Raw genomic sequence first — 72,089 nt, forward strand, 5'->3', positions numbered from 1 at the left:
GGCGTTAACATCCCTATCTCGCCTTCTTGCCTCTTGGTAATACAGGGTGTAAAAAGGTTTCTGATAAGGGATATCGTGGTGTTCAGTTTTAAATCTTCATGTCCTCTGAAGCCTCTGATGTCACATTTGTTGTGTTTGACCACAGTACACACCTAAAACATGTCATATACTAGCTGTATTAGAGAAGATGATAAGTCTAGCTCCATTTTTCCTTTTTAAAGGAAAAATCTTAACAGATGAGACACATTATACACAAGATGAGTAAGATAATTATGTGAATCTTATGCTATTTCCTTCACAGTCACCAGTTCTTAACCCACAATCTACTTATAGATACAGACAGACACAAATATCCAGTCTTCTGATCAAGCATAAATGATCAATCCCATCAATCAAGTGTTTTGCAGATACACAATTTGGAAATACAGATAGCAAGATTGGGCAGCAGATTTCACACGATGATCAAAATGTTGCTTGTTGTCAAATGTGACCTAGAGATTTCTGCAGTAAAGCTTAATGTTAAACATTACGTTTCTCTTAATCAAACGAGCATCCCAAGTGTGAAGATCTTAAAACTGAAGGGTCTGTCTGTTTGACACCAACTCCTGATGTATTAGAATTTAATGAAAACTTATTAGATCATTTTACATCAAAAGAGAAGTAGAACTAAGAATCATTAGCATAAAAATGAAAATGTATGTGGTGCTTTTGAAATATCAGACTAAAGTTAGCATGTAAATACAACAGAATAACAAAGGACCGAAGGTTGATCCGTGAGGTACTCCTGAAATGAGCAACAGAGGATTTACAGTTGCCTATAGCCACAGAGATCTATATTCAGAAAGATAATGACATGGTTGGTTAAAATCTAGTGTTCAGCTGTATCAGAAGCTGCGAGCACTGAAAAACAGATGTCTGGTTTGGTTTTGATTCTTTAATTCAAACAAGCCACAACTAATATCTGAGGCCTTGGGAAGCAAATCGATGTCTGCCTGCACGTGTAGCCTGAAATGTCTCATTTTCTCGACAACTAAAGTTTTTAACAGTCTGCAGTGGGAGTCTTTGGTCACAAGGTTTTTCCTCAGAGGGACTCAGATAGTTGTGTTAGTGCTGAGGTCACACATTATGGCAGCAGGATGAAGCTGCGGAGGCCAGAAAACAAGCGGAGACAACACAGCTTTAATTACAGGAACAGCCCTGCATGTCATATCAGGGCGCAGTGTTTTCTATCAACGGCTGAGAAACAGAGAACTTTTCTCCACCTTCCTCAAGTGTCTTCTTCTCTGGTCTTTTCCATGCAATGACACTTTTCCTATGGGTCATCCTAGGTCGCAATCAGCAGAGAAGGAGACAGCTCTGGCTGCAGCTGTTCAGCTGAACTCTGTCTTGATTCATTAATGCTAAGTAAAGCAGATCATACCATACCATACCATACCATACCATACCATACCATTCCATCAACAGCACCTGCTGCTCAAAACCACGACCCATTCACTATACATCTGCCATATCATCTGCCAAAGTACAGAAACCTGTAGTTTCCTGGCACGGGCTACTGAAATGTCAGTACTCTAACTGTTGATTCTGTGTTGTGTCATTGTAGATGCTTTCTCCAGTGAAATTAAGTCAACCTGGATGAATGGTCGTGTTTGTTCAAGGGCAAATAGAAAATTGCAATTCTGTAAACACTTTTCAGGCAGAGTGTTTCACAGGTTGCTGGGACACTGTGAATGGATTGTATCAGACGGTTTGGGCAATAAAAGACTTAGAGTAAACTGTTATTCGATATGGCCTTTATTTACAAGAAAGTATAATGTAATGTGTGCTTCAATGAGCAAAACACCAATGGAATTTGTTCACAAAATAAATCAAAAGATGCCTTTGGAGGAACAATTTCTTTAATTTCACACCAAACTAAAGTGAAGCGTTTCTGTTTTGAAGATCTAGTTTAACACAACCAAACAGTTCACCTTGTATTAAAGGTATTTTGTGTTTCCTCCCATAGTTACACAGCAGCAGCAGCTTAAATGTGCCTACTTACACACTTTCAAGAATGGACAAGCCACCACATGCTCACATACAATTTGGCTCAAGTGTGTCATAACACTTCACTAGAAAATGTGCATGGACGATGGGTTACATGCCACAAATGAAGCACCGGGATTAAATTCCACTGCAGTGTTTTTGGATAGTAAGGTGCTCCTTCTTGAAGCTGCAGCTACTGTTTTGTTTTTTTGCGCAAGACATCTTGAAGACAGGTGGGTTTTCTTTCTTTCAATTTTTTTTTCCTTTTTTGGAAATTTAAAAAAACAAACATTCTGCTCCTTACGCTCATATTAAATATATTTATTAACATTGTCTGATTTGTTGTTGTCTGGGATGCAATCAGACCAACTCAGGGGGTGGACAGCGCTCGTATCGAGGTTTCAAAAACAACTGCTACCTCTCCAGCCCCTGAGGATGGGCTTTTCCTGAATCCTGAGAACTGCAGCACATGGTGCACCCGACGCCTGAAACAGCAGAGTGGCGCAGACGCACCGTCAGCCTCCAAACCTAAGCCACAAATTATGTCTGGTACATGGAAGAGATCATGTGGCCCTGCAGCGGAGTAGAGATGGTGAGAACGAGGAGTTTGGTGGTATCTGGGTTGGGATTTGACGGATACGATTTACATTCCTCTCCAGGGATGTGATATCAAGACAAGGTCAGACCAAGGCTAATACATAAGACTGTGAGGAGAGGGAGGAGGAATCTAATCTGCTCTTTAGTCAAATTGACGTTTTCTATAGAATACAATATCATATTTTGTTTGAACGCTACATCTTGCATAACTTTCTAGGAGATGAAATCTGTCTTACATTAAATCATTTTTTGACATCTTCCCAGATCTCTTTAAAAATTTGTGTGGACATGCGGTGCCTTGTATGTTGTGTTTGTTAGAATATATACTGTCACACTGAGATGTTTTGAATGCATTCAAAGGAGATTGCTCCTTTCAAGGAAATACCTCAAACTCCATCTACATCCTACAGCACATTCCAACTCATTTGAATAGTCGTTGCACAGACTAACCTCAATGCCCAGAGGAACCTCATTGTAATTGCAAAGAAATGTAACACTGCAAGCTAACGCTCTAATCTGAACTGAGTATTCTAGTCACACTTGGAGCTAAAGCAAAGTTTACTTTTTTACACTCTTACTAAAGCGTGATTTTCTCATGGAAATCTGATATGTCTGTTTTCAGAAGGATCTATAATAATACATTTAGTTGATTTATTTGCGTGTGTTAGCCTCTGAGAGCGATTCAGAGAAGCAGGAAAAGGTAGAGGAGGGAGAGGTTGAATCTCCAATAGCAGAGAGGGAAATACTCCTGACAATCTAAAGAGATTAGTGTCCATTACCAAACAAATTTCTGCTGCCATCCTACAACACTTATGACAGCCCTCAGTTCAAATCTCATAGGAGCTCCAGTAAAAAAAAAAAAACAACACACGCTTTTGTCCTCACGGCCATGTTCCCTCGACACTAGAATGAAACAAGCTCTGTTTTCTTGGTTGCTGGGTCTGAGTAGAGGGGGCGAGTGTGTTTTAAGAAGGGTGTGGGAATCAATTATCCCACTCAAGAGACATGCAGGACCAGTGGGTATAGTTTGGGATTAGTGTCCATTCTTGTCATGTACTGACAAACCCTCCCGCTGATCTCCTTAACACCAGGTGTTATTAAGAAGCAAGGCCCTCAGTGGGGGCCTATAGGCTTTTGAATTACTGCCCTTTAGGAATGACTGACAAGCTTATAATGCTGAAAAAAGTACATTCCTGTGCTTTCATGTGCTCACCTGTGAGAATTCTCAAATGATATTGAGCGTGAGTTCAAAATGAAATCATGCAAACAGTACATTCATAAGGATTATAACCTTAGCGCTGACTGCTTTGACTAATCCTCTTTTACAAATATGCATCATCTATGAGAAAACAGTAGAGCACCATTTCATTTGCATTTTCTAAAGGACTAGTTTGACATTTTATAAATATACCTTCTGCTGGGCAGTTAGATGAGAAAATCAATACCACTCTCAACTAGTTTAGGTGCTGAGCTTAACACAAAGACTACAAACAGGGGGAAAACAGCTCGACTGGGTCTGCTTGACTTTAACAAAATTTGCCTGCCAGCACCTGCTACATTGTACGATTGACCCGTACAAAAAACAGAGTGTAAAAACAGCAACAACACCATTTTATTGTGGATTATGTGGTAGACTATTTTTTTCACTTACTTGAGTCTCCGCTGGTTGCCTGGCAGCTGCTCAGAGCAGAGAGTTGTCGCTTGTAGCCTCATCAGGTTGACTAGTGCAAAATCATTACTATGTTAGAGGTTGCAGCAGAAATAAATGAAAACAAATCTAAGACAGTTATGTCCGAGTACAACAGTGTGGAAGGAACCCATGGCCGGTTTTGTCCCCCCAGTCATCAGGTGCATTTGTTGGCTAAGGGCATTTATGAAAGGCATGTCCATTGATACCAATTTTCCCAAGAAAAATATTGCAATGTTGCCATGTTTATTGTTTATCTTGTAAATCTGAGAGTTCTATCTATATCCTTTGTTCTGGGGTGTGCACTCTACTGGAAACCACCAGTAAAACGCAAAGTAAAGAGGCAAGTATGTGTTATGGCAGGGTTAGGAGAAGTGTGTTCCCATTTTGTTATTGTCTCCTCTCTGGCTTCTCTTTCTCAGACAGAATTCAGAAAAAGCACAACCCAGGCTTGTCTCCTCGTTGGTTTGTGCATCCGATTGACCCATAACTATCCGGTATTTTGGCTAAACAAACCTGATGAACTAGCTGCTGGGCAGTGGAACAAAGCTTTGTTTTGCCTTCCAGGTGGGCGTGGCTATAACGATGTGACGTCATGTAAAAACTATGAATTACATTCATGACACAGCTGATCGTCTAGGTGAACATGTGGTTAAAAAGCAACTACATCTGCAGCCATTATTCGCTGTGAAAAATCTTTATAAGTGACGATCTGTTGACTGGAGTATCATCAAAGATCCAATATCATGTGAAACATGCAACCATGCTTTTCATGTTTGCTCACTTTAATCTCTAATTTGAGGTGCTATGGTGTTTACACACACTAAGTAGAAACTTGGCTCGGTGAAGCCACTTGGCCCATCTGTGGCTGGATATTGTTTGAGATTGGGAATGAATAGACGTTCATCCCCAGTCCTGGCAGGAGTGCTCCCCAGGTGTAGCTGAGAAAATCTGGATCCTTCCCAAGTTCAGATACCTCACCCTGTTTATGTGCCAGAAATCAAGGTGTGTGCGGACACAAAAGATGTCAGGTGGCAGCCGAGCCACTGAAAGGTGTTTACACAGGAGTTAAGTAGGGATGCCGCTGAGTAAAGACACTTTCAGCTGGCAAACAGTCAGTGGATATCATTTACAAATCAGGAGGTCAACAAATCAGCAATAGTGCTTCTCAGTCACACTGTAACTGCCATACTTGTGAAGAAATCTGTGAATACTGCTGTCATTTCAGGGATCCAGTGTTGAAGCTTTGCTATATTATACAGTTTGTTCATGTGTGTTACTTTTGAATATAAGTGAGTCTTAGAGTTTGCATGTTAAAGAAGGTTTTCTGTGACTATAACTACACGTATTGATTTCTAAATCTTATGCAATCAAATGCGTAGGAAGAATAAATATTTTTCCAGAGCGGACCTGCCAAAGGGTTCAGATTACTTGCCAGAATGATTGATAGTTTGCCAATTGATTTATGGTGCTCAATATGATATTTTGCAAAGTGATTAAAGGTTTCGTCTTCTGCTTTCAGATCTCTTGTGAAATCGCCTGCAGCTCTATTTGCGGACAAATTTACTTAATTTTGAACTGCGGATGAACTCACCTCAGCACATTTGATTCCGGAAAACTGATTGCGTCTTGCAAAAAGGCAAGACCAGACTGATATTTAACTTCGACAAATAATCTGTAGTCAAATTGTACCAAACAGGAAGCCCCCTCTGCAGCATATGATGTATTATTGACAAACAAAATCAACACAGTCATGACAACATCTGGGCATATATGAATGAACTAGTTTCAAATACAGACTCAAGAATCAGACTCACAGGTAGTTTGGACAATAAACATCTCCATCGAGGGTGGTAGGGGTGATTAAAAGTAATAAATAACAATACTAGAATCTATAAACTACTCCATTACAAGTAGACATTCTGCATTTCAAATGTGTTTGAGTAAAATGCAACTTGTAAAGTATCAAAAGTCCCTGTTAATGCATTGACGTGTTAATCTGCTTTTACAGTTGCAAATTTAATGTAGAACAAAATGTGTCATGTTTTTTTTAAAGCCCATTATGTTTTCTGTGTACATTTTAATCTACTTTAATAAACAAGTTGTAACTTCATGTCAAATATGTCAAAACTTAAAAAAGATTTTAGGTTCATTCTTGACTTCTCAAACATGAGGTGCACTTGTGGTGAAACTGCTCCAGTGGCTGTTCTGGGGCTTTCAGTCATATCACATGATCTTCCTCAGTAGACAGAGTTGCCCTTGTGGTGAGACTGTTTTGACAAATGTCAACTGTTTTTAAAGGCAATATTTAAGTATGTTTCGGACAACACTTCTGCAAACATGTTCAGTTACTTTTCAAGGGTATATCTAAGTAAACTGTTTAAAATGCAGAATTCATAAGAAAAGTTTGGACTTCTATTATTAGTATTACAGCATGTGGACTGGTATTGCTGCATTGTGCTGCTCCTGCTGAAGTAAACCAATCCAGGGTTTGCCATTCTGAAAATAAGCTGTCACTGGCTGAAGGTATTCTACCATACAGTGCAGTCCAGCTCAGACTGACCTCAGTCTACACAAACACTCACTGTATAGTGCTTAAAACGCCCACAGCGGAGAAACTGTCACACCAATCATAAATTAAGACACACTGAGATGAATAATGTGAAACCTGAGAGGGAATTGTGAATCAGTTGTCAGTATGTATTGCGTTGCTGCGCGCTCTCTCTCTCTCTTTCTCTCTCTCTCTCTCTCGCTCTCTCTGCTGATGGGAGGAGCGCAGCGCAGCTCCTCTCTGTATAAGAAGTGTTGAACTTCCAACGAGGGATTTCACACAGCTACTCAGGAGAAACGAAATGATCTGCCCTGGAGCCGCAGCAAAATGCTGGATGGACACCTACTCCTGGGATGGTTATCGATCACAGTTATAGTGTATCTTCTCAACTTGCCCGGACCCACTGCAGCATATTTCGGGTAAGCACTGACAGACGCACTGTTATTACCCATCATGCTGCTTTCATTGATTTGATTGGTTCTGAATTACAAAGCAGGTATCGACTTTCTTTAATTTATTTTTTTACTCTCAACTCCCTGAAAACTAACTTGAAGTCAGTTTAGAAAGTGTGCAGCAAATTAGAAAGTCAGTCATTTTGATTCATTTTATGATGGATTGCATGGATATCTGCGGGTCAGCGGGGTGTCACTTGGAGGCCTCACAGCTGGTGTCTGCAGCAGGTTGTCGGTGCAGGAATTTTACCTCACTGAAGCTGCTCACACTTAAAAAAAAAAATCTAACTTTGAAGGCCACTAAACCGTAGCCCATCAACGCATCTATTATAGGTAGATGTACGCAGCCTCGGAGTAATGTTGGCCGAGGAGAGTTCTCCCCATTCTTTCCCTGACAAATGAGCCAGCGCCCACTGTAAAGTTACCCCCGGCGTGTTTGAATGGCAGGTAGCGGTCCGGCTGATTATTTTGCTGAAACACTTGTAAAAATCATATCCTCACTCGACTCTGGAAGCAGCCGCGGAGCGAAAGGTGAGTGTATATATGCCTCAGACTCAACAGCTGGTAACAATAAAGCAATCTGACTGACTGAACTGGTGGCCGAAACGTCTGCTCAGCTTGCACAGAAAATTCCCCCTTCCAGCATAAACATCACACAACTCTGGCTGTTTTTTTTTTTTTCTTTCTTTCTGCTGCTCCCATCAAAATTTTAAAAACACTTGAAGCACGTGTAGGGAAATTAACGTGAAAAAAACCCGTCATAAATCATGTCATCCACACTATAACGTTTAATTTAGAAAGAGCACAAGCGTGTATATTTCAAAGTAAGTCATTCCCAGGGAACGCCTTTGGATTTTTAGGTGTAGCCCACTATGACCTCCACTTTAGACTGGCTACTATTGCTACAACTCGTCTTGCTTACATGAACTGCACTCAGCTTTCTTCTGTCTTAGTTACAGAGGAACATTTACAGTGCTGGGGAGCCAAGGTCATTCAAATGAGGTCAGCGTGTCAGGTGGGGCAGCAGCCATGTTTCACCTGGAACTGAAAAAGGGGACGTCTAGTCAAAATATACCTGTCAGAGTGGCATCTCGCGCAAAACACAAGCGGGATCCTGGTGCTTTTCTGTCGTATCCGCAAATATCCCTGTTGATGGGTGTTGTTAGTGCTCCGTCCTGGCTGCACAGGGTGCAGACACACACGGAGACAAATGGTTGTAGACTGCAGAGTGATGACACTTGAAGCCTTTCCAACAGAGTCAAATTTATGGTATGGGTGTTGTGCAGGATCCAGGAGTGTTAGGCGATCTGGGAACTGTTGTGAACCTGCAAGAGAGCACAAGAAATGTCCCCTAGGGGCCCCGTTGGACTGGTATGTTAAATCTGTCGACCTGTTGAAGTGGGTTTTGCCTTCTCCTGGAGGCATAGGTTATCCTGAATAATGTAAGTTGGTGTAAAGTGTCACGGAAAAAAACTTTACGAGGACGTCAGTCTGGGAAGCACTAGAGCGCACCGTAAACATCAAACCTGGCTTGTTGTAGTTTACAACCAGTTTTGCAGATCTCTGGTTGAATGTTGTTCTCTTGGGTGTTGCACCAAAGTGTTGGCACTCATCTTTGGAAACTGGGTGATGCAAACATGCTGTGTGGCACCTGTAATAGGTCTGTATGATGGAAATAGCTAAGCCCCTGTGAGTAACGCGTCATCATCTGTAATGCTCGTGCACGTATCAAGTCCCTTCTCCGTCTCTGACTCGGTCTTTGGTTTCAATTCACTTCTAAAATTGCATTAGAAGGACAAATGTAACCCCGCTCTCCGTTTCTGTCCCCCTTCCTGTTGCACCATCGCCCTTGGCAGGCAGCGTGTATTAAGGCTGACATCAGCCTTAATGCTCCTAATGTTAATGCATATTTACTTATTCAGTTAGCACTTGTTTTCAATTCCCTCTGCCGGCCTGTTCTCTATCTGTGGCCTGTGTAGTGCAGAGAGACATGTGGTATTACGATACTCCAGATTTATTATTCCGCGGCCCAGTGAGAAGGGGAATATGAATGAGTGTCAGTGAATGATTTAGCCTTGCAGCCGAGGAACATGAAACACACTGAAAGAGCCTGCACAGGTGACACAGACACAAAATGTGCCTGCCCCGTGGCCAGCTTCCCAGAAACTCGACACCGGTGACGCTCCAGCTCGGTCTTGCTCGGCTCTGACTGGGGGGACACACTCGCACAAACCTGTTCAAATAAATATTCCATGAGCACGAGGCATCCTAGGGCCTCCTGGGTACTGATTTACTCAAAATAGAGGGTCAATGTTGCATACCCAATTTCCAGAGTGCGGTGGAGCGTAAGTGTAACATAAACACAATCTCTCCTGCCCATAGTCTGCTCAGCCGAGGGTGGGGTGGGATTCCTGGCGTAGTCAAGCACCCGCTTAAATTGTCATCCTTTGCCACAAGAATGTGAACACTCATTTTCTCTCCCTTAGCCTGTTGTGGCAGGTGCTGGCTCTGCTAAATCCGTTATCATCAGAGTCGGAATCGGAGATGCTCACCAAACCTTTTCTTAACTTCAGGTTGCAGCACTTGGTGAGATAATGTGTAGACCGTCGTCGAAGGAAGTGATTTGTTCTCCCATTTGACCCCATCATGGCTCAGATGGCTCGCCGAGATAAGCTTTCTTGGTTTAAATTTGAGTTTTGGTAGAAGGCATGTCATACTGTGGTCTCGTAAAGTGCGCTGAATGTGAGTCCTCACACTGAATCAAGGGTTTGTTTTTATTTAGTTCATGTGCGACACATACAGGAAAGCTGCCCGCAGTCATGCAACCGGTATTTACTGATCACCGAGGCACCGCAGCATCCAGAAGAAGCAAATACAGTGGTTGCTATCTAATAGCTTTGATATTCTTAAAGTTTCTCTCATCGGTTTGTGTTTGAAGTAGAGCCGATACCCTCTCAGATGGTATTATTGTTTTCAGCGCTCCATTAGGTGAGGCAGTATGCCAAAAACAACAGGATAACGACTGGGATGAGTGTATATTTATTGAGGAGTGATTTTTTTTTTTTTTCTTCAGTATGCACTTGTAAAAGGATTTCATCACTTTGCTGAGTTGGTTCCTGCTGTGTATCAAACAGAAGTGTGTTTCAAAGGAGCCTCATTTCTTTAGCAAAGCACAAACGTGTTATAATTTGTTTTTTAAGCAGTTCCATGAAGCCATTTCCTTTGGTTCCCTCCTCTTTCTCCCCTCCTGTCTTCTGGCTCGGCTGCCTTATGTGCGTGCCGGCATCCCTGCAGTGGTTTGTGGGGAGCTGCTGGGTGATTACCACTCATTAGAAGGAGCAGAGTTAGTGTGGGCTCAGGCTGGCGTTGCCTGGCAGACAGTGGTGGCAGGCGTCTCATTACCAGGCCTTAAGGACTGATTAGCTCTGACGTGCAGCAGGGCGGGGAGCACCGTTGATAGAGGGATTTCCCAACTTCATAGGATATCCTGTGGCTACGGCCACACCTCAAAGGGTATCACTTTGGCATGAGCCAAGAAGATAGGTTTCTCTCAGCACTGGCGCTGTGACAGTGTGGTCTGGTGAGATCACGCAAACCTGGAGGCTTAGATAACTGACCGCACAGCCTCTTAAAAGAGGGACCTTTGTTTTCTTTATATTTCTGTTTGATACATCCAGATTTGAGCTAAGCTGTGCTCTGCTTCTGAGTCCTCTGCTCGTTTGACGTCTGTCTGGAGAGTCCTGCTATGCCCGTGGATGCCACACGGTGGTGCAGCATCTTCTGAGAGTGCAGGATGGTCCTCAATCAGCACTTTGTAATTTTCTTGTGAAGAAAAATGGGAAATTAAATGTGAAAGCATTAAATGTGAAGGCTGACAAGTGTGCAAAAATAGGTTTGGCTAAATTATGCTTAGCTGTGATCAGCCTGCATGGTATAATTTACAGAGCACAGATTCCGACATCTTTAAACTGGATGATGCACAGCTTTGCGTGTTGATTTTGCAGGATGAATCATTGAAAACTAGAGAAGTTAGTACACACCTTTGTTAAGAAGGTTTCAGTGGTCTCTGCAGTGGTGTGTTATGGGGCTCATACTGTACAATAACATGGTTGTTCTGGATATTTTTGAAGATTACATGGTCTGGTGAGGCTTTTAAAATGTGTTTGGCACGCTCACATCCTACGGATGCACAGTTCTGGTATCATCAGCGTGCCGAAGAGACCGCAGCCAAGACATGTTTGATTATAAAACGAAGCTTGCTCCAGCTCAGCTCCACCAGTCAGCTGTGCACTTCATTGGTGGATAGTTAGAAGATATGGGGAGGAAACTCCCATCGAAGGAAACTCTTGTTGGTCAAACACTTGATGATCTTTGCAGATGGAGCTGGAGACATGGGCAATTTGCAAAACAGGGAAACTAATATAGACTCGAGATACTTTTAGTGGTCGGACATTGATGAGATGATGCTAGTTAGCGCGACCGCTATGTCCTGTGTTTTCCATCCTTGACCACAGGCGTGTTTTCTCTGCCTGGTCTGTGGGGATAGAAGAGATTGACAAAACACTCACTTAAGGTTTGGTCTTCTAGAGAATTTCTCTGCATTTCTTGTGTTTAACTCGAGGCGATTTTTACAAATTCAGTGATTTATTTTAGAATTAAAAAGCCAACATGATATCTTTTTAATCTCATCCACCTGTTTGCAGCGACTGTGAATTTCATCAAGGAAGAGAGAAAGTTAACCACCTTTTCAGAACTGCAGACTTAGACTCAGCTCTTTATCTGGACGATCATCTTGCATAAACAGTCCAATAGACGCTTGACCTGACGTGCTCTCAGACACTCGTACAGATGTGTGTATTTCCCAAATGGGTGTTATTATACATGCCAAGGTTTGCCCCAAAAGGCTTATTTATCCATAAAGCCCGAGCATTAGTTTGAGAATGGCCATAGTCTGACATCGACTGACACGAATGGGCCGAGGCCCGGCAGACGATCTGCGATTAAGCCTGGGGGAGTTTTTGTATCACTTGGCAAAATGGCCCAATTGCACGACTTTCAACAGGTTACTGCTGCTTTAATCATCAGGCAGTTGTCAAGACTTCAACTTTTTCACTCCGGGCAATATTATGAGCTGTGTGTACATGCACAAAAACACTAGAAAAATGCTCATGGGAAATATTTGCCGGGTGAGGTGAATCAACAACATGTTTTGTTTTTAACTTTGGAAATCACTGTCACAAAAGGTGTTTGAGATTTAATATTTCAGAGAAGATAAAAAAGGGAAAATGTGGGATTTTGAGGTTTCTGTTGGCCTTTTTGGAAAAAAATAAAAATCTTTTCGTGTAGTAAGAGTAAATAAATCCTAACACTCTGAAGTTACTGGGGTATGAGTGACACAAGAAAACAGCTTGGATTTTGTTTGGGATTTTGTGGTTTGACTTTGCATACTCAGTTTATTCAGGGATATTGTTTTTGCTAAGTGTAAAAGAAGCGAACAAACCTGACATTTCCCGTCTCTGCACCCATTTTAGATATCTGCTTTGGTGAACTGCTTTGAGTTTATAGTCAAACTGTCTCATTCCCTACCAAGTAACCGCAGTCTGGCTCTTGTGTCGGCATGTGTGAATTGGTGAGAGCCGAGTACAGTATGTGTGCCTGAACGTGTTTGGTGTGACGGTGCGCTGGTACAGGGCTGCTCTGTGCCATGGCGTGGGCTAGAACAGGGGAGTCATGCGGACAGTGCTGTGCGCCCAATCTGTGCCAGTCACACAGTGACTATAACTGAGCTGCTGACCTTAGAAGCCTTGAGTTCTCACATAGCAGTTAAACCTCTTATCATGCCCCACACTCCCATTCCCAAACCCAGGTCCTGCAGTCCTGCTGCTCAGCTACCAGTGCTTGGCTGTGGATTAAAAAATCAGGCTGAACAGAAAAATTCTACCCTTTTTTTTTTTTTTTATGATTTGAAAAAGAAACATATTTTAATGTGGAAAAACTGTGAGAATAGATTGACTGACGCAACATGTCAGTCACATTTAAAATATCAAACGAGTACATATACAGGACACGATCAGTCAATTAGTGGGAGTAGTCCGACATGCCCTTTGTGGGTTGTAAATGACCAGAAGGGACAGCAGATGACATAACATTGGGTCATATCCTGTTAAGTCATACAAGATAGCAGACTTTCCCCCCACTTGCATTGTGAATAGCAGTGCTTGTAGACGTTGCATGACATTCCCACTGCGCGGAAAGGCTCATTACTCAACTATTAATGACTTACTAAGTCCCAGGCCAGTACCACTTTGTTTTCAAAGTCGTTTTGTCATGTTACTGTACTGTGTCAGTCACAGCTTGTTAGGAGTAATCACAACACCCAGTGCTTTCAACCAGGGACTAATCTTATCTTAGCCTCAAACATAATCGTTTACTCTTTCCCCTATTTTTGGTTTTAATGATTCGGGGAATGAACAGTATCACTATGGAGAAAAATGTTCAGCGCGAGATTTCTTCTCTCCTCAGAGGTGGACGATAGCCTGGACACTCCCCGAACCAGAGAGTCATTGGACACTGATTCATGGTTTCTTCAATTATTCAAGCCTAAGCTTTGGAGCACATTGTCAGCCATGGTTAGAGTGGGCCAGAGGGAAAACACCACACACGCTCACATTCCTACTACCTCTGGCATGGCCAGGGCTGTGATACACCAGATGGGACTTGGGCAGGGTGGTCTGAAGTTCATCCAACATTTCTGAGAAAAACACACAATTCCCCCCCACAAGGGTCATTTTTAAATGCTGTGACGGCAGGAGGAAAAAGTGAAAGGGAGAGAAAAGGAGATCACAACTGGTGACTTTAATTTCCAACAAAACCTCCGTGTTTAATTTAAATCAATAATACATGTTTTACCATACACAGATAAATCTTAGGTGAGCGTGGTTAGTTTCTCGAACTGTTCCAGGACACATGTTCGTGTCTGTCATTGTCTCGTGTAGGTTAAGTTCGCAGACAGCGGTGGTTTTGTCTAGAGGAGGCTTTGTTTTGGACCAACAGCTGGACCAAATGATTGACATTCGTTTAGAGTAATTGACCAGTGGGAATAGGGGAAGTTCGGAGGAGAGGAAAAAAAAAAAAAGGGGGGGGGGGGGGCGGGGGGGAGGGATTAGTTGTGATCTAGGAGACACCAGACCACACAACCTGCAAGTTCAGGCTGATGGAGAAATTGTGGCTTTTGTGGGGGTTTTTTTTCTGCCTGGGCGCGTTCAGCCACGACTGACTCTCGTAGGTGTTGACTTAAGGTTGTAAGTGCCCACATGCATGTGCGCACGCATGCATGCACATGCACGTGTGTTTGGTAACTGCATACACCAATGTGCACTCATCTTGTGTGGTGGATAAAAAGATGCTGGCTGAAAACAACAACAAATATTTTTGCATTAACTTGTTGTGGTGGTTTCAGGTTTTTGTTGTGATCTTATTCAACAGGTGGTTTTGTTATCTCTAGGGGAGATTACGCATTAGTTTGTCAATCTGTTATATCACTTGTTCATGAATATCTCCTGCAGAAGTTGCATATTCAAACAGAAATCTGAGTATTAAGTGAAGAAGACATTGATGTAGAGCTGCAGCTGTATGATTTTTTTTTAATTTATTTTTTTTTAACGATTTTAGGCTCAGCAATATGAATTTAAAACAAATCCGATCATGATGTATCACGCAATATTATTTTTTTAACATAAAAAATATTTTTGTTTGGGCTCTAGCTATGACTCAATTCCAAAATCCAATCACGCTGGTTTCATATTAATATAAAACGGAGAAAAGCGAGACATAATTGATCGAATTTTAACAACCAGAGAATGTTTATTTGCTTGCTAATGGACCTAAGTGAGTATTTGATCAATTGTCTGTCTGTAAAGTTTTCAGCTTTGACTGCTCCAGCCTCTTGAGATTAATGTATACACAGACACTGAGCTGCCTTTGTTTACATATGGTTGTGTGAGTGTATGAATAGCACCAGTGGTTACAAAACTGTGTGTTTGTAGTTTATTCTTGGAGGAAACGCTTTGTGTCGGCCAAAAAAGTTAAAGTGATGTTTTCTCCTATGAAAGAGTTAAAGTATTATTACACTTTCTCTACTATTTACATACCCAGCTAATGAAGAATGAGCAGAATTAGCAGCTGAGGGTCACTTCCAGGACGGTAATGTAAAGCCACAGAGGGAGTGATGATGGCAAAGTTGAGAGCCGGTCAATGATTTCCTCGGGGGATCGACGCCGAGGCTCTACCGCGTGAAATGAGCCGTTTTCACTGAACCCGCTGCATTGGAAAATGTATATAAAGTAAATGTCACGGGCAATGGGAGGTGCTGACAGGTAGAGAGAAAGGACTAAACAAACTCCGGGGTTACTAAGTGAAAGACAGCGGAGGAGGTGCAGCGTGAGAGTAGGTCAGTGATGTCTGCGAAGAGTGTGTACAGGCAAGTGTGTGGGAGTGGAAAAAGCAAAGCTGAGCAAACATCAGCAAGAATCCCACCTTGCATAGGATAATAATGAGTTTTATATGTTGGTGTTATATTCCATGTGTAATTGGTGTTGCTGTGCCAACACCTCAAACAACACCTCAAACAAAAACACCTACAGAAAATGGTCCATGATGTGAAAACACATGTTCTTGCGCTCTAATTCAGTGATGAAGTAGATACTGTGGAGATGCATGCGCTTCACTTTCAATCATCCTTTTATGATAATCAACTGTATCCTACATTTAGTACCACTTTACAAGAACGCACCTGTTATAAAGTTTCTAAGTTGTAACTAGTGGCCTTGTTAATGTAAACAAATCATTTATTAATGCTTTATAAGTCAGATTTCTTAATAGAAAGTGTTTACAATTGATGAATCCACAATTTTTTTTAAAGCACAGGCACCCAAGATTACTGTTTCCATTTTCTAAAATCAAAAAAAGGTGCAATTTGTCTTTATTTCGTTCACGTTTGAACTTGAACGCTCTTCCTGTGATTGGTTGCTACATTGCAGGACGGTTTGGGTAAAGGTTAGGAATAGGGTCAGGGACTAGTTTACTGACAATCAATCCCAGCAGTGCACACTTTACAACCAATCACAGCAACAGAGTTCAGAACGTATGTCCCTCTGGCTGATGCAATTCGGCACCAACCCAAATACAAGCACTGGTAATTGCGATGGAGACTTCTTTTCTTGTTTTCTGACATTTTACAAAGCAAGCACTTTATCAATTATAAGAGAAAATTGTTATCAGATTCTGTGCTAATGAAAATAATAAGAGGCAGCACTAACATGTCCATTCATTTATTTTTATTTATTACTTATTCTGAATGAGTTTTAAAAAAAAAATAAGATTTTAGCCCAGGTTCTTTTTCTTAATCCTGTTGGCCACACAGTTTAATCAGTAAAAAGTTAGTAAAATAAGAAGATCCTATATTTTATGGTATCATTGAGCTTCACTGAGTTGTCAGAGACAACATTTGTTTTCGCATCCTTCCGTATAAAAGTTGTCTTTGTTGACACTGATGATCTCCACTTGCTCGAAGATTTAAAGTTCACATTTGTCATGATTTTTGTGATTCAAGAACTGAACTATTTTCCAATTCTTTTATTCCTCCTGTGTGAGTTGAATGAGTTCATTCTTCAGTAAACAGCAGTGATATTTTTTTGCAGATCACCATATTGGAATGTGTGACCCTGTGTGGTGTGACAGCAGGGGTCACAGTCCTTCATCCAGGGAAAATATTATCTTAAATTTCCAGCAAATTTGACTTTGATTAACATAAAGCCATCACCTCTACTCTTTTAAATATTAAAAAGTTAATCTATTTTTAAATAGTAGTTTTTGTAAAGGCAAAAGAAATCAAAGCAGTGTACATCTGTGTTACTATTTGACTATTTTCTGGTTGGCCGCAGAGTGGAAACATCGCTTGAGAGCGAGCCCTGGCCAGTAGCTTCTTCTCTGGAGATGGGAAGAAGTATTTCTCTGCTCTCAAGCCTCTCTCTCCTCCACACTTTGCCCTCAGGCTGTCTTTGTAACGAGCTAGAAATATGCCTTTGTGTTAAAAAAAAAAAAATGAAAAAAAGCCAGAGTCAGTAGCGCTGAGATCAGTGTCATGTCATCTTTGGCCTCCCTCCAGCTCCTCTCAAACCATCTTTTTGTCTCAGACAAACAGACGTCACACAGACAGTTGAGGCCTGTCACTTTAATGGGCTCTTGTTTTGCCAGGCATGTGGGCTTGAAAATTTGATGCTGATACGTGTTGCTATGCATGTCTTCCTGAGGAATGTGCACATCATGTTGGTGGTATTAGTAAATTAATACCACCATTTGTGAGTGGGATATCTGTTCAAAGCTATACATAGCTCAAACACGAATTAAATATGTGTCTGATAATTTACAGACATATACAGGAGTAAACTACTCATGTAGTGTGGAATTGTTTTTATTTTTCCTTATTGGTATTTCAAATGGTCTTAGGCAGGTACTCCACGCGGCACCATCATTAAATCCCTGACTGCTTGCTTGTCATAAAAATGTTGTGGAACAGTTGTCAGTCACAAGTAACATACCGGGTCAGCTCGAATTGTTTGTTTTGGGACTTTGAGTGTTTTTCCTTGGTGTTGTTATCAGAGAGTATTTTAACAAAGCATGAATCAATCAAGAGGAAAATGTCAGTGCTTTGCGCTGTACGCCTCAAACCATACATTATTTTTTTCATTTTCAAAGTGTGTTGGGAGAGCGATCCCTGTCAAGACACAGCTTGCCAGGTTTCCATTTGAAATTCATAGCTGTCAGACAAGTTAAGAAAAGGCAAACACACGTTGTAAAAAGGAAACCATTCCACCCAATCTGAAAGCAAATCCTGATGACTCCTTTTTGATTTGACGGCTCAGATTGTCAAACCAGGCTGTGAATGCATTGTAAAGAAAAGTATCATATAGCATCTGTGAACTATTAAGTCCACTGGTATGAAGCTAAGGACTCGAGGGGAAACATTTCAGTCAGTTATTGGACTTAATAAAACAAATCTCTCGCTGAGGAACTCCTGTGACCTTCTGTTAGAGACTGACATGAATATAAGTGGTGACGGAAGCTTCTCTGAAAGAAAGTAATGAAGTCTAAAATGTTGGTAATGTGCGTCACCGAACAACACTTCTGGTACCTCAACTAACCTGGTGTGAACATCCAGCCAGTGCTATTGTAGAATCATTTTTTAACACTGCATCACTGTATTAAAGGTCAAGTTTTGTATAGATTTAGATTCCTATTTTTTCTTTGAATATAAAGTAGGTTTAGGTCCTTGATAAATACTATGAAAGTGTCAAGATGCTCAGTCCACGGACAAATGAACACAGCCTGAGTTCAGCAACTGTGCTGTTTGGACTGCTGTCATTTTGTGACATCACAAACTCACACTCCTGTCATATGTCCGCCCTCAGCACGACAACTGTCCAACATTTTATCAGAGAGCAGAGCTGCAAGACGAAAGAAAACAATTGATTGGCCCGTGTCACTCAGAAAAGAGTCGACCAATCAGAAGAGAAGGTCATTGATATGAAGAGAGGGATATTCATACCTTAAAGACACGGACACAAAACACCTTAAGATGAAGAGCTTAAGACAGATGTAAATCTATATTCAGATGATTTTTGGTGCTAAAAACCACAAAACTATCTTCTTATGGATATCAAGACTGCAAATATAACATAGGAAAAGTGTAAAATATGGCACCTTTAAATTGCATAACAGGATTTTTAGTTGCTGTGGCTACTCTTCATATTCAAATTGCACTTCTTTTAATTTGTTTGGGTGTGTGTAGATATGTTACAAGAAGTCATGATTGTTGATTTAATAAGCATAATATTTTGTCTTAATTTTTAATGACAAGAAAATGGTTGTAGAAGCTGATATCTAAAATATAAAAAGTTTTAAATGTTTAAGTATTATTATCAAGTATCAATTAGTATCAAGATCCCTTATTGTCTCTCAAATAACTGCTTTCTCAGACGTTCTGCCTTTAGCCGCCAGGAACTGTGTCCATAAGACATCCAGTGTAAAGCGGCGCTTTAGTCCTCGTTTTAGCTCACTTTTTACAAGGATGGAAACAATTCAGCCTGCAGTGAATGCCAGAAGCAGAACTCTTGCATTTCATTATCAATAAGTGAGGTGTCAGTTCACGCATGCATTTTAAAAGTCCGAAGTCCGGCTGCAAAGGCCTGAAGACTTGTGCCGTTGTGAGTTCTGTAAATCCATTTATTCTTCAGTTTCACTTTAAGGGTGTAAAGGAGGCCAGAAATTACACATAATGAACAACTACAGTGCCAATCCTGTCAGTTGGTGTGACCAAAATGGTCACAGGCTGACAGTCATGTCCCCCGTGTGTGTTTATGAAAGTAATGCTCTGCTTTCCCCATCACAACCTCAGAACGCTGGTCGTAGGTTTTGCCAGCTATGTGGCAGTCCCCGCTTTGTGTGTTTTATATACGCTTCCCTTAAATAAACTGACGAAAGGAGAGCAAGTCTACCACATGTTCTCCATACCATGTTTAGAACTGGAACTTCTGCTTGTTATATTTCAGATGGATCACAGCTTTAAGATCCTCGATACTGGACTTTTGTTATTGGGATTCTATAATGAGAGTGTAAATCCTGCTGTATGATCATGTTTAAATCTATACAACGTTGCTGTAAGTGACATCCCCCCCACAGGATGCAATATAAATATCAAACTAAGCATCTACTGGCTACTGTTTTACATGCATGTGGCATGACTGTCACGTTCACACCATCCCAACGTTTAAAATATGCCCCCATACAAGCTGAATCCTTTGCTACTTTTAATATGCATTACAATCTCAAACTGCAGTGTTAAATCCTGTAGTCAGTGAATGTCTGCTGCTGTGACTGGATTACTTTTAAAACAGGGACAAAATAGTGTCAGAAACTTCATAAAAAGACAAGTTTTCCACTTCTGCAGAGAATTTGCTCTGCACTCAGACACGCCTTTGCTGGAGGTTGATCTCAATCTCCAGCAAATGTTGAATTCCCCTGAACATTAACCACTGAACAGCTGAACTCATTTGAACATTAACCAAACTTTTCAGCATTATATGCCCCAGCTGTGCTTCCTGTGCTGTTTATGTAGTATATCTTTGCAACTCTTACTGTTGACCCAAGAATGTCTGCATCCTGTGCTTTATTGGATACTTTATCAAGACTTCTCTGTGCACCGTTTCAACTGACCTGATTGTGTCTGTGATCTTTTCCTCCAGGTTGACAGGTAATGAACCGTTGTCTATCCTGCCACTGAACTCTCTACCAGAGGAGAACATGGGCAGGGCCCACTACAAGCTGTGCGACCGGCTCAAACTGGAAAAGAAGCAGCGCAGGATGTGCAGACGAGACCCGGGCGTGGCGGAGACCCTGAGAGAGGCCATCACCATGAGCGCCCTAGAATGCCAGTATCAATTCCGCTTTGAGAGGTGGAACTGCACCTTAGAGGGGCGCCACCGAGCCAACATACTAAAGAGAGGTACGTGCGGATATGGTATTACTACTTATTTTGCTTCCTTTTGAACTCTAAAAGCAAAGCTAATATGTGCATTTTACTTCTGTGTACTTATACCAGAATTAAACGCGAGTGAGTGAGTGAGTGAGAGTGAGTGAGTGAGTGAGTGAGTGAGTGAGTGAGTGAGTGCGTATCTTATGCATACTTTATTTTCCAAGAAAAAGTCATTCCATCTTCTAGACAAAATGACACACACACGACCACTTAACACACTCACAACACTACACGATACACCTCTTTATGGAAACCCTAATCCTAACCTCTAGTGGGTGCGTCATGCTGGGCTGTGATTGACCCTCCAATGTGCTTTTCCCTCCAGGTTTTAAAGAGACAGCCTTCTTGTACGCCATCTCCTCGGCGGGTCTCACCCACGCGATGGCCAAAGCTTGCAGCGCAGGACGCATGGAGCGCTGCACGTGCGACGAGGCCCCGGACCTGGAGAACCGCAAGGCGTGGCAGTGGGGGGGCTGCGGAGACAATCTCAAGTACGCCAACAAGTTTGTAAAGGACTTCCTGGGAAAACGCTCCAACAAGGACCTGCGCGCACGTGTGGACATGCACAACACAAATGTGGGCATGAAGGTAAGTGAGTACAACAGACATATAGGGTGGTGTCGATCTTCTCATGAATGCATTGGTTTCTGTAACAGTCAGGAAAGGTCTAACAAAAGATAATATCAAGTTGCATCATAAGAGGTGAGGTCAAAAACTCCGAACATCTCGAGCTCTGCAGCATCGATTTTGAAAGTTCTTGCTTTAATCTGTTTATTGTGAGTCCCCCAACAGCATGGAAGTTTCATACCAAGATATCCACATGCCCCTTTTATGGTCTTGTTTGATTTTCCTATCACTCCCTTCCTGATTATTGTAGTTTGTCTGTGACTTTAGCAGCAACAGTATTTTATGAGCTAATAATTTGTCTAACACTTGAAGTTGTGTCAGACAGTTATTCTCATCCAACCCGATGTTACAAAAGTTTTAGGGAGTTACATTCAAAGGAAAAGAGAAGTTTTAATCACACAATAATTTCACAGCAATAGATTTGCCCTGCCAACTTAATTTGCCTTTTATTAAAGTAATAATTTCCACAAATGAAAACAACAAAGTTTGAGTTACATCACACACATAGATGTAACCAGGACACACTTATAAAGAAACAATTTGAACAGGGTCAGAGTTCATTTGGAGGGACAGACAGTATTTTAACTGATATGTTGGCTGATTACTTGCATGAATCAGTTTAACTGTGGGAAAACTGTAATAATACAATACACATATAGACAAACTCATTGTGAAACTTACTCTGGATATACTGCGCTACCATATCTTGGGTTTGGCTTTTGTAATTTTGGGGTTAAAACACTACAGTGCTGGTAAATGACTGCTGTCCAAGACAAAGCTCTCTGTCAAAATATATAGTTAAAATGACCAAAGAGGAATTCATTATGGCCATAGCAGAATGATATTGATTGAGTTATACTTGGGGCATCTTGGGAGAGTACAATTACAGAAAAAATAGTGCTGAGTTTCATGCATCTCCAAGAAACCTGGAAAAAAGAAACTTAAGCTGATTAAAATAATTGCTACTGTAAAGTTGGTGAAATCTGAAAGGCAACAATTAATTTGCGCTCTGGCACAATTCAACAATTGTTTGTGGTGAGCAGATATTGGTTTTTCATTTTGGAAGTGTTTTTAATATAAAAAAAAAAAAAGAAAAAAAAAGAGGGAATGGTCTTAATCTGTCCAGCCAAAGCAAACTCAAGGTCTGGAATATGTTTCGTTTACCCTGCTTTTCTCCCATTGTAGCCATTTTCATTTTGGTTTCAAAATGATTTATGGCAGAGGCACACTTCCCAAATGTTAGCAGACACAAAACTCTCCCTAAAGACCAATACGGGTTCTTCCTCTTCAGCTTGCCTCTCCAAAATCCAATCTCTCAGGAGATTATATTTGTGATAAAAGATTTACAACATTGTTTTTGCTCTTCTTTTCGTGAGCTGCACATGTAGTGAGGTGTACCGCATTCGTTCAGGATGAATTCCCACATGCAGGACGAGACTGGAATGTGCTAGCCTCTGCATCCCCCCGACATTTTAAAAGCTGACCTATCAAATTTTCTTGACCTGCTGGTGTGATGAATATGCACTTCCTGCTCCCCGATCTTTTTCACAGTCTGAGAAAAGAGAAGTAGATTCTATCAAAACCCCATCTAAGACAATGTGTTATTGTCATTGATTTTCACACTTACTGCTTTTAACGTTGTGGTTGATGCAGAAATGAACTCTGGCTGACCGCTAAGAGGTCGAGAGGCGTTAAAACAACGTGTCGTGGTCTTTTTCGGTGACAATTTCTCTGTCACTTGCAATTATGTATGTTTTTCTATAGGAAAAAAACTTTCTTTAATATTCATCCCCTTCCTAGCTTTTTGCATGACTTAACTAACTTAACTTGAACAAATGACCACACTATAATATAGCAATGAACAACTTTTGGTTTGTAAAACACAACTACAGTCAAAGGACAAGTATAAAACCCAGTGTCCAAGTATTAAAATTCCCTCTTTCCCATGGCTGCCTGAATGGATTGTCTTTGTGGCTACGTCTCACCTAGAAACTCCCCTCACTAATCATAATAGCTACCATAAATAAGTATATAATCACAATTCCATCCATGGTTATTATAACAAAATCAAACATCCCACCAACTATTATTCACTTGTTCTTTCATATGAAGCCTCAGAGAGTGTTTTATTGTTTTCCTTTAGTTCACAAGCAATAAGTAAAGCCTCTGATTTTCCCTTTTATTATGACATTAAAAAGAGCAATGAATGTCATAATCATCCATTATGTCAATAGCCTTCCCAAACCGCTGTGCTCCACCTCTTTCATCTAATTGTGAGCATATTTGGGTAAATTGGCTCTTTCAGGTTGCGCTTACTAAACACAGGCTTGTTAAATTATATAGCTTTCATTTTGTGCCTTTAATGTTTCACAGCAATAAACGGTATTGCTCTGTCTCTGACCCAGGTAATCAAAGCTGGAGTGGAGACCACTTGCAAATGCCATGGCGTCTCAGGCTCCTGCACCGTCCAGACCTGCTGGAGGCAGCTCCTGCCATTCCACGAGATCGGCAAGCAGCTGAAGCAGCGCTATGAGACCTCTGTCAAGGTCGGCAGCTCCACCAACGAGGCCACTGGGGAGGTAGAGATCTCCACCGGCCGGAGCCAGCAGCAACAGCAGCAGCAACAGCAACAGCAGCAGCAACAGCAGCAACAGCAGCAGCAACAGCAACAACAGCAACAACAGCAACAGCAACAACAACAGCAACAGCAGCAACAGCAGCAGCAACCGCAACAGCAACTACCCCTGCCTGGCCTGAACGATCAAATCCCCCGCACTATGGACCTGCTCCACATCGAGGACTCACCCAGTTTCTGTAGACCCAGCAAGTACTCATCGGGCACCACAGCCCGCAAGTGCTACAAGGACAAGAACTGCGACGCTATCTGTTGCGGGCGAGGCCATAACACTCAAAGCAGGGAGGTGACCAGGCCCTGCCAGTGCCAGGTGCGCTGGTGCTGCTACGTCGAATGCAAGCAGTGCACACAGAGAGAAGAGGTCTACACCTGCAAAGGGTAAACCAGCCACCTGTCAGCCCCTTCGATCGGTGGAGCAAGAGAAAGACGGTTGCGTCGAAAGAAGAGCGGTATTTTGTTCTCATGCAAGGTTTTGCTTCCAGTGTCGGAACAGCGTTCTGCAAACAGAAGAGGAGCGAGCCGAGAAGCAATAAGCACTTCGAGGGATTTCTGTGGGTTTGGTTTCAGAGGTCCTGCAGAATAAAAACTTTCTCAGACAACTGGGTCAACATCTCAAGCTTTTTATCACAGCGTTGCCTTAAAGAGAGAAGCTTTTTCTTTCCTTTAAAAAAAAAAAAAAATCTTTTGGCATCCTTTTGCAAGAAAACAGACAAAAAAAAAAAAAGATTATCGTCCAGTTAATAAGGATCCAACATGAGGACAGCAACACCAGCGGACTGATTTCTGGGGCTTTGCCCAAAGAGGAATGGTGTGTGTATGTGAGATTGTGTGTGTGTGTGCGCTTGTTTGACAGTCTTTCCATGTATGTGTTTGTAAGCACGTGAGCACGTGATAGATAGTGAGGCGGTAGTTTGAGTGACGACTTTTTATGGCAATGAAAACCATATTCAGAGACTGCTTAAAAAGAAAAAAAAAATAGACAGGGTGTAAGAATTACTCTACACGCACATATTTACACACACACACACACACACACACACACACACACACACACACACACACACACACACATTGTGTGTTTGCATATGTATGTAAATAATTTCAGTTATATTGTAATGATATTATACAAGCCACTTATCTAACTATGTTAAAACAAACCACTAACCACACAAATGTTTTGTTGTTTGTGTGCTCTTGCTCGTTTTTCTTCTTGATTCATGTAGACAAGGCCCTTTTGAAAGCAGCACACTTGTGTTCGACGTCTTGCTGTGGGTAATTTATAAATCCTTTGGGACTACTCCTTCACCGGGAGAAAAGAAAATCTCATTCTTTTTTTTTTTTTTCTTTTTTTTTTTTATAATATAATATGAAGCTGTTAGTAAATACATTAACAGAAAATAACTAAACCAGTTAGTTTAGGCTATTCTCGGCCTTGAGCGAACCAGTGTTCAGGGAATAACTTAAACCACTATATCCGTTTGGGAAAAAAAACAGAAAGAAATAGTGCAAATGCAAATAACTTCCAAGTCGGAGATGACAGTGGCCTCTTTATTATAATCGACATCATTGCAACAGGTGATCTCTTGATCAGCAAACGATCCTCGTGTGATTCAGATCAAAATTTGTGGAGCTCTGTGGAGCTTAAATCTACTTATTAGGTTTTTTTTTTTTTTTTTTTTTTTTTTTTTTTTTTTTTTTAACTTTGAAGTTGTAAAGAAAACTGTGGAGAACTGGAGGAATGTAACTCCCTACTATTTCATATCCGTCTTCTCCTCTTCAGCTGCCATGATTTGATTGAGCCATATTCAACATGTAGACATGCAGTGTGTACAGTGGAAGTTCAAACAGCATGGGGTGAGTGAGACTGAAATCGAACTTGACCTGCCTGCAGTTTGCTCAAGTTAAGATAAAAGTCTACGCCTCGTAGCTAATATAAATATATTTTATGAGACTAGTATTTGTGTAATTTCCCGCAAATCGATGTTAATGTAAACACAGGAGTTTTGCTAATCTGCTGTCTTCTTCGTGAAGTCAGTGAAGTTGTTTTTTTATACATAAGTTTATTTGCTTTTTCATACGGTTGCCTGGTGCCAAGTGACACCGTTAATGCGATGCAACATACTGACCCCATCATGCAACTACAGTGACACTTTAAAGGACCAGTTTGACGTTTGAGGAAATACTCGCTGGCTTGAGTGTTGGATGAGAAGACTGACAAAACTGTCAGGTCTGTGTGGTAAATATAACACTGCAGCACAGCAGCTGGTTCGCTCAGTCTATCGTTCAGCAACGGGAGGAAACGGCTGCACGGCTTGTATCAAAATCAGCATATCAGCACCGCTAATGCTCACTATTTAGCACGTTATATCGCTTGTCTGTTTAATCCAGAAAGTAACCCCCGGCGCAAAACCACCACTTGTCACTTTTCGTACATATTAAACATCAAGCAGGATGCAACAACAACATGTTAATTAGTAAACTTAAAAAGGTGCTGGAAGGTGTATTTTGTTACCTTCGGCCGAAGCCAGGCTCGCTATTGCACCGTTTCCCGTGTTTAGTCTAAGCTACTAGCTGCTTAACAAGAAACCTATGAGAGTGATATTGATTTTCTCATCTGGCGCTTAGGAAGAAAGCAAATGAGTGGGTTTCCCAAAATGTTAAATCGTGTCTGTAAGACATTTTTATAGTTTTATAAGAAATGCCTCTGTACACACAAACAATGCAGACAATATTATTTAATTGTATTCTCAGCACATAGATTCTGGGAACATTATGTTATATATATATATTACAAGATAAAGGACCTTATATGCCATATTTTAGATTGGTGTGAATTAACTACTGAGTGAGGGACCCAGCTTTGTATTATAGCACCATTCACGCACTGAAGCCCAAAAGCCCTTTAAAGTATTTCAAGATCTGTATTTATGGGTACATTGCAGTGCAAAATCTTTTTCTTTAAAAAAAAAAAATAATAATAATTTGTAAATAGCAAAGGTTTCTTCTCCTGTGGTATAGAGACAAAAGTGAGGCACATGTTCAACTCTCACAAGCATCTGAAACAGAAATTGACAATTGAATAGATAAAAGGGTGAAGCATTTGTGGAAACAGCACAGCGGCTAAACATGATGGTTACAGATTATAAACATCAATACTGCACAATGCCAGATGTGGCAGAAGTGCAGTTTAGTATTTAAAAATGATTATCGAAAGCAATTTAAATCAAACCCCCGTCTTTGACGGCAAAATCATGCTTCAGGACGAGAACCCTGCTTGGCTTATTTGTCTTAAGGAGATGAATTCCAAGCATTTTGATATGAGAAGGCATGCCAAATAAAGACTGGTCAAAACATATACATAGAACTTTGCACGCTACATGGAAACCATAATAGCTATGCTGAGACTCGAAGCATAAATGCCTGCTTCCCACAGCTTCTGGTGTGTGCTCGCTCCGCACACTCCTTGGCCCAAACACAGTGAGGTTCTCTACTATTGAATGGAATTAAAACAGACGTGACAGGAATAACAAAATGCACACAGACAGCATTTTTTGTTTGTTTATAGATTGTACATAGGCCTAAAAGTTTCTCCCGAGAAAGAGGAGCATGATGCAGCAGCCAGTCGTTTTTTTTCTTTAGACGTTGCAAGTTGTCAAATTCTCAAATCCAAAACTCTGCACTGTTTAGTCGTCAGTGGATCATGTACAAAATTTTATTTTGTAGAAAAAAAAGAAAGATAAATTATTTTTAAATATATTATGAGCATGTGTTTAGTGTAAATAACGTCAAAGTCTAAATTGATTTTTTTATCCTGTATTTTTTACTCTGTTTTTTTCTTTTGGGTGTTTGTTCCTTTTGGGGTGGAGGCTTCAAGAAGCAGCGTATACTCTCAACATATTTCTTTTCATATCTCACCCTTGTCTGTTATCTGAGCACTAACAAATCCTAACAAACTTAGAATGAACTCACCTGTAGTTGTCTTTAATTCCTTCACATGACAATGAGATATTTATCACAGTCATCAAGAGTATTTTTTATAGGATTTGATCTGTTTGTATAATCAGTTATTTTGTGAAAAGATTCTTGACTTTGTAATGTTGATTATCACCGTATATACTGCGGTAGAGGCTGATGAATGCATCAGTGTGGAGTGATTTATACTCACCTTTGGGTCACTTTACATGTACATGTACTTTTTGTTAGGATTTGTGCTGTGCTTGTAAAACAAAGATGAAACACACCAACTATGTATTGCCCTTTTGTGATAACATTACACCAACAAAGCTTTGTCCATGTTCACTTATTCATGTCTTATGGGAACTCTAAATTATTTTCCTCTACCTCATGTGTATAGCTTGTAGGTATAGACAGATCACAAATGACTGGTAAGAATGTATTTAAGTTATTTAACATCTTTGTATAACAAAGGCGAAAAAAAAAATCTGAAATAATAAATGAATTTTTAAATTATTTAATGTGTAGTATTATCATTTGGTTCATTATTTCATTATTTGGTGGCACATTAAGCATTTAAGTTCAATCGAGTAGTACTGAATCGAGTAATCGAGTAATACTGAAACAACAGTCCTTTATTTGTCATATTAAAATGACTCCCGGTGTTACACTCGTCAAACAATTGAAAAGGTCAATTAACCAAAAATCTATTAAAAACTGAGGAAATTAGTCATTTATCAAGTAAAAATTTCAAACATTTGCTGAATCCAGCTTCTCAAACTGTGCATTTGCTTCTTTTTGTGTGTGCGCCCATACAGAAAAAAACACATTAATTTCACATATGCAAAAACATATGTGATTGTGCACGTGAAACATGTATTTTGTCCATGGGAAATGTGGTTTTGGAATAATTTCATAGTGTAATGTATGAAGTCCATGTAGATTCACATGTGAAAATATTTCCACATTTTCCCCTATGTTATCATATGTGGCAACATGTGGTAAACATGTGTCACACATGTGTCCCATGTGGAGAACATAGGAAACTCGTGTTTTTTGTGTGCGCAAGAGTGGGTTTTAAATTTATCATTAGACTAATGTAGCAAAATAGCAACAAAATTGAAATTGTCATCCAGGGCTGAAAGTATGAGAATTTTTCAATATTTCCTGAGATTTTATAGATAAAATTGATAATCCAAAAACATTTGAGAGTTTTTCCATTAATAGATAGGCAGATTAATTACATTGGGCGCGACTGATGCAAATAGTCTCATAAAATACAAAAACAGATATAGCAACATCTGCCGATACATCGAGGAATCTAAAAAACACCAAATATTTTCCTTTTGCAAACATGCTCTCGAAGAAAAAAGAAGTAAGGATGCAGTAAAGTAGTCTTGAAATGCTACAGGCAAAAACCCACAAAGAACCACAAACAATGGGAACAAACTATGGAACTCAATTTCTGGTGATGGTAGATAATCAAACTTACATTGTATGTTGCACAGATTTGGAACAACAATTGTGTGTGGCTGTGGAGCTCCGGGGTCGTCCATTAATCGCAGAGTTGGCAGCTTAATTGCTTAATACTGTTCATGCTGCAGTGTCCTGGAGCAAGTTAGAACAGCAGATTGAAACCTAAACTGCTGGTGATGGTTATTACTATAGGCCAACATCGTGGTAGTTTGGGGTTTGTGAAGGCAAACTTTGAAGTACTTTACATGAAAGTCCACTTAATAAGTGCATATTTTTCTACTTTAAACCTTTAAGTCTCTTTGTGTTTGCACCTTTTAGACCAACATCCCAGACAATATTTTTAAAAGCCAAAAAACTTTGAAAACACAGTCATTGAGGGGTTTTCCTTTGTGCTACAGCAGCAAATAAAATGTGAGGGTAGTGGGAAATGACCAGAAAATCTCTACTTTAAATCCCAGGACTGCTGGGGAAAAAAATGTTCTTTTCACAGAAGAATAGCGAGTTAAGCAAAAAGGCTGTCCTGCTACGTAATCACACGTCATTGCTGAGGTTAGGTGTTTACAGGAATCTGATACAGACGTTGCTGGATCATCACCGTCTCACGCAGGATCAACCTCACTTTGCTATGACATTTTATATTGATTTAGTGTAAACTGATTATCAAGGCCTCTGTCATATTACACTGGACATTACCGTAGCAGTGATGCTTTTACGTCAATGTCAAACACAGTTACCATGAAACTCATTACTGTGATATATAAACATTTCTGTTTTGGCTTTACGGTGCTCAGACACAAACATGAGCCGGAGAATTACTCCGCCGAACTGATATTATTTCAACAAGCTGAATCCCCCTCAGCAGATGAGTGGAGTTTTCTCTCTCAACAATCTTGAGGCCTCATCATAAAAGCCTCGAAGCTCGATTAATCCAAGAGAAAGGGGCCTCTGTGATCCCAGGCTGTGAATAGGAGCTTCATATCCAGTTGTGAAAACACAACACAATTATGAGTGTATCAGTTCTAATACCTAAAACATCAGTGGAAAAGCCTGTGATATCCCTGACACGTGTGCCTAAATTAGCAGTGCAGGAGCAGCACCCTCTCGGTGTTAGGTGTTCCTCCCCTGGGTTCTCGCTGCTTTGCTCTGAGAAATTAAGAGGCTTTAATGTACCCCGCTCGCTGGACTCCTCCTCACTTCCTGCCCTGTACCAGCCTCTACTATGAACTGTAACTCTGCGGTGCGCTGTAATCCGACAACGTTTTGACAGCTGTTACCATGAAGGAAGTGGGTGCAACTAAAGCACAGACTGAAAAAAAAAAAAAAAAGATCAGGCGAGCTTCACCCCCCCCCCCCCCCCCCCACACACACACACACACACGCTCATACGCTCTCACACACACCTCCTCCTGACTACCTTCCATTCCCACTCTCATCCTCCTGGTCTACTCGGACATGCTGTTGTTGAGGCTGTCAAGCAGAGAGAGTGAGATTATTCTTGAACTACTGAAAGCGCCAGAGCAGTTGCTGTTCCAGCATCACCCTGCTTCACAGGATGTATTTGTGCTGCCGTGCAGAGGATCGTGTGCAGTGTTGTTTGTGCTGTAGTTGTACTGGATAGTATAGATACAGACTTAACGGCGTTAACAGCCCTGTCTTTAGAAATGACATTTCTATGCAGATAAACGGCAAATACATATACATATACATATGTACATATACATATGCTGTGGCTGAATTCCTTTGTGATATTAACATTAGGAGGAAATGTGAATTAACATATGTACAGACATGTTGATACTGAACATATTGGTAAGTTCACTGCAGAAAAAAAAACCCTCAGTATACTGAATTAAGCAAGTGTCCACTGTATTGGTGCGACAGTATGTTTTAGTGTAAAACTTTTTCCTTCAAAAGTTACATAGTCTTACTTTAAATCAACTTTTACAAAACTGTACGATTCGAGGGTAATTAATGAGAATCCTAGCATTAGCTTCTCCAAGACCAAGGCATCGGTTGAAACATATGTGCCGAGCGCTATGAAAACACCTTAGCTCATGCCGCAGGTCTGTGTAGCTCACAGATTTATGATTTTTTTTTTCAGCGCGTTGGGAAAAAGCGAGTTCCTCTCTGGAAAGTGTGATAGGGGTCTGAAGAGTATGTGCCTTCCTCGCCTCCTTCCTGCGCCCTGCCCAATAGCTTACCCTGTTTATAACTGTTTTTGATTGTTGTTAAGTACCTGTCAAAGCTCCCGCTTGTCCCTCACGCCTGGAAAAACATGTGAGCTCAGCATCTCTCAAAACAGGAGCAAATTAAGAAAATGCATTGCATTAAGGAAAAATACACAGTGTGCTGTATATATCTGCTAGTGCAGATCTGCTGTTCACACAAGGATGACTTTGTTTGAATCAGACTGTCAATAATGTTGAGTGAAAAGGTTTATAAAGCTGCTAGTGTCTTAGAAACACATTTCATTTATTGCTGTGGTAACAGCAATATTAATTCAATAATCACCTTAGCATAAATTGCAGATGGGGCTGCTCAAATTATTAAACACCAAGATGAGCGCTTACGTGTAATATATCTTGAATATGTCTTATGCACTGTAAAAACTATCAGTGTTTTTTCACTAGAAGTGAGCCACTCCATACTGGAGGTCCCGGCACTTATTTTTCCAGTGACTAGGGAGAAAGCTCATTGACCATGACTGAGGCCTCTCCACAAAATGCAATGGATAATGATGATAACTGGCTCAGGAGGTTTTCAACACTTGCTCACAATCATAAAAACGTCAGCTTCTCATGACAAAGCTCATTTTTCCCCCCCCAAAAAAAAAAAACTCCCTCCGTTATAACATGTCGCACTCCTAAGTACAAATGAAGAATTCAATATGGCCCATAAGATGTATAAAATCTGACATTCTCCTTCTGGAAAAAAATGGGAATAATAAACAAACAAATTATTCTATAAATAATAATGGAGCATATGTTTCTTTCATTGGCAAACATACTTGAAGTGCAGGGAAAGCCCCAGAGACCCCATAGCAAGTTAGGGGGATGGGATAAACATAGATCTGTGTAGACGCCTGGGTTTTTTGGCAAGCCTCCTGCGCCTGCAATTGCACCGGGAGAATTGGAGCGCTTGCCAGGAGAGGTGCAGGGTTAGAAACATTTTATTCTTGAGGAAATTCCACCTATTACTCCATTATTCATCATAATCTCCGAGGAGATAGATGGTCTAACTGCTCTAGCAGAGACTGTTTTCAGGAAAACAGTTCATCACGGTAGATATCCTAGACAAGAGAGTGTTCTGATGTATCACCAGTAGGATGTATGTGATGGACATATTCTCCTCAGTCCATCAATTTACTTAGACAGTAAGTACTTTGGAGATCACTGAATGGATATTCAATACCATAACTACACAGCTTTAAATGTCAGAGTCGAACAGCCATTTAGAATTGTGAAGGAGAAATTTCCTTCAACCAGGTCACCACCTGTTTTGTGCATCAGGGATGTATGAAATATTAACAACTGGGACAAATTGTGGGTTTTGTTTTCCCCCAAAATGTTGATGTTATATAAGCACATAAGGGAAAGTTGTACAACTGTGAATTGAGGAGGACCTGGAAGTTTCTATCAGCAGCTGCTCTGACCTACGACCACTCATTTGTGTCTGTGTGTGGGGGTGATGTTGGGGAAATCAGTTTTAGTTGTGGTGACTGTGTGTGTGTGTGTGCGTGTGCGCGTGTGTGTGTGCGTGTGTGTGTGTGTGCGTGCGTGCTGTTGGGAGGAGGGTTACAATGGCAGGCTGATGAAAGTGTGGGGGTTTACAGAGATGGGCCATGAAGCTGCTGTCCAGCTCATGCTTCAATTGTGCTGTAAAGATTCCCCAGCTGTCCGAAGGATTACCCCGTGTGCTTATGTGATTAGGATACATGGCACCGTGGCTAGACCAGGCGCCTCTGACCCGGAGAATGCAGAATGAGATGAGATAGGAGGAAAAAGGATGGACGGGTGATGCTGCGGAGGCCAGAAACACCCAACATAAAAGGTGGGGTCTGTTGAGGTCACGGGAAGGCAAATAGCCCCGTTGCTACCTTTGGCTACGAAAGGCCGAGTATTGTAACGAAGGACACCATCAGGAGAGACTCGTTTTCTAAAACAGAATTTGACTGTCAACAATTTAATTCCTAAAGCCAGTTGTCTGCGGAAAAAAAAACAAAAAAAACCGTCTTCACTTTCCACCGACGTTGAACACTCTGCCTCAAAAGGACATTTCTTTTCACAGATCTATCTTCGTTATGACCGCAGACACGAAGCTATGTGTATGTTTTTTCGACAGTTCAATGAAAGCAGCTGTTGACTTCCCGCATGTGAACCGGGTGACAGAGCTTTAAGAGGCTGCAGCGCGCGCTCCCGCGGCCGGAAATCAGTTCTTGGCGGACAATCACGTGTCGACTAAACACCTGCGAAGACCACAAACTGCTGGGACATCGCTGCTCATTTAATTGCGTATTATCTTGATTTATCTGCTTACATCGCTACTGTGATTACTGAGAGTCAGTTCTACTTTGAAATGTTTGTTAATGGCTGCGCCCCCTTCCCCCCCCCCCCACGCGCTCAATTAACGAGATGGCGGCAGACAGGTGAGGAAACCGCTGCCGCCCAGGAGGATGTCGGAGGGTATGCTGCAAGTTTTGGCTACCGAAACCACAACAACAACAACAACAACAACAAAAGTTTCTCAGAAAGGCAGCATTCAAAGGACAACACGCAAACCCTTTTCTGGGACGGTCGGGATCACGTCAAGCTTTTGAAAAGGAAGCGCGCGGAAAGGTAAGCTTAAGTGACGCTTAGCAATGCTACCTAATGTTAGCAAGTAAATAAAAAAAAAAATCTATTTCCCCTCTCACCCCCGCAGAGATTCAGTAAACATCAGCCGTACGTAATAGCTACCGTTACAGCGTATCGTATGCCTAAAGGGTGCTGGTTCGGTTGTTTGCCGTCTGTTTCCTGCCTTAGCCGTGTGGGCCAACTGTTTAACTCGGTTTAGCACAAGCGGTGTTAACTGAAGGGGACAGACTGACTGAAGGGGACAGACTGACTGAAGGGACAGTGCATGTGACGACAACATCTGTCTACTGTATTTTGGGGGGTACCGGTGTTGAATGAGGGGGGGATCTTCGTTTGTGTTTTTAATAGAAAGAGGCTCTTTAAATTCATTTGAGGAGTGTCTGTCATGTTGAAGATTTTTTTTATTTTAATCTGGAACATGCTGTGCGGACTCACTGGTCATTGTTTTTTTTTTTTTTTTTTTTTAACTCGGTCTCACCCTGCCTTGCTCTTGATCTTGATCTTGACTGGGTTTCAACCCCTCAAACTCTTGGTTTTTGTCTCGATCTGGTTACGCTCTGGTCTTCGTGGTGACTTGGTTTCGGTTCAGGTGGTCTTGACTCCAATGCTAATAGGTACTCTGACCTCTCTTGACAGACTATTACACATTCTTGAAATCCCACTGCCTTAGAGGTTTATTACAGCATGCCATTTACAGTACATGTGCCACGATCACTCATAAAAAAAAAATTAAAAAAAATGCCTAACTAAATAAAGGCTTATACATGTACTCGCTGTCATGATTGGTAGAGAACATATGCCCCGTGGACAACTTGGGAAAGCTTTAAAATATGGGAAACATCGATGCCAACACAGGAAGAGGCAGCACTTTTCTTCCTGCATCCTGTTACTAAAATGTGTTCATGTTGGCTTGGGAGAACTCGGAGTGACTGACATGTGAAATGACAAACGGTGTGACAACATGGTGCGTGTGAGTGGCCCTCCGGTGCAGAGTCCTGCACAGCTGCAGATTGCCCGCTTGACTGTACCAGACGCCGTGGCATGGGTTCAACAGTAACGCTGACCTCATGGGTCACAGCGAGCGCTGCCTGCTAACTGGGGGCAGTGAAACCATTGCTATTGCCCATAAATTACGACGCCGTAACGCAAATAGGGTAAAGTCGCGAGGCATATGGAAAGGCAACTCATTCATTCACTCGCCACCTCCCCTGTTACGACAGCAACGACGAATTTGGTGTGGGAATATGAGCTAAGGAGATAGTAATCCCGTCTATAAATGCAAGATAGTTTGCTTTAGCTGGATTCCCACCCTTGCGGTTTTTGTGACAAGCATTTGCAAACTAAATTGAATACCAAAGGATCGTGGGGTTTCGTTTAACGGAGAGATACTTGAGGATCTGTCACCGCAATCTCAACAAGTGTGGTTGGCTGCTTCAATAGGAGCCTCTCATAAGGACAGAAGAAAGGAAAGACCACATTGTCGGTGGGGGCGGGTCTCCATTTTGTGTGAATTTGGCCATTTGTTGGCTGAGGTCAGCTCCTTAAGATTAGTGTTGGTGGTGTTGATGGTGTGTGTGTGTGTGTGTGTGTGGTGGGGTGGGACTAAATTGTTAATCCATTGATTTAGCTGGAGTTAACACGCTGGCCAGGGTCCAACAGAGACTTAAGTCACAATTGGAGTGGGACAGATATATTCAGAGGAGACGGTGGGAAAGTTGAAATACCGCTTTTCTTTGACAAAAAGGGGAATTTGAAGAGGAAATTGAAGCAACAGTCTGCGGTAGGTTTGTGGAGAAGTTCTTAACTACTGTCTACACTACACTTTGTGATTTGCTTTTGCTAATATTTTGAGATTGTAAAAAATAAGAAATACAGAGGAAATTTTGGCGTACAAAACAGCCGGCCCTTTGGCAATATATAAGCATTTTTAGGCTGACTTATTGAAAAGACAAATTGCAAAACCTCACAATCATGGCCAAAAATCTTTTATAAATGTTTTATTTTTGTAGCGCACTGACAGACCAGAATTTCCTTGGCAATGTAAACATGAGAAACATTGTCATCGTGCATAAAAACGGTGATGAATAATTTCATTTTAAAGATAATGGAACAAGGGGTGCACTGTCAAACATGCTGACCTGTAGACAGATTTAGAGATTCTTGGAACATGTTAAAACAGGACAGTGAGAGCGTAACCATCCAGGACAAAGAAACATTCCTTGTGTCAGTGATACTTGTGTTTTTTCACGTCTGTGTTTTCAATTATACTAGCAGGCTTGTTGAGAGAGACAAGCAAGATTACAACGGGGGGGAAAAAAAAAAAAAAAAAAAACACTCATCATGCTAGACAGCTATTTACGGAGCTGCTGTAGCCTTGCAGGAATGGTCCTCCACCTTGACTTATTGAATTATGGAGAAGCTGTCGACAGGTTGAGCAACTGTCTCCTTCTCTCTGTGTTTCCTTACATTCACTTTATTCAACACTGCTCTGCAGCTGTCAGTGTGTGCTCCATTCCTTGGCTGCAGCCAGCCAGGGCAGATGAATGCACCTTGCAGTTTCAAATCACAGTGACCTCAGGTCTTATTCGCTCACCCTGCTTCTCAAAACACCAGTCGACTGACACCAGCAACTCGCCCTTCAACAGCAGATTTCGGCGGTGTAGCCATGTATATTGGGCGACTCCGCACCTACTAATTTTCATCCAGTGTCATCGTTTTATGAAGTAGAGTGCTCTCTATGTAACGAAGTGGGGAGCAATTTGTATGGAGATAGGTGGATTGGTATGCAATGCATCAGACTTAAATATAGATGACAAGGCTTTGCAGAATTGTCTTACATTGATGTACAGTTTAGACCATAAATATTTGGTCTGAAGTCTTTTTTTTGTTTGTTTTCAGGACACATTTGGTATGACATTGAATAATGGATACTAATTAAAGGGCTAAGTCTCATCCATATGTTATTGCAATCTCTCGGACATTACAACTGAGATTTAGACAGGTGATTCCCCAGGAGTCAGACAGTTAAAAAAGAAAAGTTGTCTAACATTTTGCTGAAGCTCCAAGCTTTAGCTGCACCACTTGTTGGTCCAGCCACAAAATACAATTAATTATATAACAGGTGTGTTTTCTGTAAAATGACTTTTGACATTTGAGCAAACCTTACAGTGGAGTCACATACCAGTAATGTGTTGACTCCTGTAAGAGTGCACAGCTGTCCACTGAGATCTTGCTGAGCTTCCCTTTCCTGAGCACTTTGCTTTTCCAGCTTTGTTGTTCTGTAAAGTAAATTTATTGTCCTGTTGCCCTGCTGAACTTCCGTACCAGGTCAGATAGTGTTTAGTGAAAAAAGCATGGTAAGTCATTATTTTTGAAAGCCTTTTTAAAAAATAAAAAAATAAAAAAAAATTAAAGGGTCTTTTAAGACTGAAAATGAAGTGCTTCAAACTTAACTACTAATACACAAAAAGCAGAAGGCATGCTGAGCTTGGTGGTGTTTAAAAATTGGAGGTCATTAAAATGTAAGCATGCACTTCAAATTGTGATTGCTTTTAGTTTGTAGCCAGCTCTCAGTTGTGACTGCAGGGAATAATGACATCACTGTGCGGCTGGTAGAGAAGGTGGCTGGCCGGGACCAGGCCCGTGGACCACATCCAGAAACACGGTAACCTTCCAGTGAAGCTGTATGAAGGTGTTCAATTTCATCCAAGTTGACAATACCCCTGCCAAAAGGCAAATTCATGTGAAGCGGATCTGCCACCTTCCTGGCTTTCCCCTTCAGAGCTCGTAACCACACACACTGTGACAAGTATCAGTTGGTTATAAGTTAAGCTGAGCATGCCAGCCTCAACAGAGCAGACCAAGGAGCGTGGCCGTGAGGGGCGGGAGAAAAAGGTGTGGCAATGAGATGTTGTCTTGTTAACTGGGAATATCCGGCAGCGGCGACCATTACAGATTAATGTGCAGCAGGTGTTGGGTGTCTAGACTAGCAGAGAGAAGTACACTCGCTGAGTAATTGACAGTGCAGGTGCATCTTGGGCTACTGCCAGCATGTGGGGCTGCTGTGATGTTTTTAGCTGCATGACATCTCAGTTTTAGGGCTCGAGCTATTACATGAATTGCCTCAGAGCTCTGATAAAAAACACTGTTCCCGCGGAATGCCAGATTTGCTTGTAAAACGTCTCTCAACTATTACAGACTTTTGTTTCTTTTACATTGACAGCTATTAATGTAATTTCAGTTTTTGGCTTGTTGAAGTGATATAAAATGACTTGGCAAGCTGTCTGGAATAAAACTCTCGACTTTGTCCACTTAATCATAAAAACCTGGTGGGTTTGGCTTCCTCTGTTGACTCAAAGCAGTCTGAGCCAAGAAATACAATCAAATGTTTTTGAAAAAGCCAGTCATGGTGGGCAACATGGACAGGATAATGTCACCTGATATTCAGTGATATTGGGAGAATGGTTTGATGTTACTCTCTTATACTAATGGCCTCACTGTAGTGTTAGTGTAACCTTACAAAGGACAGGGTGGGGCAAATTTCTACTATTTTCTTGGTGAATACTAAAAACACTACATTTTGCAGCTTTTACCTGCTTTAAATTTGTAGTCTCAAAAACAATATTTCAATACAAAAGTTCAAGATTTATATTCTTAGTATGAGGTATTTATGTACAACTAAAATCCCATTTTAAAAAAACTTTTTTTAAATGAAAGTTTTTCAAAAAAGGGAAAATGAAGCATGCAATTTGCATGAAGTTCAACTGTTCGATAGATCAGCAAGTGAGCAGTATCTGATCCGTGTTAAATTTACTGTTGCAGTAACTGTGATGCCAATTTTATTCCCTGACCTGTGTGGCTGCTCCTGGCTCGAGGCCCTCGCTGGCTATCAGTCTTCAGGGCTAAGAGGATAATGTGTTAGCTGATATCTTAGCTCAGTGTGGTGCTGAAATGGGAAAAGGGGGAGTGTGGAGGAGGTAATGATGGACCACTTTGGTTTCTCCTGAGAACGAGGAATTTAGGTCTGATCACGGAGGGTCCGGTTTGTACACGGGAACAAATGCGATTTCCAGTTTGACCTGAATTTTGTTAATATCATTTGCACATTTGCTGTTCAGACACTAATGAGCATTTCTAATGTTTTTAGTTGTTGTTGTTGTATTATCTCAAGAGATAAAGTTGCTGTAAAATGTCGAAAATCGAAAGCATTGTTTTAATCCTCCAGATAAAAAGATATGACAAGGAAGCCATGTTTTTACGGCTTAGATGAGCCCATGAAACACGACTTCAGCACACTGGCTACAGGGTGAAACGAGTGTGGATGCAGTGCCAGGCGAGGGTCCTCTTTCTCTCCTCACTCTGAGCCTCTCCAGTCATGGATCACGGAGCTGGAGAAGCAGCTAATAGCTCTCTCTAGCTGGGACTGTGCTAAATACTCCCTCCACTAAAATTATTCCTCAGAGAATCAATGGGCCCATTCTTTTGTGAGCTGCAGTTTGCTTGATGGTCCCAACCTCAATGTGAAACATTAGACAGCAATGGGGAAAACATAAAACATAATACTTGTGTGACCAGCTTGTCATTGGCTGTGTTAAGAATTTTGTCCAAGATAGTAGGTTCAGTGAGGGAGAGGCTAGAGAGGGTAATAGGCTCTCTGCAGATCAGATCGCAGCACTGATGCACAGAAAAGGAGGAGCTTTCGATGGGTATCACTGTAAATATTTTGGCTACCCTTTTCGCAGAAATACAAACATGCAATATTTAATTCCCAAGTAATTCTTTCACCAAGTGTCATGGACGTAGGACTTGCTGTCGGCTTGTCGGTGCACCATTTTGATCCAGGTTGAAATATCTCAACTAATATTTGATTATTTGCCATAGTTTGTACATGTATTCATATTCCCCTGAAAACTTGATTTTAATGATTTTCCTAATTAGGATTCATCTGGCTCCACCAACAGACCAAAGTTTGAACCTAACTTGTGAAGTATTTTGCCATCTACAGTCTTAGAAGTCGAGTTCCTGGAAAGAAACACACCCTTTTGGTTTAATTTTTACAGCAGAGTCAAATTCTCTTTTGCACCGTGGTCAAAACCAGCACCTTGAGACCAGGGGTCAAAGATGAACCACAGTCTTTTTGTCTGCTTCCCCCCCCCCCCCCTTTTTTTTTTTTTTTTTTTTTTTTGATTGAGTTCCACTAAAATGTCTAACGTCTGAAATGGATTGAAACACTCACTAGAAAAACAAACATCTCCATTTCAGCTCTTTATAATGGTGATCGTGTTTTCTGTTGAAGGCGTTTTTAATCTTCCAGTAATTGTTCTTTCACTCAACCGCACGGATCACTACTCTTCACCCAGAGAGTTTAGCCGAGCTCATGACCGCAACATCTCCGCTGTCTTGCCACAATAACCTGGTCTTGGATGCTTACCCACCCATAACTCACAACCGCCAGGATTTCTAGGGTCTTTGCTTCCCAAATCAATTATCACTGAGCTGCTCTGACTTTCCGAGGTGATGACGGAAGCCTTTCTTTGTATTCAGAAGCTCAAAAAAAACCTCTAGATCAAATTCGAAGAAACTTTCATCAGCGATTTAGGTAAAAAGCCTCGCAATATCCAGGAATTACTTATTAAATAAAGAGAAATGCATGATGACATAACTGCAAAATCAGGCATTTATATTATCTCGGGAGAATGCAAAACTTGCGCGGAGTGGCACAGAAACAAATTAAGCTGATTTACACTCAAGTGTTCACAGCAGACCAGCAGAGTAAAGTACCAAAATCAGCTTAATGTGGCTAAGCCTAAATATTTATAAAATCAGTTGTAATGGGCTTCTGCCCTTGGCAGTACCATCCTCTCCAGTGTCACTGTGGATACAAGCTAGGAAATGGTGACTTTTGATGTCAAATGTGAAATTGTATTGATCAGACTTTATCCATCAGTTGTGGTTTTGGTTTAATAAAATTGATAAATTGTTGCTGCTAAAAGGCCACAAATACTGGGCATGGAAACCCTCCTAAAACTTGTATTTATTGAGTTTGGTCGTAATTATAAGTCTGGATCGGCCTCACTTTCATGTTCCCCTGCCCATGCCAGACTTCTGCTCAACTTGTCTATTTGGTTACTATTACTGAGGCTTTGTTCGTACTTCAATGGAAGCTGATATGAGTTGTAAGAGGAGCCTGTTGCTACAAGAGTCTCTGCAAAGGTCAAACATGGTGGTTTGTTTTTGTCGGATCCCTCTGGGATGCAGAGTGAATAACTTTAAGGCTTTTTACCTGCAGGCAATAGGGAGCAACAGCACCCCTGCCAGTTGGTCAATTAGAGACAAACATTTCTTTATGGACCTGCCAGTTTGGAAAGTGTAAACATTTCATAACAATGGCCAAAATGTAGGAGGAGAAGGAAATGCGTTTAAGGAGAAACGGCATTATCAGCAAAGTTTTGGTTCTTTCTTTAGTGTGATGAGACTTCAGATTTCAGTTTGGCTTTAAATTTATTTTGAAGTTTTCAACTTTTTTCTGTTTTTTTTGAGGGAGTGTATATATATATATATATATACATATATATTTATATTTCTTGCACCATGTCATTGGTCCATTAGATTCTGTAGGTGTTGCTGAATGCGTCCTCTCACCCCACCAAGTTGTCCTCGTACTTCAAGTCAAGTTTACATCATCCAATGCAGAATGTATCTACACGGTACACCTGTAGGACGGAATGCAGCCAAGAATGCATACCTTTTCCCGACTTCCTCAGCATTTCGATAAGCACGTGGTGCATGGGATATAACTTTATTTGTCAGTCACGTCAGGCTCGAGTGTGACGAGAAATACATGTGGAATGTTAAGTGTAGTGTATCAGAAAACATCAAAGAAGGCACAGAGGCCCGAGGAGCCCATAAAATTAATGAGCCAGATTCACTTCTGCAGAAAACAAAGAGTAAGAGAGAATAGGCTACTGTATGAAAAGGGTCACAGTTCAAGTTCCTGTGTGTTTTACGGTCTGCTGAACCATAATATTTCACCTATTTAAAAATGGGCAGGCTTTACATCCAGGATGTGGCGACAGCTTGGGAAGACTCTGGGCAAGTGCCAAGAAAATGGAAACTGCTTTGATTTCATATTGGCTTACCAAGATAATAATTAAGGGACATGCTGCAAATCCATTTACTGGAATCAAACATTATTTTGTCTGCTTTTAAATCTTTTTTCACCCCCACATGTTTTTGTGGAGGCAGATGTTAGTTATAAAACACTGCCATTAGTGGACACTCTTTTTAAAAGCCTATGTGCTGCTCTTTGTGATTTTTAATGGGGTAGGCGTCAATAATTATAAAGGGTTGGTTAAAGATTTCCTTATTTCATAACACTTGGCGTGCTTTGTTTTATACTCTAATATCGTCTGTAGATTAACTAAAGATGTCACAATGAGATACAGACTCACAACTGGGAAGCTTTACCTCCTCTGTTCTAATATTGTTTTCAAGACTTTGCGTCTTTCTTAAATGCACCGTATGTCATTTCTTTCACCACGGATCTCTCAATCCAAACGTAACAAAAGGTGTAGCTTTTATGATGTCGTAAAGTAGTTCCCTCCTTCACTCTGATGTATCATCTGGTCTTTCCCATGGTTTTTCCCAGAAGTTATACTAAGTAGAGAGAAGTTATACCGAGTGGATGCGACTCCATAATTTTAGGCTGATGCACGATGCCATTGTCCATCGCTGATGGCTGACGTTAATCACTTCCCTTCTGGGTCCACATGGACCAAATACTATAAACAGATTTTTGTGACCTCCCATGAACGCTTTGATTGAAGTGAATCGCAGATCAGAGTTTTGGGGCATTTCAGTGTCGTACATCCAGCTGAACGCATCCCTCGAGACAGTTGCACAGTTAAGTGGACACAGAAAGGGAGCTGGTTCAAATAATTAGATAGATAGACATGTTGAATGATGAAAAAGGCAAATTAGTGTGCAAAAAACTATTATAATAGTGTATGTCTTTACATTTACATTTCTCCTTAAACTTTATGTATGCTATTTGCTCCATCCGCTGAGGAAGTCGGTAAAATGCAGTTGAAATCTCTGGAAAAAGATAGTATTAAATGAAGCTGTATTGCTGAACTTATGCTACCGTTCTGTATTCTCTCAATAATCCTGTTTTATAAATTTGCTATGAAAGTGATCAATATACTTTTTGTGACCCCTTTTCATGATTTCCTGTGTTCTTTCAGTAAATTAGTGTTGTTATTGTCTTATAGTTTGTACTGCAGTATACCTGCAGGATGAAGATGCTTATAATTGTTTTTTTTTTCAAGGACAGTTTATTTTTGTTATTACATAACCTTGTAGAGTTGCAGAGGTTTGCAAATTTGTAACCGTTTGCCCTGTTAGTGATGCAATCTGAATTTGAAAAACATCCAAATCAAACCAGCGGGACAAATGTCTCCGCTTCGCTGGTGCCTGAGTGCCGCATGCGTCCACGGTGACAATCTCTGCCCACCAAACAAGAGGGAAAAGCCACAAAAGCTGCTTCCTGGGGGAACTGTAGCACCACTGGCGCCTGCATGAGTGTGATATAAATCCCAGCTGCTTTGAAAATAATTAGCGCAGGGATCAAGGCTAGCAGGGCAGTCTCCCCGGCCTGGCGCTGAAGAGGAGACAGGTGCCACCGGCGGCCTAAGCCCCTGGAGCTGCACCCTTGTAGCACAGAGCAGGTCCAGGCTGGGAGAAAGAATGCCAGTCTCGATTAAACAAAAGAAAGGAGCCCCACTGGTCAAGCAGCTCTTGTTTCTTTTTTTTCTTTTCTTTTTTTTGTTGTTGTGCTCCTGCATCACACATTTCATTGGAGGGCTGCTGGGTTTGCGATTGTTATGGGTCAGAGAAGAGAAAGTGACAGGAGCATTCAGTTTGAGGGGTGGGACATTTGTGTCCACCCCTGTGACCTCGCCATTGAATTGACCCCTGGTATGATGAAAGCTATGTTTACATTTGGTCATTATCTACAGACAGAAATGGAATTGCCGCGTTGGAGTCCAATGCAAATAGATGGCGAGGAGATTGGAAGTGAAAACGTTCCAAAGAGTTCAGGGCTCGAATGGAGATTATTCAGACAGGTGACAGGAAATCGCAAAGAACACACCAGTAAGTCAAATGACTATATCGTCTATTAAGATTTACCGAGTTGACACGTAAAAGCCTCGGCAGGCTTAAAAGTGTGTGTTGGATCATCTAACGGCTTGAAAAAGGAGGAACTGGTGACGTCCCGAAACGGACAATCCAACAATCTTGCCAAATTCATGCAGCTATAGTTCAGGTGTGAATGTAATGTCTCTCTCTCTTTCATTTGTCATTCCTCACGTTACAACCATGTTTTGTACATGAATCCAACTGCAACATCATGAATAACTTGAAGGAAAGAATGTCTGAAAGTGCTGTCCCTATGTACCCATCCGTCTCATCATTGTACAAAGACATACAGAAGAGTCTCTTGGAGAGTTATTAAAAGGTAAACTCTGAAAGCAGGCTTATCACCCGGCCTTTGAGTCTGACGGGTTTAAATGTCTTTTCCTTTAGAAGTGATTGACTTGCAGTTTAAGTACTATGACCACTTGGTTATTTTTATGAAACACTGTTCAAATTGAAGTAGGTAGTTCAACTTAAAGACAAATATTCAATACAATTTTATTTTATTTATATAGCGCCAAATCCCAACACGGGTTATTTCATGGCACTTAACAAACACATTAAGGTCCTTACAGCAGAACTTTACAACATTATACAGAGGAACCCAACAATTCAAAAATTCCCACATGAGCTAGGAGTGCCCTTTTATTAAAAAAATAAATAAAAATATGCAGAAAGGAATTTAATTGAGTACTGTATTTAGCCTGCACTCTTAAAGCAGGATTAAGTGTAGAATTCCATAATATTTCTCAAGAAAAACACAAACCACTGATGTGTCACAAGTGATTTTAGTAACTGATGCATGACATCCATTAATTCAGTTTTTCCTACAACGGAGATCTTTTGAAGGAGTCAGCGCCTCAAAAGTGAGTTAACATGACCGCGTCTCCCCGGTTTAGTTCCGACTTGTAACGGAGTTTCCCACGTCTGCTTACCCTCATGGAAACTCCTCTGCCCCCATTGCTTTGGAGTATCCTGAGAGCCTGTCAGTCATTGTCTAGACAAACCATCATTTTCCACTTTTTAAGAAGTGTGGGGGATCCCTGGCCGCGGTCACCCAGAGCACCGGAAGGAAAAACCGGACGAGGCAGTTCCCTCAACTGAGCGACGGCTCCCAGGTTCGAGCCGGGGTTCCCCTCGCTGATTGGACTTGCGGTATTTAGTGTTGGAGAACCAGACAGTTGAGACGTTCCCATGTCATCTTTTCTATTGTCTTTTGCTCTTAGGTCAGGGATTCTCTTTCCGTCCCACGTTGGCGGTGCTGTTGCCAGTGTTACTGTGGTTAGGAGGCTTACAGAAAGAGCTAGGAGACAGCTGTCCTTTAACTGGAGAAGCCAGGTTCAAGCCCTGGTTTTGGCAAACATCCACCCTGCTGCAGAGTCCTTGACGATGACACTTAATCCTCCTGGTGCTGACTCGACATACTGACCTCCCTGTAAAGAGGGGCAAAAACAAAAGAAATGGAGGCGTTGGGAATTTGTATTATTTTTGTGACTCATACAGGATAGATGAAATTGTGACTGAATGCTATGATAACATTCACAGCGGGAGGAAGTTACTTCGCGCTTATACGTAAGCAGTGTATCATGCTTATTTTTGTGACACTTGTACTGTTATTTCCATTTACTTCTTGAAAACTGCCTTCTGATGTCCGCTTCACTTTTGCAAGCAGTAGAAAGTTTAATCGCTCGGATAACTAGCATGTGTAACAAGACCCAGGCTTTATTTAGCCTTTGGAGGTGACATCAGTCACAGGGACGTGAAAGGTATTTCTGTGCCCCTTGCCAATAGCCTCATTCTTTTGAAGTTGTCAGACTTGACTTTTACCTCCATTCAGGCCTGCATAGCCAGCTGCAGGTATCCTGTCATATCCGAGTTATGGTATACAGAGACGAACAACAGGATTGATGACATTTGCTTCAAACTTGATATTTCTCTGCCTCATGCTCCAATATTTAGTCAGTGATTCCAGACTGATGACCACAAGGTCAGTTCCTATTATAACCCAGAAAAAAACTCTCACGCTCTCCTGCTAAATGTCAAGTAAAATTATGACGACGGTGGTTTATGCCAGACCAGGTCAGTAACAGAAAAGCAGCACCTGGCATATCATTGTTACGTGCATGTGCCAAACACACTTTTCTCTCATTACTAGTTGAGGGATAGTAGTACATTTTGTTTATTGAAATAATGAGCTGGGATTTATTATTTCCTGTTGGAGAGGAAATATGGACACTTATTAAACACCTCGTATTCATACACTTGCACAACGAAGAGAAGCCGGAAAAAGCAATAAAGAGGGGAACCTAGAGAAGAATGGGGAACGTAAGTGTGCCAGTTTTTTTAGGAAGTTCAATCTGGAGACAACACCCTTCATTTGTCAGAGGCTTTCCTTAAGGTCATGAAGCAGACTTGATGAGGTGCTCAGGTACTTCTCATGCTCAGCTAAAGTAGCAAAGCTCTCGTTTCTTCTATGAGGCTCGGCCATAGAAAACTGTGTTCAACCGGGCAGAGCTCCTGAGCCAAGACACAAAGATGACTGAGGAAGACCTATGCGCAAAAATCTATGTTTATTGATTTTATTTTAAATGGATGCCAATATCCACATTAGAATCCGTGTGCTGCCCCAGGCTCAAGAACAGTCATGGGAAAATCTGAGCTTCATACAAATAATTAGCATTGAGGATACATTTCAAGCAGGCATCCATTTCCAGATTTAAAAAAAAAAAAAAAATACTTTGGTGAAAGTTGCTCAGTGATTGTTTGCCCAATTGGTCTGTGACCACAATTTGTCAGGACAAATCATATGACTGAGATACTTCCTTTCAAAACAGTGTTTAAGAAACCACAAAAGTATGAAAATCAGCCCTTATTTTCAAATTAAAGGGCAAGCACATTTACAGTCCACATTACAGAGATTCTTGATCAGTTTGAAGCTTTCAAGTAATTTTATAGCATTGCAACCACAAATGTTAAATTTTTAGGTTGTTTAAAGTGCTCCAGGCTTAGCATAATGATTGAACATTGTATGTACTGGAAGTGATCCACATTTTTTTATTGTGGGATATCTGCAGTAGCAGCCTTCCATTGGTTTCCCTCAGTGAATTTAAGAGTAGGAAAGAGGATGGCTGTTAACTTTGTGTGTGTACTGACATCAGCCACTGACCAGGGCTGTCAAATAGACATCAAAACATGCACTTAAGCAAACTGCACACTCCCTTTTCCCACATCCCATCCCAGCGCCCTTTATGTTGTCCACACAATGGAAATCCAAACACACAAGAAAGATTTTTCCATGCAAATCTGAAATCCATACAGGAAAAAGAAAAGTATGCCATTTGAGATTCACCATGCGCCCAAAGAAAACAACACTGTAAAGTGCTTGTGTCGCCAGCCCGACAACCTCGTGCCTTTCAATTATGCTGCCAGCAGTATATCAACTTGACAAATACTGAAGGATGTGACCTCTTGATCTGAGCTGAACCCAGCCTCACCTCAAAGTCGTGGTCAGTCCGAGTTGACGAACAAAACTGTGATACCTCGAAAAAAAGAGTTCACACGGCCACATTCAGCAGCACAAATCAAACAAACATTTACTTCATAACTACGCAGTTTTAATTTTGGTTGAAATGTGACGCAAGCATGCCTTTAGTGAATTACTTTTCAGGAAGGCCATCTGTAATTAAATTCAATCACAGGGTGGGCCAGTGTTTGGATTAGCTCCACTTGTATCAGTTTGTAGATAGTATGAATTTGCGTGAGATCGGTTTTCTCTCATGAATCCGGAAAACCCAGAGCATCACCTGATATTACACACATGACACATGACGGTGTCGGCATCGGTAAAGTCCCATTTTAATTTGGGTTCATGCGGTCGACGTCATTTCATTTTCTTTTTGATGTTTGTCTTTTAACATTTTAGGTAAACACATTTGGGAGTAGATGGCATCAGCAGTCCCAGTGGGCTGGGGACAGGCTGTGGGAAAGTATATAAAAGCGGCACTCAAATGATGATCACTTTTCAGATGGGACCGGTAATTGTTGCTGTCTGAACACCTCCTCCCAGTCTTAGAGACACTGTCGTCTGAAACACGGCGACGCTGTTAACCATCGTCTGCTGATGCACGCTGCAGCGCTCCAGACCTTTTGACGGTGGCCTGACTTCTTCGGTGCAGCACTGGTGCGCTGATGAAGCTGATTGCAGTACTCCCAAGTTCTCTGGCTGGATCAGTGACTTTATGTTTCTCAGCCCGCATGTACTGTAGATGTAGACAGATAAATGTGCCTCTGACGGGCAACTCGGAGTGAAAAAGATAAGTTTTAACTTGATGATTAAAACCTTTGGCCGGTTTGTATCTTTTGAATGACTTGCAGACATGTGCATGTGGACATTGAGGTTTAGATTTTTTTTTTTTTTTTTTTTTTTTTTTTTTCTTCCAAGGTTTTTGGTTATACGGACTTGATAATGCACTTCGCTGATTGTGTTTTATACATAGGCCATTCTTGCCAGATGTACGGTCAGGATCATTTACAGGAATGTTGGTGTATGTTTAGTTGTACAAAATCCGCTCTGAACACAATGTTTAACATAACTCGCTTAGTCTGAGATGCACAAGAAAGCATACGAGTAGAAAAACAACAAAGGAGTTGGAGTAACTTGTGTTGTGTGCAAACGGCCAGCGTACAGATGCTGTTCATCAGCGCACACAAGAAAAATATGAAAAAACCCTCAACATGCAGTATTGCTGACATATTAGATTTGGCATGTAAGAAAATGGTACAAGATGTGTGGAGGTTATTAGATTTTAAGACGGAGCAAGTGTTCAGAGGTTCGTCCTGTAAATTTGATCGGCACTGCCATAAAATTAAAACAACCTTTTAGCAGTGGCACCTTTTGACAAATTGTAAACCAGCTGAGTTGAACTCCTCAAACCTCGTATGTAACACCTCTTAACTAAACAATGGATTGGCTCAGAGAGCATGTCAAATACAACATGTATTTGGGGAGGCTGTGGCTCAGTCGGTAGAGTGGGTTGCACACTAATCAGAAGGTTGGTGGCTCAATCCCCAGCTCCTCCTGTCCACATGCCTAAGTGTCCTTGAGCAAGACACTGAACCCTAAAATTGCTCCCAATGGTGTACCATCAGTGTGTTGTAAGTCACTTTGGATAAAAGCGTCAGCTAAATGTAATGTAATGTAACATATGGATCCACAAGAGCATAGTGATGCCTGTACTTCCGTTCAGAAACACTAAAGAATTTTCAGAAACCCAAACTAAAGAAACCTTTTTTGAAGAGCGTATAAAAAAAACAAAAACAACAAAAAAAACAAAACAGGGTAAAGTCAATATTGAAGGGAAACGTCATCATTACAATGTGGGTAGTAGATGCAAATAAGCAATGGTGAGAGTCCCCCATGTATGCCCCCTTCCACAGACAGTCAGATTGAGAGAGGCAGCTCCTCTTCCCAACAACCACTGGAAGACTATTAATCTACCTGTAGATACAGAATAAAACAATTTTATTTGTGTATACTGGAATCACAGGGCAAGATGGATTTTTATCAGACATCTTGTATTTGCCAAACTCCTAAACTTTTTACGACTACTTCTTTCTTGATGCTGAAAAAGTGTGCACATTTGAAAGTAAGCCAGACAAGTGGGGGATACCTTTTACAACTGCTGATGATGATGTCAGACACGTTTGATAATGGTTGACGGCCAAACTGAGGTCTACAGCCGATAGGGTCAGGAAGGATGGACTTAACTTTTCACAGCAGAGAGTCAGCAAGCTCTGTCTGGGATTCATCTGTAACGTGGAGCTCACAACATAGACTGAATTACACAAAGCCTCCCATATGGACCAGCACAGAAGAAAGATATTTGTTGAGCAAATTTAAGGACGACTTCTACAAAAAGACGGTATCTGTTCCGACTGTGTCCGACGTACATGAATGTGATCCGACTCGACTCATCGTGGATGTGAAATGCACCAGAATAATCCAAGGGAGGAAAACGCGTCACTTTCTCTACCAACAAGCTGGAGAGATTGAGGAATGTGGCCTCAGACTTGGCACAAATATGGAAGACGGTCACGAAGCCGAATGTGGGCAATAAACAACCAAGTCACGCAAATGTACACTTCACATGCAACACAGTTGGTGATTCACTTCACCGTCTGGCTGAAATCGTACTCCTTTGGCTTCGGTTGCATATGCCATCATTTCTTATTACAGCCGAGAACAGACAAACAACCAAGTGAAGCTGAATGCAGGTTATCAATATAATACTCACAAATTACACCATGCAGGGAGAATCCGAGTAAACCACTCTCACTGCCAGCTTCATTTGAGACAATGGAAACCTTTTGGTCTCCCCCTCCCTTTTGAGCAGTCAGAACACTGCTTCCCTCCTTACGTCAGCTCCGCTCCCCTATTAAAACAATATACGAAAGACTTTGTGTAAAATGCTATTAACGACTGAAGAAATTAATACTGAGCCACGGCCATGACTCAAAGGGTTATGTAGACTTCCCACACGATGAGGATCTGCTATACAGCAGTCCGCCGTGGCCACCAGTGTCGTCGGGACCCGACTGTTAACATCAGGACCTACATGTTTCCTCTTAATTGGATCATCAAACAGTTAGAAGCTTGCGTGTGCCAACCAGCTGGGAAGGGAAGGGCTCGGTGGAGATAACACAACTGCATACAGTGCACGAACGCAAGTAATATCAGAGATGTTGGAGGACGGCAATAGAGATATGATGGGGGAGAGCCAACTGATATTGAATCACCCTTTTCCTAAACACATTACAGTTTCTTGATGGAGCGTAAAGGACCAGTGTGTCAGATTTTGGATGATTTATTGGCAGGAATGGGATATTACTAAAAATGATTCATTATTGTATAATGGCTTGAAAGTAAGATTCATTGTGTTTTTGTTTCCTTCAAAGGAACCCTTCGTATCTACAGGGGGGGCTGCACCTCCTATCCCACCATGTTGCGTCACCCTTTTCTACAAAAGCCCGGAACGTAAGTAATGTAAACACCTGCACCTTGACTCTTATGTTATAAACTGACGTCACCTAACATGAGCAAACTGAAAATCAATTATTGGGTTCCAGAAACATGTATTGGGCTTTTGTTTGTTTTCTGACATTATATTTCATATAAAATCTATTTATTGAACACAATCTCGAAACTCATAACGTGAAGACGGGACACTTATGAGGTTCAGGTGATGTAAAAAAAAAAAAAAAAAAAAAAAAATAGTCCTGTTAAATTGCAAAGAGCCTTTGTTTTTTTTGTTTTTTTTATAATCATAAATGAATCTGACTTGCCATGCACATTGTAAACCTATTACCACATCCACGCTCGCCCATTGGTTTGTGAACTGCCATTTTGAAGTCTCGCATTTGGCACTTCGGCCGTGGCCATATTGTATTTTTGGAGCCAGAAGTGACCGTGTTTGGAAGAGAGGGCAAAACTGGAGAGGCGTGAGGAGTGGAACTGGTACGCCTAAACACCTATACCGGTTACCTGACTGCACCGGGGTCCCGGCTCACTAATACGGTCCAAGGTAAACTTTATATTTAAGGGTTAAACTAATCCTAGTGGCTAATTGTATTGGTGTCCAAATTTGCCAGATATTACATATAACAGGAGCAACCTTGCGATATTACTGTAGCAGAAGTTAGTTGTGTAAACTAATTACAAACTTAACGCTAGAATATACACGTTGTAAGAATGGGTGTCGTAGTAGTAGTAAGGTAACTGTACGTAACTAAAACCAAAGACTGTTGACAAAGTTTGAAACATATTAGAACATTGTGTTCTGAAAATTGAAGGTTACGTTGCCTGACCTGAGTTTGGGGTGTCAATGTCGTTAAGTTACGGTTACAAAACCGTTAAATGTTGGTTTTTCGTCGTGCTGTTTGTTCAAGTACCCTCAGTCATTGTTGCACCACAGAGCACTATTGATTAATGGTTCCTCTCAGCTATTCTCCTAGTCAAATGGATGAAGTAAAGTTTGACACATGGTTCAGCTTTATGAGTATGCAATGATAATAATGTTCTTTGGTTAAGTGTTTCTAAGCTATTTGCAGGTGCTGTTCATTTCATTGTTGATAACAAGCATCGAAACGTGTTGAAATTATTTCTTTCTCTTTCAGTACAAGAAGCATTACTGCATGCTGGGATCGACCATTACATGTGCATCCGCACTTCACTGTAAAGCAGTTCAGCTTAACAGCTTTTCTTTACCTAAGCCGAAGGAATAATGTATTTTCAGATAACCTCATTCAATACGAGCGCTTTTTTCTTTTCCCTTTTTCTCTATTGCCAACAGTATGATACATTTCTCTCTATTACAATGTGTTTTCCATTCAGCCAAGGTGAAGATCATTGGGGACAGGTATGTCCGGCCCAGAGGGCTACACACACACACACCACACACACACACACACACACACACACACACACACACACACACACACACACACACACACACACACACACACACAAAACCTTGGTTTTGATGGCATCTCCATGCATTGGTTCTGTGCGGGTGGTCTGAGCTGGAAGAGCCGTCTCCCCTTCTTTGACCAATCATTACAAGAAAGAGCAGTACCGGATGTCCTCCTCATCCTGGACGGGCTCCTAGACTTTTTGGATCTTTCCTCCTTTACGGACTGCTGCAAAGGGTTTTTCAATTATGGATAACAGCCAACCTACAGACTTTTGCTCTATGCTCACATTTTTTTTTGTAAAGGTAGCATTTATTCCTTGACCCAAGCTTTGGACTTTCCTCATAGCTTACAGTCTACCTCACCAAGAGCTGCCAGTAACGTATGAAATATTATTGTTATTATATAGTGGTTTCTCACGTCTACCGTTTCTACTGTAATTTATAGGCCTACTTGTTACTAAAAATTAAGTTGCACTTGAGATTCAACTACCTCTTTTTACTATGCAACCTTTTCTTATGACAGTTAAGTTCACCATAACCTTGATCAACAACTGTTTCTTAAAAGTAGTATTTTGTCACCCATTTATTATATGCTTTTACACACCTTTCTGGTGTTGTTGATAGATAATAAAATTGTTGAAATTAATGCAGTTTTGAATGTGCAATAAAGGTATTTATAAGCTATCCCCCTAAGTTTTATAGTATTAATGGTGCATTTCTGGTATTAAGTTTGGCAATAGCAACATGCAAAGTATTGTTATACAAGTACACATCTTTTGAGGTTTTGCCAGAATTTGAACAAAATTAAAATTTAACAAACATAGAAATGGCTAAAAAATGTTGCGGTCTTTGAACATTGGCAGAGAGATCCGAACACAGATATGAGAGTTTGTTCTTTCCTTGTGTGTCTTATGGATTTATCCATTTTAATGAAAATAACACAAATTACCCAAAGTTTCCTATTGTATACATTACATGGCATATAGTCAATTTGTAAAAAAAAACAAAAACAAAAAAAAACAGGCCAGAGTGTTCTGTAATTAATTATAAATGCAGTCAGTGCTTTTAAACCACAGATTTATTCAAGGTTCAATTGACCAAAAATATGATTACAAGTTTAAAAAGGGACATTAAACAGATTTTTCATTTCCAAAAACTTAACTTCTGAACAAAACTAATGTACTTAAGATGTACTACACTGACATTGTGAAAGTTACATTTCCAGTACACAGAATTTGTATGTTTCATACTCCTCTCAAAAGTTCTAAAAGCAGAACACATTTATTACAGGAGTCACATATTGCTCCTAAGGGCTCTTCTGGTTGGCCAGTTCCAGCTGTTTCCTATTGAAGACTCTTCTGATGTCAAATTGGGAAATACTTTCTCTTGTGGAGAGGGTAACTGTTTAGAGTTGATCCATCACTTGATTACAGTTTAAGGTATTTCAAATTCATTTTTGAAGGGGGGGTACTTCAGAGCAAATTTTGATGAGTATTTTTGCTTAAAAACTTCCATCCCCAATATGAAGGATGGAGAATAATAAATTTACAAAAAAAAAAAAGAAGTTAGTCTTTCCTTTTGATTGAAGGAAGCTGATCTGGTTGTGGTTTTCTGGCATTATTGTCGCAATCCATTGGAGAACTAAGGAATGTTGCTAATGCAGTCTTCTCTCCACAACCAGGCCCCAAATACATGACTCCATGCATAGTCTTATCCAGTCCAGTCTTATTTCTGTTGTCACCAATGGTTCCGTTTTCACAGTGTGGATAACTTTGAACTTACTGTAAAGGAGAAACAATTTAGCTAAGACATGGTGGATCACAACGAATCACCACCCATTAACCAGCTTGTGAGGATACATGCATGAACATCTGCTTGAGCTGAGGACGGTCTTGTATGAACTTGCGGTGATAAATGAACAATCCTACATGGCAAATGTTCTACTAGACTTTGTGTTCTGTAAGAACACACGTCCAACCTGTTTGTGATACGCTCTTTGTGTAAATGACTGCATTTTCCAAGTTGAAATTCTAACATGCATCTATGGCTCAGTCCTATGCACTAACAGAAGGTGCTCACACTGGAGGCATGCTTCAGAAGTGATATGAAAAACAAATGTTAACATACTTCATACATGTAAGAAACAGACCGCCTTGCATGTTAACTTACAAGCAAATGTGTAGGAGTAGAATTACAGCCTGCGTGTGGGACAACGCTATCATTCTTATCACTTCAGAAAGTGTGGTGACCTCATGTTGTTTCCAGCAGAACTTCACCAGACTTCAGCCTGCAAAGATAGAGTGAACTGAAATAATTAAAAACACCTTTCTGGGTGTAAAAGGCCTTTTTAAAAAAAAGGGGGAAAAAAAAGATAAGTTTTTTTTGCAAAATTTTGCTCTTGAACTGTGTTTAAAATATAATTCCCTACATTCTCAGATTTTGATTGCATTCTTTTTTTTTTTTATCTGATAAATTCTTTGAGATCGGTGTGCATGAGAGGACATCACACATGGGGTGTAGTTGTAATTAGCCGTTCCTGACTGATACCTCTTCCAGACCGAGAGGCCGACCAGAATTAGACCCGCGATGATTTTGGGTTTGAAAGGATCGAGCTGCGTTGTCCGACTCGGCTTCCTGACCGACCCATTTCACAAATCTACGGATTATCATTTTTATTCATTATTTATTTTATTTAAGACGCTAATATGTACTAACATTTGAGTTGTGGATATGAGGTACAACCGATTTACAGCTTCAACGGTTATAGTAACATCATCTAACATTTATAAATCGGACTGTTTTAGCCAGTGAATTATTCTGGCACGTACCAGAATAGGTGGAAAGATTGATGTTGTGTTTATGATGGAGTTAGCAGGCTTTTGGCCCCTGGGCTCAAAGAAACAACCTGAAATAAAGGAAGATGGAGACTGACCTGACCTGCCTCTGCAGTGTGAAATCACTCCAGAGTCACATGTGTTTTTGTTCATCCTCTTCACCTTGAGGTTTTAGAAGACAGAGCAGATGGCACGCAATGGCGCAACAGACCTGCTAAAGGCCACCTTGCCAGTCCAGATGCAGTCTTTCATCTTTTTTTAGAAGCACAGTTGTGGTAATGATTTCTACACTGACAGACAGCCTGCGTATGATCACAGCATGCTGTTGCTCGGGGACAGAGCAGGCATGCGGGTTATACGGAATCTGGAGTATATTTCATGGAAATATTCTTTGCTATTCACAGGGTGAAAACCTTTCATGCTATTATTGACAACTTCTCCGCACCAAGCCAAGTGACTCCTAAAGCTTGAATCTGGCTGCCGTTTTCACAGTCAGGCGTGCATGTTGCAAAATATTAATAATCGTCTAATTTATCACACTGGCAGAATGGTGAAATACTCTGGATGTATAAAACCGATAGGGTCAGTAGTTGACAGTAGACAGTCCACCACCCCATTGAGATCAAATGAGTGCCGTTGCATGCTGAATCTCCTCAAGTTATAATGATAAGAGATGCACAGTGAGGCTCTCCAGACCATCTCTGCTGTCCCTGTACAGATAAATGGCTTCCTCTTTTAAAAGATCCCACTCCTCAATTGGATAAGAAACGTAATCAGCAAAAACACTTTCAAAAACTATTCCCTCATTAATGTTCACTCAACCGTTGAAGCAGGGCATTCTTGTTTGCACCCAAGTCAATTTGGACGCAGTCCATGTTCTGATGAATCTTTGAAGAGCTGAAGATTCATTGTTCATGAGCAAATGAGTTTAGACAGATATCAGTCACGGCAACAGCTGTTTGGGCTTTGACCTAAATCGCATAAAAGAGGTTTTGCAATGAGAAAAACACCACAAAATTGGCTTTGTAGCTACTCGACTGTTTTATGTCAGAATTACAAAGGAACATCCCGGCTGCAGACATTTTTTGAATAAAACAATCCTCCTTTGTTTAAATTTGCATAACTTTCATGTCTCACAACAGACGGACCAAAACGGCAAGACGTAATTTAAATGGAAAACAGAACTTAATGACCATCAAAAGCAGATGGCAGAGGAATGTCTTAAATGCTGAGATGTCCAAATATAGAGAACTCTGCTCCTCTCTAACTGATGCTAATTTTTTTTTAAATAAATCATGGGCAATACGTGATCTTCCCTTGATGCGTTTTAAGACATTTTAAATACCTGGAAGGCCTCTCATCCCTTAAAAAAAGATTTGAAATGTTCCTTATGCTTGGTTGTGGTTACTCAACAGCATAAATGTGCCAAAGCTTCAGTTGTTAATTGTTAGAAAATAAATCTTCCTTTGTCTAGATTCAGCTGTTTCACCACCAAAACATTTGAAATATTTAATTTACTCTAGATTAAAATGTTTCATTGAAAGCAACCATCAGCTGGTGTAAAATTCAAAGCACCCAACATGAGGTCCCCTGCTTTTTTCAATTAAAACCCTACGGTTATCCAGACAAACTGAAATACAATACAGCTGTTGTACTTAAATATGTGCTGTATCCATGATTTATAGTTCTGAAGACAAAATGATTTCTTCATTTACTTTTTTTGTCATTGCGATATAATGAAATACTTTTTTGTACTACACATTAAAAATAAATTAATAAAAATGTATAATAAATGTTTTTATTTTTTTTTATTTTTAAAGGGTTGAATTTTCTTGAAATATACAGAATATTAGCTTTTACCTGCCTGCAAATTATCTCTAAATTACAGGAATCTTTTTCTTTGAACATTCACTCAGCAATTGCAAAGGTGATATCAGTTTGAGAAGCAACATGCAACCATCTACTTTCATCTTACTTTTGGGCTTTTTTTTCTTTCTTATCAGAGCCTGCAAAGTGGTGATAATGAGACCCGGCTCACCTGGGCTGCTGAGGTAGCCTTTAAATCTGCCCTCACGTAGTTCAACGCTGAAAGATGAGGCAGTTGTTCTTTTTGAATGGACCAAGGCATGAAGGATTTATACAATACACAATAAGCAACTGTTTCTAAAACACTCTTAACTGTCTGGAGTGACTTTGCAGGCTGCAAAAATAGTAGAAATAACTAAACATATTTTTAACATGTGATTAGCACATCACGGTTCAAATTTCCTGCCGTCAAGAAATATCCTGCGTTACGCTTGTGTGCACGAGCTTTCTCCTGGTTCTCCAGTGTTCTGACACATAATTAAAAAATGCGTATCTGATGAACTGCAGACTTTAAACTGTACAATATTTTTCTTTGACCTTAAGTTTGCGTCCTCTATCTGGAAATAAATGGGTAGAGAAAATACAAATGTTCAGCATTTTTCTGCTTTTTGAGCTGTTGCTAACAGGAAAACCAGTGCTGCCTCACAAGAAAGAGATTCTGCGGAAGCACTTCTTTAACAGAACAAAACTATCTCGATGACAAAAAAGGCGTCTTTCCACCTTCCTCTTCTTTATTTTGCTCTTAATCTGTATTGACGCTGTAGCACAACATATAAGCCAGCCATAACACAGTTTTGAAAAAGGGCGTAGACTTGACAGTAACAGATTAAATTTATGGACCCAATGATCTAAAACTGAGCCCACCCCTGACTGTCAAAACTAGATGAAACTTGAGTGCAGAGAAAAGGTTTTTAAAGAGTTCATGGAGTAGTTGTGTTTCAGGAATGAACTTTTGTTGGGTCGTTTGGTTTCTTGAATACCAAGACGTAAACTTTTATTCCATGAATGTAACATCGTTCATCTTGTTGCAGGGGCTGCTGGTGTGTGTGTGGTTTTCCGCATGTTGACATGGAAATGCAAACATAAAACCAGCTCTAGATTTATTACTTGTAGTCACATCAAAGCACTGGCATCACTGTTGTGATATGAACTGTGGAAATGTAACAAAGACCCAGACGATCAACAGAGGTGTCTCCAAAATCAAGAAGAACCCTGCTGACTTTCACTTTATTTCCAGTTTTGTAATATATTGTGCTGTCAACAAATTTTTCTAATCATTGATGTCAAAGAAAATCATTAACTCATTTACCACAATAAAAAAAATGATGACACAAGGGACGGCCTAATGGAAAAGAACATGTGTGAGCGGATACAAAAAAAAAAAAGTGTGTGAAAATGAATGTCGGAAATCGAAACATTTGTGGGCTTTCCCCAATATGTTTCTGGAGGTTTTAGGTGCTATGATATTGGTGGTGGTGGACAACTAAAAACTAAGCATTTTTGTGCTATTTTGTACTCCAACTCCAACCTCCAAATGTTGATAAAACAAAGCTTATATTGAAGCTGTTTTGGCTTTGGAGCAGTGAAAAAAAGTGTTATAATCGTAGGGAAAATCCTGATCTGGTCTCCTACCCGTCAGGTTACCGTGTTATTTTGTTCACGATTTTACAGATGAATCCTGGTGATGCACGTTAGGTTATATGCCATGTGATATCTTGTTTCGATAGCTCATGACGTGTGATGCCAATGGAAATGTAGGTGTTGTCTTCTTTAAGCCGCGCTCCCCTCAGTTCAATGTATTTTTTTGCGTGAATCGGACCGAAGAGTTGTCACGAAGTGGCTGCATGTTTACTCAGCTGGCCAGTCAAGTGTCCACGGTCACTGTCATGTCCGCAGCCTGTGGTCTCTGCATCGCTAGACAGGAAGATAAATGCGACGGCTATGGGCAGCATCATTATTAATGAAAAGTGACATCATTGCGTGGTCTGCTTAACAGCAATCAGGCCTCTCTCTCCGCAGTTCTCAATGCAATCCAGATGTCTGTTTGATTAAAGGCTTAAGCGAGATTGGAGAGAGTGAGAAGGGGGAGGCACAACACAGGTCAACCTATGCTTTTAAAAGAAAAAGGGTTTTTATAAATTTCTCTTCAAATAAAAAACACATGGCTGGAAATCACACCCTCGGCAACATTTCTCCTACCCGCTTCAGTGATGCTCGTCACCTGGCTTCAAACAACAGCACTTGGTAATCTGCATGTAAATTCTTGTCTAATTGGATCCACTGCTTACTGTGGTGCATTACATATTTCCTACTCTAATTGTTGTGGGAAACTGAGGTTTTGACAATGCTGGAAGCTAATTGGACAGCGCAAACTTACTTACAGGGATACCAATTGTCGTTATCAAGAACTTTAGTCACACTAGCAAAGTGGCTCTCGGGATCGCAAAGTGGGTTGGTCAGTCTATCACTTTGGTCCGGAAGGATCCCATCAACTGCTAGATGAATGGCGATAATCATATAAACATGGAGGAGGGTGTCTACTAACTGTATTTATCCCCTGACTTTTTCTTCAACCAAAAGCAGGTTGACGTTTTTAGTTATCTCAACATCACTGAATGGATCGCTGTAGCATTTTCTTTGAACATTCATGGTTCCCAAACAATCAATCCTAAAAAGTTTGGAGACTTCATGATTTTATTTCAAGTACCACTGCTATACTTATGTTAGCATTTAGCTCAAAACACTACTGTCCTTACTGCCTCACAAAGCTACTACCATGGCTTAGCCTTTAACACAGGGGTGTCCAAGGTTTTTCCTCCGAGAGCTCCTTTGATCTAACTGGTAGTTTGCAATCTGCTAGTTGGAAACCTCTGCTTTAACGTTATGCAATGTTAAAAATGTTAATATGTTAATGAGGTTTTTAAAGCTCACCCTGGTTTGTCTGGCTTTACAATAGAAGCAGATTTAATTTGTTAGAACATTGCAATAGAGTTGACGAGTCAAAACTGTTTGTGTCCCGTCTGAAACTGCACCGGTATGAGAGTAGTAATGGAACAGGATTTTGATCTACCTCATTTTCTCTCAAAATAATATTTCAGCAGGTTGTCTAAATCATAAGGTAAAGAGGGCCCGAAAGCTTCACTGCGACAGATGCAGTCATCTGGCAGTGCTACCAGGGACTTGCCTCCTCTCTCGCAGAGGTGTTTAGGTAAACTAAAAACAAACAACTAAAAAACACAAAAATAAAAACACCTGTCACAGACCAGGATGAATTAAGTCTACCTCGATTTTCCCCTTCTCTTTCCAAACAACATTTGACCTATGCTGGCCACAAAAAGACGCGGGCGGTTTGGACTGACTGCAACCTGAACTGCCACATAAAATGACTCACCTGACGCTGACTGGGCGTGACCATCCTCAGCTCACATTTTCCCCCACCAATTTTTACATGAGCAAAGCCAAGGTTGAAACTGAAGTACAAACCCACCCAGTGCTTTCTGGCCCACTTGTTTGCTTTAGCATATATGTTGCTGATGCAGGATGGATAGAGGCATGAAAAATGAGAATCAGTGACTCACTTTATTTGCTTTAATCCGTCTAATGGCAGGCATGATGTTGATCGCGTTACTATGGTGGCTCGGAGGGTATTCTAGTTCTGTGACGTGCTGTTTTCCACCACGTTTCCATATATGGGGGTCGTTGAAAACCCTAAATATCACAGGGATGTATTTATGGTTTTGTTTTTTACTCTGCAGGTACCAGACAAATATGCGGCCCTGTGGAGAAAACATTGGGAAACTCCCTTTTCTGTGTGTCAAGCGCTCCCATTCTCTGTGGGCCAAATGTTATACAGGGGAAACCAGCGCTCACTGTCTGTGTCTCTTTCAGGTCTGCAGTGATGCTATCTGTTGGTGTAAACTTGACGGGTGCCACACATGTAGGCTGCCGGCACCAAGACACCTTCAGCCAAGTTGAAGGTAAGGTGACGCAGCAGGAGGTAAGAGATGACTTAAAGTGAAAACACGGACAGCTGAATGGGGAGTGTGTGAGGCCTGTCCGTCAGCGTGTTTCTGTGTTTGTTTTACCAATTAATTTTGTTTACATCTATGTATGCTGTCTGACTTCTGAGGTCAAACGAGAGGGAAACATTTTCAAATGTTCCACTCATTTAGAAGGCAATACCACTCATACTTTACATTAGTTTGGACTGGAACGGTCAATAATATGCTAAAAAGCTAAACGCCAGTCATTGAATCCTTGTAATAATCAACACATGTAACTTTATTACACCAAGCAATCTCTATTTTTGTAATTACCGTGTAATCCGATATTATTTTCCATTATTCCTGGAACAATAAAGAAATTGCACCGCAAAATACACAGAAAAGGAAGTCAAATTAAAGTCAATTCATTTTCAGTTTTAATTTTATTTTACTGTTTTTCAAAGTCAAAAATTGTTCTGGCTTATGACAAATCTAAAACGTATTGCTGCACATGCAATATAGGCAATGTTTAAACACTGGAAATATTGTAAAAGGTAAAAGATTTAAGACAAATTTATAAATGCAATAACGCTGTTGCACATCCGCCGAGGTGACCTTTGTTACATTGCATTAGCAACAAAGCAACAAAATGACATGTTATACCAAATAATAGCAAATAATAAAAATCCTCCTGTCGTGTGTGACAGATATAACCAAAGCCTTTAAATGATGTAAAAGTTGAATATATAAACCTGAAAATGACGGTAAATTTGGCATGATAAATATTTGAACTGCTACAGCAGTTTTCAAAAGACACAACATAACTGTATCATTCAAAGCGGCAAAACACAACAAATACCTTTATCTCTGTTTAGACATCTTAAATTTATCTTATCCGGAGAGACTTGTGCTTTCTAAACACGGCCAAATCTCTCTTTCCTCTCTAGTCCGAAGAGACATGCAAAGCAGCGCTCTGGTCTCTGGATGTCTGTCCCCCGTTTGAAGTTTATCTAACTACCATATGTATTTGTTTTCCCCAGCAGAGTAAATGATGATTCTCTCTGTCCACTTATCATCCACCCCCCTCACCAGTCCATGTTATTTATTATGAAATGACACCTCACTGTCCGCAGAGCCCACTGCAGCGGGCATGATTCATGGAGGCGGACTATAAGACACAGGAAGACCATTAAAAATCCTATCAACATCATGTTGAATTCGGTGGACAAAGAGTAGGAAACGAGAGAGCCAGCGAGAAGTTTTATTTCCAAGCCAGTTTTACTAATGGGGAGTCCAGATCGAGACACTGTAATCCAACCTTTATCCCAAATAGGACATGATTACATTTTATGTGAATAATGTGAATGTTGTTTGACATTTTGGGAAATACACTTATTTGCCATCTTGCTGGAAGACTGGGTTTAACTTGAAGCTTCACATAAAGAAAATAGGGTGGAAAAGCAAGCTAGTGATAATTAAATATGCCAACAATAGCTTTAAAGCTCTCTTAATTAAAATGTCATACTTTAAAATTCAATATCTGATTTTACGGGACTTAACGTAACAGACTTTTTCATTTTTGAGCAAAGTCATTTCTTGGAGTGTCTGTGTAAAACACAACATGAACTTTTTATACAGGACTGAACAAACTCAATGGATTGTTTCATCCATATAGATTTTGCAGGAATTTAATGATTATGTCAGCGTTGGCAAGATGTATCCCACTGTTTCCAAACTATATGCTAAGATAACAGTTTCTTGGTTCCATCTTTATATTTACTAAACAGACATGAGAGTGATTTCAATCTTCCTCCCTAAATCTTGGCAGAAAAAAATGAATAATGGTATTTTCCAGAATGTCAAACAATTTCTTTCACAGTTTGGATAATACTGTACCTCTGTAAAGAAACAAAGGACTGCTTGTGGGTTAAAGGCCACAAATCTTTAACAGGGATCTGGTCTGTTTCAGTGCATTTAAAGACAGAAATGATAAATATGGCATTTCTAAAAATTATTACTGAGACACGTGAATGGCCTTGGCAAATATGTTGAAAATATCCTGACAGTTGCAGATGCCTGAGCTCAAATGGCATCAGTCTGAGCTGAAAAACATCCAGCATGCAATGTTTATGAAACTAAATCCTTAAGAGCCTAGAAATTTCAACTCAGTGATAAATTTCCTTTTTGGATTGTTTCAGTCTTCAAATGCACTTAGATACACATTCAAGCTGCTTTGAAGACTGAAGGTGGACATATGGCTTTCCCTTTCCTCCCCTCAATTTACTGATACATACCAGGTGTTATACTTTTCATGTTGCCTTCCCAAGATAAAGGTTTCATTCCTGGAAGAAACGAAAAAAAAAAAAAAAAAAAAAAAAAAAAAAAAATGCATATTGATGTACTAAAGTGAAAGAGGCTTCCTTTTTCAAAAATGCATTGTACTATCTTGTGGTAGACATGGATTCTAATTTCTTTGTCGAAGAGGCAAACAAGCCTGTTGCATCCCACGTGTCTCAGACGTTTCTGTTATTAACACTGTGCTCAGACAATTTATTATAGTGGAAATTCAGGACACAACGAGAGGGGAAAAAGGAAATGAATATTCTTCTGAGACATGCTCGAAAAAGCCAACAAAGCAATGGACGAAATGAACAAAAAGGGCCATAAGAAGGAATTCGGCGCGTAGATAATGAACAGATAAGAAGAAAGGACGGAATGGCTTTGCTCATTGCTTGTCAGGTCGTGCTGATGGGTGTCTCTTTTAAATGTCAAAGGGTGTTCAATATCACACACTTCACAGAAAAATGCATGGAAAATATAAAGTGGAGTTCTGGTAGAGGCTGTTTTGAATTGATCACAGTGATATAGCAGTTATAGTGTACCTTTTTGATATGGCATTCAGTATCATTCATTTTAAGTTGTTTTGACAAAGAGCTCCATCAGGTTATGCTAATGTCTACAGTACCAGTAGATAAAATTGTCAGGACAGGCCCTTATCCTCCTAAGGTGTGTCTGCGAACACCAAGCTGTTATGATTCACCTCCAAAAATCAGCAATAACAATATCCAGTCCTCATCAGACACAGATGAAGACTGATTATACTTTGGTATTTTAATTGAAGAAAAATATTGGTTTGATTTGGCTTTGTTCTATTATTAAAAAAAAAAAAAAAACTCAACACAACACACTTCTCCACAAATTCATATTCAAAAATAATCAAAAACACATAATACCATGAACAAAACCTACAAAAACACACACAAAAAAAGAAATACCAGAAACAACAAGGTGTTACACATAAAATTGAAGCATGACACAAAATAAATGCTACACTTTAAACATCTTTTGATAGTGATCACATTACAAGACATGCCTCTGCTACATTAGTGGCTGTACTGTAAGTGGACGTCACAACTTTCTATCAGTGATCCGGTACCACGTATCGATAAAATCTATACCAGCGGCTCACTAAGTTTCTGTCAGCCAGTTAGTGTAAATCCTCCAAAAAATGTGAGAGGAGCGTTCTAGTAAAATTAAAGGTCCGGCCCTATCAGGAGGGACTGCGAGAACAAACCCAGTTTATGTCAACATTCCTGTGAAGTCTGTGTCACTCTTTTTCATAATCACATTTAAAATTTTAATCAGATTGAGCATGTACAATACAAGCTTACCCCATGTGTGGTCTCCTGCCCTAAACCCCCACCCAAATCCTATTATTACCCATTTTAATTACAGGATAATACCTGTGGGATATTGTATCATTATTGTTGCTAATATTATTAATATACAGCTGATTGACATTAGCATCACATGCCCTCCTTTTGGGATGCTATTTCACTTTTCAGAAGCCAGACATGTGGACAGACTGCTACTGTAGTTGTGTTTTTAAATAGGAAATAAATACTACCACCAAATCCTACACATTACTCACAAGCTTTTGGCAGTCAATCGTCAGCAGACTGAGTGGACAGGCTTATTTTGGAATACACCAGCTCTTCCCTCTATTTTCACACCACGTGACTACTGGATTAAGTAGTTTCTGATTCTGTTGCTAAATGTAGAGTGTTATTTGAAATGCATTGCACTGATGTGTAAAACACGCAGCTGTATATTTTTCCCTGTTCAGTCTTAATAGGCTTGACTCCTGTTATTTTATCTACCATGTTCACAGTGCTGAATCAAACTGTTTCTAATTAGAGGGAAGTGAGTTGCAGGGAGAGGCAGGGAGGTCTGAGGAAACCCAGCCACTGAAGGTGTGAAAGATGAGGACAGATGTTGTGCTGTCTCTGATGGTGAGGTCACTTTGATGGCTTTGACCTCATACGCGCGAGTCAGCAGGACTCTTGCAGCCAGCAGGTCATAAATATATGCCTGGGATCGGGAGGCAGACATTACCAACATAGCGCTGCATGACCTAATGATCTGGCAAGCTATAGACGGTGCTATATAGTGTGTTGTTTTGGTGTGCCCATACTACCATTCATTCACACTGCAAAATAGATTTACAGTCCTGCTGCAAAGAATACAGTGTGATAGCCGTGACGGGAGGCTTTCGATTTTTACAGTTTAATTTAAAATTGGCAATTTTAAGTTTTACAAAAATACAATGCCGGGAAATCAAAGACTAATATACATCTTTTTCTTTTCTTTATTTTAACGAACACTTACATGTAGGAGTGTTTTAATTCTATAAAATTGTTGCAGGTAGCATGCTAATAAGATGTCCTTGGCCTGGTACTTACTTGTTAGCAATGGAATTACAAATTGGCTAATTGAGCATTTTAGACTCATTATAAAAATTAGTGTTGGTCTGACCATGACCTTTTAGTCTGTACTTGATAAATTACGAGGATTCATGGAAAAAGAAACAGTGACACACTGCCCACTGTTGGCAAGAATGCATAGTAAGAATATGGTCACCATTATACCACACATCCATCACCTGTTGGGCTTTGGGGAGGTCTGTTTAGTGTGAGCTTTGTACTCTTCAGATTACAAGTGTTTTCAGGGACCACAAGTCTGATGACATTCAGAACTGCTCTCAAGCTTTTCCCTGTTGTTTTGCAAAATGACTGTATCAGTGATCACGTCCCCATACAGGTTAGGCAATTCCAGTTGCGAAGCCGCATGGAGGATTTATTAGAACCAGATGGGCTGTGCTCCCTTACAAGCTCGGCTGAGTCGAAAAACACTGGGCTGGCTTCTCCCAGGCCTGCTTTTGGGGAACGGAGAGCGGCTGGTCCACCCATTTCCTTTCCTTGCCCTTCCCAGGCATGTCAGAGAGGAGCCAAGCCAAAAACATCAAACCTGCAGCAGATTTTGGACAGGCTAAGACTCGAACAGTGTGGTAATTACGGATGGCAAGAGGGGAAGGTGTGTGGTAGAGAGGAGGGGGGTGCCAGGCGGAATCATCCTGTGCCAAAGGCTTTAAAAGAGCCACAAATGAACTCAAAGAAAATAAACAAACAGATTGCTAAAAAGCCCTGGCACTTTTTTTTTTTCCCCTCTGACATTCCCTTGACACCGACTGTCACAGCAGAAGTAGCTATGGTTGAGGTTCTTGAGACTCTGATCATGAACAGTGGCACGACATAAGACCCATTAGGTCACTGGGTTGCAAGCAGAGGGAATGATGAAGAGTAGTCAGCATCAATGTGACCTGATCAATGGTCTTGTATCCATGGGCCTGTCTTGAATACCATATCTTCACAGCCATCTCTCACCGACTCTTGAAAGGCCTTCAGTTATGTCCAACAGAAATTTACACCTGTCCTTACAACTAATTTACTTCTGTTCAGCCACCTGTTTTTCATTAGCCAGGCATACCTCTGGTATCCCTCCACGTCTCGTGGCTGAGGCAACTGCAGTACTCCCATGGCCTGAACCTGGCTGGCAGGAGTACAGGTAGCAGTGGTTTTTAAAAGGCACTGTGGAGGAATTTATACTTATCTGCCTTTTGGTGAAGCCACAGAGTATGTACACCGGTTTGTTCCCAAAAAACGTTATTGCTCTATGTAAGCCTCTTATTATCATCAACACTCTGGGCTTAAGACTTGGTTCAACTTGTCTTGGATTTGACTGCCCTCAAGTCTCAAGTATTAGTCAAATTATCAGTCTATCCAGAAAATCTTGCCATCGCAATAATCAATGCAGATTTAAGCAATCTCCGGAATATTCAGTATTTCTGAATTTCTGCGATTTTTCCATAAGAAAGGTACTCAATAGAAGCTTTGGCTTTATTAACAAAAAATACTTCTCATTTACACTTCGCAGGGTTTTTCAACCTTTCTCTTATCATCAAAACAAACCACCTGCTGTCTGACCGGAAAACCCGAACAACTGAAAGGGAGTTTTTTTTTGGGTGGAAATGTAGTCTTATCATGGGAATAAGGAATATCCTTCTAATAACTTCAGACTTGGTCTGGACAGAAAAAGCTAGTTACCAGCTACAAACCAGGCTCAAGTAAAGACACCACCACAGTTGGGGTCCGAGGTTCTGAAAATATATCCCATTGTGCGATAGGCGTTGTGTTGTAGGCTTTCTGAATGGACTCCACCGTCCACCCTCTCTTCCCTACCCTCTCTTTTCTCTCAAACCCAAACGCTTACATACACCTGAAGGGGGCAGGTCCTGCTCAGCACTGTCAAAAATCTGTGATGCCTAGATACAATATACTGTGTTGCTCAATCTCCCTGCTCGTTGTTCTGACGTAATCAGAATCATTACGTCTTTTGCAGTAAGCATTGTCGTTAACAGGCATCTCACTTCGTGGGTGCACAAGTAAAACTCGATATTTTAAAGGCTTGTTATTTCAATTTTGGGTTTCTCTGCAATGTAGCAGTGTTATCAATGTTCTTTATCAGCCGTGGAACTCCAACCATTTTCTGATGCCCCAATAATATATATATATATATACACATATTGAGATAATTAAATAGATCTCATAAATATTGTACAATTCATCTATTCTATGATTGTAGACAATTGTAGAAAAGCACATTCACTCATATTGGTTCTAGCCATGAGCATAGTTATTACATGTACAAATATGAAATGTTCAGTCAGATTTAATGGAGCTGGACTCAGTTTTTTACTTTAAGTTTAATGGCGCTGGACTCAGCTATGGGACATCAAGGCTCAGTTTTCCCATTCTCCCACAATTTCCTTTTTGACATGTCTACATGAATCACAAACAATATTAGGTGTTGCACAAGATGAATCTGCAGAATGATTCATTCTCTCCGATTTTTGGTGCAAAACATTGCCAAACTTTATTTGCTCATTAAGGGCCTTGCTTATGATCCTTCACAGGGACCAGAAACGATTCAAAGATATTTCCAAACAGGTGGAGAAACTTATGAGCATGGGTGGATTTCCTGAGGAGAAGCATAAAATAGAGGAGAAAACTGGAAAAGCAGCACAGCCCTATTAGGACAATCTGGCGTTTTCTCTTGTTTGTAGTAAAGCAGTGGAATAATATACCATTACACAATTTTGTTTTGGGTGGCCTTGCATATTCCCTCAAGAAAATATAAACAGCCGCTGTTCAGGGAATGCCCAAACATAATTCATTGCTTGAGGAGAGGCTTTTCCTTGCAGTTGCCATATTTTGCCATGACAAGTACATGTCTCAGAAGGATCACGTTGGAGGAACATTGGCCAAAGGTAAAGTTGATTTACTCCATGAGCTGCTCAAAATGAGTGGGCCTTTTCTTGCTAGACATAGATTGAGGAAACAGGAAAGCATCAAGGCCAAACCCAAAAAACAACATGTTTCTGAGCTACTGTTTCTTAATGCCAAGGACAGAGGCATGTCTGCAGCGCAGCAGGTAGTGATGGACAGTTTGAGAAAGTAAGGACAGGACGGATAGTAAAATGACTAAAGACCTTGGAGGAACAAAATAGTTCATTATTCATGTCCCAAAGTTTTTTTTGTAGCATCAGTTTGCCAAGATTCATGTTTCCACCGAGGCCTGTCCAGTGTAAAAGGCTCAGATGAGATCAGACGTGTAGGATTTACATGCTATTTAAATACACTCTGGTGTGCTACATCGCAATGCCCAGGAACAGCCAGCAGCCTAATAGGCAGTAAAAGTAAGCTTTTAGGAGGGTATTTGCCTGTGATATGCCACTCAGCGGGAGGAACATCAGTCAACTCCTGGAGGAGTCAAGCTAATAAATATTTTTAAAAGTGTCAGGGCACTCAGAGGTTACATGAATTACAAATGTACCGTTTGTCGTTTCATTTAATCATTGCTAATAATGTTGCAGCTTAAATGAATACTTCAACATTTTAGGGAATGTTCTTATTTATTTTTGTTGCCAAGAGTTAGATGAGTACACAGTAAAAAAAAAAAAAAAAAAAAAAAAAAAAAAAAGTACACGGCTCTTCACAGAAGTTATATTTCACTGATTTAGCTTCAGTTATATTATTATATTATTATAACGTTTTTGACAACTGAGCTCATTCCCCCAGTTGTTGTAATGGGTAGTGATGGGATGTGTCATTGCGTCTTTGCTTTCAAATTGCTGCGCAACTAGTATATCATAAGCTGTGTTAAACGCGTGATAGCTCTTCCTGGCAGTTTTTGCTTTGCACCTCATTTTAATTCAAACGTTTTCGATTTGGTTATAATAGTTGTTGCATGTTTCTGCTGCTGGAACGTGTTCTTCTGCTTTTGTTGATTAACGGTGGTTGGCAAAAAGCTTTTGGGTGCATTACTGCCACTTTCTGGTAGTGGTAATATATTACTACCAGGCGCTGGTATAAAAAAAAACTAAACAAAACAGGGGGATTAGAAAAGACGATAGTCACAAACTATTCACTTTTTTTTTTCTTTTTTTTTTTTTTTACGTATGTAATGACCCATTTCTAGTAATGGCCTTCATTGGTTTGACAAAACCTTATGTTAGTCTACATAATATGTTAGCCTTATTTATTACTCAGTTTGTAGATATTGTAAATTATGTATATAGCACAGATGGGATAATAAATGACATGATATTAGAGCAACTAAAAATGCTGACAAAATGTGCCCAGGTACTGAATATACGTCATTCACAGCAAAGTTAGTGTGAAACCATTTTTATTTGGATGTGCTGTTCAGCAGCTGTTCAGCAGCTGTCAACATTAGCAAAAGACACAAATAATTTGCAACCTGCTGATGACTGCTAAAGTGTCTCACTGTGTCCTGAAGGCTAGTGCAAGCCCTCATGTCAAAGCAACAGCGAGCCTCTTGATGTGGTCTGTCATTTCCTCTGAGCTGGCCATGCTACAGCGCAGGGGTTTGCAGGAGTGTGGGAAAAACCAGTGTGAAAGGGAAGAGAGGAAGTGTGTATTTATCTCTGTTGGTGGGGCATGATTTCCACTTTGATTTGTCTGCAGACCAGCTCCTGGACCGTCTTGCGGGCAGCAGAAGCCAAAGGGTCACTGTGTCAGCCACAAAGAGTCAGGCTCGATGTTTGGGCAGCACCTGTTTAGATAAAAGACAAAAACACTTCTCCGTAGAGTGTACTTGTAACAAGTGCAGTCAAGACTTGTTGGCCTTTGCTACACTGTAAATGATCCCCAAACGTTATATATTAAAACAACATTATTATGCTGCTCAGTCTCTTGACAACTTCCCTTTTCATCCAAATCAAGTGGTATTTATTATTGATCACGCAACAGCAATCAAAATATTTAAACAGTCTTAATGACAAGACAGACTCTGTTCAGCACTAATGAATCGTGAAGGAAGTTTCATGTGGAAGATTTACAGTAAAGGATATGATATCATGGGGTTTGGTCTCCTTTGTAGCTATCCATCTTCAATCCATCCCCAAATCTTAGTCACTGAGCAAACAATCCTTTATTTGCCCTTCTCGTTCAGCTAGGAGTGGCTGATTAAATGATCCTTTTTCCATTGTCTGGAAAATTTTATATTTAATTGAAGAACAAGCTGCATGTCAACACCTCCCCCCGTTTACAGAATGAGATAATACAGTTGTATTCACGTGTCATTGTGTCTAAAATCTATAGACGACCCATGCCTAAGTCTGCATTCAAAGTGATTTTCCAAATGGGGTTCGCTCGCCAGGAATTGTGTTTCCCAGAATCCAATTGCATCTCATGTTTGGTAATCGTCTCCTCATGCATGTGTATCTACACTCAGGATTTCCACCTGCGGGTACACCCAGAGCCTCTCCACCGCCTTCTGTGTGCTTATAGAGGAAGTCGGTCAGCAAGAGTGCAAGTGGCACATGGTAGTGAATGGTGGCCTGGAAGCAGATTAGCTGCTTCTGTGTCTATCTGG

At 40.7% G+C, this 72,089-nt stretch overlaps 1 protein-coding gene across 1 annotated transcript; it reads left to right on the forward strand.

Moving 5' to 3' along the window:
- The first annotated feature begins 7,073 nt into the window (after window positions 1-7,073).
- On the forward strand, window positions 7,074-25,786 carry wnt9a (wingless-type MMTV integration site family, member 9A). Its single transcript, XM_069157599.1, is given in 4 exon segments — window positions 7,074-7,279; window positions 20,614-20,873; window positions 21,229-21,491; window positions 23,936-25,786. Coding segments are annotated over 4 exon segments (1,341 nt in total). The 3' UTR covers window positions 24,548-25,786.
- The last annotated feature ends 46,303 nt before the right edge of the window (window positions 25,787-72,089 follow it).

The sequence above is a fragment of the Embiotoca jacksoni genome, unplaced genomic scaffold (assembly GCF_022577435.1).
Source record: "Embiotoca jacksoni isolate LCO1_2020_lvr unplaced genomic scaffold, fEmbJac1.0.p SCAF_22, whole genome shotgun sequence".
Taxonomy (NCBI): Eukaryota; Metazoa; Chordata; class Actinopteri; family Embiotocidae; genus Embiotoca; species Embiotoca jacksoni.